This window comes from Adiantum capillus-veneris, chromosome 23, assembly GCF_014529385.1.
Source record: "Adiantum capillus-veneris isolate H3 chromosome 23, ASM1452938v2, whole genome shotgun sequence".
In the NCBI taxonomy this organism is placed as follows: Eukaryota; Viridiplantae; Streptophyta; class Polypodiopsida; order Polypodiales; family Pteridaceae; genus Adiantum; species Adiantum capillus-veneris.
Genome location: NC_140953.1, coordinates 16,964,698 through 17,036,786, shown reverse-complemented (window position 1 = coordinate 17,036,786; position 72,089 = coordinate 16,964,698). Strand labels below are relative to the sequence as shown.

The window sequence follows — 72,089 nt, the reverse complement described above, 5'->3', positions numbered from 1 at the left end:
AAGAGCTCAACTCTGAAGCATTTTTGGGTGCTTTAGCTTGTTGAACACACTGAATTTTGTCATTGGCCATCTCTATTCCGTTTCGGGAAACCACATGTTCCAGTAGTTGTGCCTTCCAGACTAGGAAAACAGATTTGAATGGATTCAAACAAATCCGCTTCTCCTGACATCGTTTGAAAACCATCTCTAGGAATAGTAGGTGATGTTCCTCATCTGAATAGACAATAAATTCATCCATAAAAATGGCGAGGAACCGATGAAGGAATTCATTAAACATCTCCATCATACACTGCTGAAAGGTAGCTGGTGCATTGCACAGGCCAAAAGGCATCACCAGATACATGTAAGCTCCCCACTCAGTGATGAAAGTGGTGTTCGCTCTATCTTCAGGAGTGATTGTAACTGGTTATAGCCACTGTAACCATCCATGAAGCTATACATTTCATATCCTGCGATCTCATCAAGCAACATGTCAGTAAAAGGCAATGGAAATGGATCTTTGATAGTTTGGGCGTTGAGTTTCCTATAGTCGCCACAAACTCTCAATTTCCCATTCTTCTTGGGAACGACGACTATGGGAAATAGCCAATCGCTACTGGCCACCTCTGTGATGAACCCAGCCTTGAGAAGATTATCAATCTCCTCTTTGACCTTCTTTGCATAGTTGGGGTTCATCCGGTATCTTTGCAGTCGTACTAGCCTAGCATCTGGCTTCAGCGGTATTCGGTGCTGACATACTTCAGGATCCACTCCCTTCAGGTCTGTATGTTCCCAGGAAAACACGTCTTTATAGTTCTGGAACATCTTACGTGCCTTCTCCTTCATTGCCGGGTTGAGATGCTTGTTGACCTTGATCATCCTAGGACTATCCTCTGATCCTAGGTTCCATTCCTCCACTTCTTGGTCGTCTGGAAGCAACCAATTAGGCCCACCTCCTTTTCGTTTGGTTGACTCTTCAGCATAATCCCAGGATGGTCCATTCATTTCTGAATCAACATTCTGATTCATTGGGTACTCTTCAGAACGTACTGGTTCCTCTACCATACCAGTATCAACTGATTCCACCACCCTTCCAGTTAGCTGAACTGTTCTTTCCCCTGTGTTGATTTCAGTAAACTGATCGAAAAATTGCCTTTTCTGCTTGTCAGCCTACTCTTTATTCAGCAAGACTGCATTCAAGTCAATCTCTGCCAAAGGGAATATGTTCATGGCCGCTAACATTCGCTCGATCTTCTTGGCTCTGTACTTCTGACATAACTCCTTCGTCTCAGTTCTTTTCTCCAGCTCCTAGTATTGTTTGTCTGGATTTGAATTCTGCCACACTGGCCCCTTCTATGGTTAATGTTTGGTTTGCATAGTCATGAACAACATGTGTTGTTCTCAACCATGGGTATCCTAGCAGCATCCCATATTCCCCTTGCACATCCAGAACTAAGAAACTGATATTAAATTTTTCCCTCCCAACTCTTATCTGCATATTTTCAATCATACCCATCGCTTGTACCACTCTGTGATCTGCCATTCGCACTTTAAATGGTGCTGGCTTCAGATTCGTGATACCCATTCTTTGCTGGAGATGAACTCCCATTATGTTGACTCCTGCTCCTCCATCCAAGATAACACTTGAGAGAGGTTCCCACTGCTTCCTAACCTTGTAGTCCACCTGAATAAGTGGAACTTCATCATCTCGGACGGCCGTCAGGTCCACTGTTCTGGCCTCCGTCTCAGCTTTCATGCGCTGTCTGATAAAGTTGGCCACTTCAGGCAAGGTTCTTCTGATATCCTCCAGCTCTACAGTCAACTTTTGAATTCTATCATAAATTTTCACATGAATTTCTTCTCTTTCTTGGTCAGATTGATTGTCAGAGCTCGAAGAACTGGTATCTTCACACTGCCATTCCTCTTTTGCAGTGCTTCCCATCCTTCCATCAATTCTCAGTTCATCAACCATTCCTTGTACCACAGCATGGTCTCAGGTATGGCCGGTACTGACTGATCCTTATCAGTTGATTGGGCCGGTATCCTCTGAATGACTCTAGCTTCAGAACTTTCTGGATGCTTTGGCAGCTTCTTGGCCAAATCCTCCGTGATTTTAGCCACTAGTTCCCTTTGCTCTTGACATTCATCTACCACCTTCTCTTTCCCTTTGGCCTTCCAAACTTCCCTTTGTTGAGCCCACTTGTTGCTGGTAGGATTGATTGGTGCTTCTGAAGTATCTGGAATTTCTTCAATAACTACACCCTTGCTTCTAGTAACTACCCGTACTGGGACTGGCTCTGGTGCCTTAGCCTCAGTAGTAGTAGTTGCAGGTGCATCTGGGCATTGGGCTGCAAAATGGCCATACTTCCCACAAGTGTAGCAATTCAGGCTCCTATTCTGGAAGTTTCCACGTCCTCTGCCTCGGCCCATACGCGTTTGGAATCGGCCACGTCCCTGACCAGTACCACTGGTACCTGGCCTCTCCTCTTGAGATACTTTGACGGGTTCTACCTTCACTAATTCAGTATAGGCAACCACTGACAGGTCTTTGCCTTTCTTAAAGTGATGAATCCTAATGCCACAATTGTTCCATAGATGACCAAAAGCCTTACAGTAGGTACATTGTGGACATTCATTGGAGATATGGTCCTTGGATTTGCATTTCGAACACCAAGTCTCCATCTTCCGAATTGGCTGTTTTGTGTGACTAATTTCGGCAATCTGTCTAGCCATTTCTTCAATTTTCCTGGTCCAAGATCCCTTCTTTGACGTCTCCTTGGATCGTTCATTAGAGCTGCTTTCGGAGCTACTGGACACCTCACTGGAATCAGAACTTTCAGTAGCAGAACTGCTGCTACTGGACCGTCGCTTCTTGTGACTCTTTTCCTTTCTGGCCTGTTGTTCCAGCTTTAGTGCCCTTTGGACCAGATCATTGAATTTCTTGGTAGGAGCTGGTACCTCTTTCTCCCTAAGCTTTTTGCTTCTGAAACCATTCAGAAACCATGTCCTCAACCTCTTCTCAGATGGTGGTTCCTGCAACTGCCTGGTTAGCTCCTTGATCTTTTCCACATAACTTCGGACTGATAGATTCCGTTGTTTGATCTTATCTAGTTCACAGAGGATATCTTCATCCCCTCTGTTTGTCGGAATATTCCAACCTAAAGGCTTTAAGCAATTTGTTGTATGATCTGAGCTGGCAGGTGGGGTAATGGTAATACCATTTCCTCGCTGCCTCCTTCAAGGTTTGCGGGAAATATTCCCCCCAATCATCTTCATCAATATTTTTCAGTTCAACATACTGCTCAAAAGCCTGTATGTGAACGTCTGGATCATCTTTCTTACCTCCCTTGAATATTGGAAAAGAAATTTTCAGGGAAGCTGTGTAATCATTCCGATTACCACTGATCCTGCCACTTCTCTTCTTGGATTCACAATGGCGCTTGGAAGTCTTCTTGCAATTGTCAGTGTCAGCATCCCAATCAATCTCTGTCTTTGTCTCGGTGTCAATGTCTTCTTTCGTCTGTCTGTTAGAAGTACGGTGACTACCTTTACTTCCCTTGGTACCCTCATCCCCCTGTCGGGATCGAGAACTCTTGGAACTCTTGGCTTTCCGTGCTTCCCGTTCTGCCCGTCAGCGTCGAGAATGACTGGACTGCTGTGAGTCCTGCGCCTCATCATCCTGACTATGCTCCTCCTGAGCCTCAGTGTCATTCATCTTCTCTTACTTGGGGTCAAACTCTCTTCCTGACTCCTCAGGAATAGGGTCAACACGAATGGTGGATTTCCGGCCACGACTGGATTTAGGTGCCATTGCTAAAAACTTCCAACTGGGAGAAGAGTCTTTCAGTCAACGAGGTTTATCTCGAGCCACCGTGATCACCAAAATGGAATTGGAGCTAATCTCTTAAGACAGCTAATTCCAGTGTTAGAAGATTTCAGCTAATAGTGTGAGAAGATTTCAGACAGTAGACTAGACAAAAATCAGAAACTAGACTGGAATTTGGATACTGGAATAAGAATCAGACTTATGTACTAGAAATAATGTTCAGATCCAGATTCAGAATACTTGACAAGAAGTAAGTACAACTGGAATATCTGCCATGATTGGGATTACAAATAAAAGATTACAGTGAATATGATTTACAAAGAGAGTACAGCCGACAACAACTGCCAATGATTCTCAAGTACAAGTGTAGCCAAAGTGCTAACCCAAATGATAACAATTGCCAACCCGATTACAATGTAATGGACCCTATTTATACACTTCAGGTTTACTGTAGTAATTACCATAGTAGCTACTAAGTGATTCGTTGCCCGTCTCATAAGAGAACGTTCCTGCATAGTGAAACTATCCAACTGTCTACAAATGTCATTGGATCGGCTCCACTATTGAATGTTGTGTTTTTGGGTGAAGTTATTGGCACACCGTAAATATGGACATCACATGCAATACTACATCTAAAGGAGAACACATGGATAATATCAAGCGCAATACCAATAGATGATGTATGGCTATTTAATACTTGGGTCAAAATGGGGGAATCATGTCTATTGAAAGCTAAATGCATTAGAGAAGGTGTGATCATTGGTGTTTGCTCCAATGATACTCTCACTGCATCTATCATGATGTTGGTGATTTTTTGTAATGACGAGCACGACTTTATTATTTTATTGAGCATGAGGAAAATATTATTATTCCGTGGGTGATTAGCAAGGAAAGCATTATCAATATCATTTTGAATGAGTTGTTCAAAAGATGCATTATTGTTGGTTGAGGAACCCATGTACGTGCAGTTCCCCCCCCCGGGCTATGGGGTGGAAGGAAGACAAGTAAATGAAACACGCACACACTCTGAGAGAGAGAGAGAGACAGAGAGAGAGATGGGAATTTACAAGATGAGAAATGGATGAAAGCAATATAATACAAAGAGTGTTTTTTTGCGTGAAGGTGATGGAGCTTCAATGTTGTAGAGGAGCGCTACTTTGTCTCTTTGACAAAAGATGTGATGAGGCCTAACTTGTTGACGATGAATTTGCCAATTCGGACAAGGGAGGCTAGTAGCTCACGTGCATCTAGCACATCAGAAGCATATAAGACAACAAAGTTTTTGTCAAGGTGCAATACTTTGTCGACAATGTCACCCGCTAAGGAAACATCAATTGGGGAAGCTTTGTTGGCCAAAATCTTTCCTTCAAGCTTAGGCACCAAAACAATAGTTGTAGATTTTGAGCAAATAGAGCAAAAGTCAGCCTCTTGTTGCTGATGAATCTTAGTAGATTTGCATTGACCGCAAAAACGTTCCACCAAAATTAAGTTCACATTCACAAAGTGCAGTGTGCCAGTCACCTATGTATAGGTACTTGACGAGTTAGAGCTTTCTTGAGTTATTATGGGGAAAAAGGAAAAGCAACATCAATACTTACTTCTTGATTGTGACCAACATCAAGAATATGGGCCTTATATGCTTCCTCCAAACGATACTTAAGACGAGAACTTTTGACGTGTGCTAGGATAGTAATATCCAAGACTGAGAGTATATTGCTCGGACATGTGGAAGGAACCTATGTTTCGTGCAACAAACATAGGATGCACATCGGTCTCAAGAGCACAAAATATAGCATGGTAATCATCTTTGCGTGCATTGATGAAGCTAAGCTGTGATGGCAACAGAGGGAAAATATTAGAAAGCTACAAATCTATAGAAGGGCGAAGGTAAGTAAGCCTTACAGTGGCACGATCCTCAGCTGCTGGGCCATCTGCAACAACAAGATCACCTTGGGAAAGACCAGCTTTTGAAGTGCTAGCATGGCCCTATATAACAACAAAAGCTACAGTTCCAAAGTGTGTACGGGAGCCTTGTGCATGCAAGGACTGTGCCTCATCCAAAAATTCACGCACTTTGCTCTCTAGATAGAAACTAAGGCTGAATTCGAAAGGCTTTGTCTTTTCTACGACCGTGGAAGCATTGAAGAATAGTACATAAGGAGATGTGCGACCATCTGACTTAGTTTTTTTTTTAACAGTTACATTCTCAATGTGGACAAAGTCTCCTACAGCAAGGGTGTCAATGAATTGCTCAATAAATTGATCGCTAACAGCACAAGTGATGGTGTCAGTGTTGAGTGGGTCAACTAGGTCTGCCTTAAGGTAACGCATATACTGAGCGACTTCTGGGCTTTGTTTGTAGGTTCCATATCGGTTAAGTATGCACCCCTCGAAAGCGAAATGAGGGCAAGTTTTAGTGATGTCAACAATGCGCAATAGAGGGATCTTAGTGGGAATATAAGGCACAAGAGAAGATGAACTAGCGGGGATTACATTCTCATGGTGACACTCAATAACAATATATCCATCTAGTTTGGCACCCTCCGCAACGCTCTCTTTTTTTGCAGCTGTAGGCAGTGGTCCCCCTAGAAAAGGTTTGGCTGCCACAACAAAAAACAAAACTTGTAAGGGTTGGGTACAACAATAGAATATCTATGCGGTGCAAGCAAGCCTTACTTAGTTCCGTTGTCACCTCGCACGTCTTGAAAAGTGTACGTGCTATTGGACTAGTTTGATCTACACACTTGAGGGATTTGGACCAACGCCAAGAGAAGGAGAAACATCAACCTTAGCCAGGCTCAAAGCGCTCCTTGTGCGGAGTGGAGGCACATGATCAAGAATGAGGCCACTATCATGTCCCAAGAATGATGCAGTTGTATCATGGTGCACTATCTTGTGTAACTCTGTAAAAACAGAAAGGAAAATCGCATTATTGCCAAGTGTACATCCAGCATTTTCTATAAGTTAGCAAACTATCGAGTCACCATTTTCAAACTCCATCGAGCGAACATCACTAGATTCATCGCACATGGGTTCGACGTTGTCATCGTAGCCATTGTAATGTCCATCGAGTGGATTTTGCGAGGAGCAAGAAGCAGCCATGTGAAGAGAGTATGGTAAATAATGTTTACACAATTATTACTTGATGTGTTCAAAAGAAGCAAAGGGTAAAGAACATTCTTTAGCTACAGGATAAATAAGTTCATAGAAACAATACTTCACAAAGTCACAAGGATCTTAGGATCAATACGGGAGAGGGATGTTTTTGAACTTATTTTTGAAGCAGCAAGACCACTTATATACTGCAACCTCCCTTCTCTTTCTCAAAGCTCACTAAGTCTTAAAGGTAACCTACTATCAGATATATTAAATAGATTTGACACATTTAGACACATGCAAATGCAAGAGAACATCAAATCCAAAGAAATTAATGAACTAGTGGACAAGTGTGTGTTGGTGGTCTAGGGTTCCCACCATGCTCATGCGTTGAACACCCTATGCTCGAGGAAATGGTTTTTCTCGAGCGCTTGGAGGGAAAAGGATTTCCAAAAACTAGTGCTCATGGGAAATTGTGTCTCGTCTTAATAGCGTGCCGGTTTCAATCTTAAAAATGTCGGTCAAAAAGAAGGGACCAAGTTACAATGATGGAAAGACCCATTTACATTATAAAATAAGCTCACTTGACATGTGTCGCCAATCCGTGATTCTTAATCAACGGTCTAGAAAGTGTACCAATTCTCCACCCACTCTCCTATGGCCTTCTGAAGGCCAAAAATTAGGAATGTTAGGCTTGAGTTCAAGAGTCGGATAGATCTATGAGTTCTCTTGGCCTCCACAAAGCATTAAGAAAAATTACAAATGTGACAGGCTTTGAGTTCACGACTTAGATAGATCTATGAGAAATAGGGGACTGTTCAAACCAGTGCTCGAGAAAGTATTTTTTCCTAGACGGCTCGGTTTCCTCCTTGGCAATATGCAAACCGGAAACACTAGTAGAATTTTCTAAATTTGTAGGACTTTTGAACTATTTTCTTGTATATTTTACTAGTTTTTCTTCCCTTTACCTTGGTTTGCAATTGGCTAATCTTGATTTTTGATTGGCTCAAGGCTCAGTTGAGACAAACCTTTCTCAAACCCATCAAACCCCCCCCCCCCCCCCCCCCCCCCCCCCCCCAAAAAAAAAAGAAAAAAAGAAAAAGAAAACAGTGAAAGGGTCACGATGGCTTTCTAAAACAATAAGAAAGTGATAAAATTATTAGGTTGAGTTTAACTAGATTCAGTGTTCAGGAAAGGATTGCCTCAGCTTAGCCTTGAGCCGGTTGAAAATTGAGACTAGCTGGTTGCAAACCATGGTAAAGGGAAGAAAAATCGGTGAAATACGTGAGAAAATAGTTCAAAAATCCTCCAAATTTCAAAAATTTTGCTAGAATTTCCAGTTTTCTTCTTTGTAAGGAGGAATCTTGGCCGCCAGTGTTCAGGACATGTCAGGACACCGGCAAGGCCGGACTAGACAAGGCAGGGCCGGGCTAGGCGATGTGGAACGGGGAGTCCAACTAGGGCAAAGGACCAGGGGCATGCCTATATAAAGGGTGGTTGGGTGGTGGACTCTCAGGGCTGTAGTCCCCCTTGTCTTACATTGGTATCAGAGCATGGTTTATTTTGGGTAAGAGGGCGTGGAGCCACTAAGGGCCTTTTGCATGTTCATCTCCTTGAGGGCGTGAAGAGCCGCCTGCTAAGGGAGGAGCCGAAAACGTAGCGTGTACAGAGCCGCTTGGCCGGGGAGGAGAGACTCTCGACCTCTGCCATAATGTGTGTGGCCCGGCTTGGCGAACTCGCGCTGCGACAAGGAGCCAAACTTGTCACTGTTGCGGCGCCCCGGGAGCATCGCACAAGCATCTCTCTCTCTCCCTCGCTCTCGCGGCACTGTGTGGTCGCCATAGTCGACTGCAGCGACCCTTTTTCACACTCAAAACGCCCTAAGGCCTTTGGCCTTGGGCAATTTCCTCAAAAAAAACTCAAGCAAGGGTGCATGCCCACCCGGGCACACACCCCGTACACGGGATGTGAGACCGGTTGTCAGCCAAGATTTGACATAAGCATCGGCAAGGGACCACGAAGTTCTTTGGTAAGCTGTCACTTCCTGGAAAACTGTCAGAATTTCAGAAATTGCAAAAATTGGTAGCAGTTAAATTTCGACGGAGTTGAAATTTTCGAACAAGTATCTATTGCAACTTCTTCCTTCGGGAAGATTAAGTCGTCTGCGATGTTTCAAAGCGAGCAATTACGTCTCAAGCAATACAAGTTTTTGTCGGCATCTTCAAGCCTAATTGATTCAACTATCAAGAGCTTGTGGAGTTCCATATACGGCGGACTGCTCTCAATTTTGACGGAGTTAGCACGGCTACTATACTTTGCGAGTACTTTCAATATCATGTATTTTTTCTGAGTACTTCTTTCACCGCACTGTGTAGCCATGGATTCGGATATCAATATGACATTCGATTTTGAGCAAAGTACTCCTGATCCTACCAATGATGGCCCATGGCCGGATCCTCTCAAGGAGAGTACCCGTGACGCTATGGCAGGAGAAGATACTTATGAATTGCTCGATATTCAAGAATTTTGTGCACTTCAGACACGCATGACAGTCATGGATGAAAATTTTAAAGCTTTAAATGAAAATGTTACTAAAATCTCCACATTAGTAATTCAATTAATGCATCAGCAGTCTAAGAGTCCTGCTGACACCCACATGCATGAGCATGTTGGCACACAAGGGAAAGGCCCAACTACTGATACATTGCATACTCTCAATGCCAAAGAGGTGGATGACTTGTTAAAGAACTTTAAACCACCAGTCTTTAAGGGAGAAGATAGAGACCGCAATAAGGATGCAGTGAATATCTTTCTCAGCAAGTGGGATGGAATTCACGCCTTACGGCGTCCTCTGGGCGCAGTCAGAGCTCTACAAACGAGCTTAACTCTGGAAGGCAAGGCCTACAAATGGTGGATGTCTCTCAAGGAGAAGAACATCATACCACAGAGTTGGGCAGCTTTTGAAGCAATGTTTAGCAAGGAATTCTTGCTTACAAAAGAGGCCGATCGGAATTGGACGGCTTGGGACACATGTTCCATGCGCCAATACCCATCACTCCTTGAATATATCTCTCACTATCGGGACGTTATCCTCAAGTTGGAAGGCTTGGATACCTTTCAACAAGTAAGAGGGTTCATACGAGGTTTGACACCCGAGCTTAAGAAGTATGTCAAGACCCAAGACCCTGTTGGGGTATAAAGCCCAATGTGGTCGCCCAGGTAAGTGGGCGGGCCGCCAGGTATGTACACATATTCTTTTGTAAAAACCTAATAAGAACTCACTATGCTCTACACATTACAGTAGAGCGAGTTCACCATATCGTCGTGCTCTTCTTCTCGCACTCTCTCTCTCGCGTCGCACTTCCGCTCGTACTCCTTCAGACCCTAAGACACTTGAGGAGGCCATAGTGAAAGCACATATTCATGATGATCCTGATGAGAAGAAAACACATAATAGTCACATGCCTGCTAGCATACATGGTAATACACGCACTCATTATGGGCACAATAAAAGAAAATTTCTAGTTGTTAATTCAGATGCATCTAAAAAACCCAAGGGGTTTAGGGGTCCTCTCTCTTCTGAGGATTTTGATAAAGCCAAGAAAGAAAAGTTATGTTTTCAATGTTTAGGAAGAGGTCATGGCAAAAAGGATTGTCCCAAGGGAAATATGCTGCTAAGAGAAAGGAGAAAGCAGTGTACACAATGCAACTGCTGCCTCTTGAGTCTTCCTCAAAATTCTCCACAGTGGAAGTAACACACACTGAGGTGGTGCATGAATGCTGTCTCACAGCTTCCATGTGGCAACAAACCTTTGGACCACATTAGTATGTATGCACGGATATCTGCAAGGGCATAAGGTGCGCATCTTGGTAGATGATGGTGCTACTCACAATTTCATCAATTATGGATTGGTGAAAAAGCTCAAACTGCCTCAAACTCCGAGTACCCACCGCTACAAGGTAGCAATGATGAATGGACATGATACTGAAATATGGGATACTCAATGCCGAGCTATTCCATTGGAAGTACAAGGGTTCTCTACTTGTTTGGATTTTCAGGTTATGAACATGGAAAGGGCTGATGTGGTTCTTGGTAGGGAGTGGTTGCATAGCCTAGGACCATCACTGAAGTGTAGCTATGAGCACAACAACTTGATGTTTGAATCCCATGGCACACATGTGTTGTTGTTAGGAGAAAAAGATATACCTTCATCACCACTGATTTGTACCGCTGAGCTTATGCAGCTCATTTATGATAATGAAATAGATCAGGTTTTCTTGTGTTACTCATTGTCTCATTTTCTTTCTAACATTGAGTCTGTTGAACATTCCTCAGTGTCGCATGCTTCTCTCTCCTTTATTCCACCAATTGCTAATTCTAAACAAGCAAACGTTGCTAGTCAATTACAAAAATTATTAAAGGAATTTCAGGATGTATTTCCTAATGATTTGCCATTAGGATTACCGCGGACACGATCAGTACAACATAGCATTAACGTGGCTGCAGGCTGTAAACTTGTTAGTAAACCACCTTACCGTATAAGTTATTCAGAGGCTGCTGAGGTGGAACGTCAGCTTGCTGACTACCTTAGCAGAGGGTTTATACAACCCAGTTCTTCACCATGGGTTTTGCCTATCCTTTTAGTGAAGAAAAAGGATGGCAGTATGTGCATGTGCGTAGACTATCGGGGCTTAAATGCGGTTACAATTAAGAACAAATACCCATTGCCAAGAGTAGATGAGTTATTTGATAAGCTAACTCATGCTTGCACTTTTACGAAAATCGACGTGTGGTCAGGATATCACCAAGTCCATTTGCCGATATAATTCCAAACACGGTTTGGACACTACGAGTTTTTGGTGATGCCCTTTGGGTTAACCAATGCGCCCGCAACATTCATGACACTTATGGGATAGTGTCTTGAAGCCATATTTTGGCAAATTTGTCATTGTTTTTCTCGATGACATCCTACTCTATAGTGCTTCTGAAGAAGAACACTTACAACATCTCAGGCAGGTGTTTGAGATGTTATGTACAAAAAAGTTATATGCCAAGGAATCTAAATGTGATTTTTCAAAAGATGAAATTCATTATTTAGGGCATGTTATTTCAGCCCACGGCCTACACATGGATCAATCCAAAGTGGATACCATCAGGAAATGGCCTCCTCCTAAAAATCTGGAAGAATTACAAATATTTTTAGGATTTGCAGGTTTTTATCGAAGGTTCGTTAAAAACTATGCTCAAATTGCTATTCTTATGACAGATCAACTAAAAGGCAAAGGAAAAGCTTTTCAGTGGGGATCCGCTCAACAGCACAGTTTCGATACGCTCAAGGATGCATTAGCTACAACTCCTATACTGGCTATTGTAGATCCTTTGAAACCATCGTTTTGGAAACGGATACCAGTGATCGTGCTATTGGAGCAGTCTTGTTACAAGACGGACGGCCGATTGCATTTGAAAGTAAGAAGCTTGATGCAGCTCAGCAGAACTATTCTGCTTACGAACGCAAACTCTATGCAATAGTGTCTGCCTTAAAAACATGGCGGCATTATCTGTATGGTGCTCAATTCAAGATTGTGTTTGACCATGAAAGCATCAAATGGTTTACACAACAAACAGATTAAAGGGTCGAAAAGCCAAGTGGACCGAGATCCTTTAGGAATATGACACCAAGCTAAGGTATCACAAAGGCCGATACAATGTAGTGGCAGATGCTCTAAGTTGAATACCAGAGATCAATTCGCTCTTGTTCACGAAACTTCGTAGTGGATTTTTAGATTCTCTCAAGGGCAAATATGAGCATGATGAAGCATATTCCAAAGTGTGGAGCCATGTTCAAAAGAGGGATCCTTCTCACTCCAATGACGGTAGTGTACAGTTAACCTCCACACCTAGTTCTCCTTTATCAAGTGATGAACTACAACGATGGAAGCATTTTTCCATCGACAATGGGTACCTACTTCACAAAGGGAGAGTTTCTAAACTGACGGACATAGACATTCGGCGCCAAATTCTTTATGAATGTCATGATAGTCCAAGTACAGGGCACCCGGGGATTAGAAAAACTTATGCTCTCGTATGATGACAATTTTACTGCCCAGGTCTACATGGCTTTGTTCAAGCTTATGTCTTGCACTACCAAAAATGTCAAGTTAACAAGGCAGAGCGCTTGAAAGCGGGAGGACTCTTACATCCTTTGGAGATTCCCAATGGAAAATGGGAAAGTATCTCTATGGATTTTATTGTAGGTTTACCAATCACTATACGAGGTCATGACTCAGTATGGGTGGTCGTAGACAGGTTGACTAAACTATGTAAGTTTATTCCGACCAAATCAACGTTTAAGACACTAGAACTAACCAAGTTATTTGTGAACAATCTATACAAATTGTATGGTTTGCCAAGTAACATTGTTAGCGACCGTGATCCCAAGTTTAACAACCACTTTTGGAGAGTTGTATTTAAACGATTGGGTACACAACTAAACCTCAGTACAACTGATCATCCAGAAACGGATGGTCAAATGGAACGGGTTAACCAGGTGCTAGAGGATATGCTAAGAGCATACGTCAGCAAAAAAACAGTCAGACTAGGAAGAATACTTACCTATTCTTGAGTTTGCCTACCAGCAGTGCTAAGAATGTCACAACAGGTTTTAGTCCTTTCATGCTCATGTACGGGTTTCAACCTAGGTCACCAGTTACGGTGGGGTTGGCAACCGAAAAACTCCAACAGGTTAAGGATGTTCTCCAAGACCACATGGATATGCTGAAATTTGCTCGTCAGAATGTCCGGCAAGCACAGGATGGGTATAAGAAATACGTTGATGAGAAACGTTGGCAAGTTACCTTCAAAGAAGGGGAGGAAGTATTTTTACGTATGTCAGAACATTTAGAAAGTCTGAAAACTGGACCGATGCCTAAATTATCTCCCCGATATTATAGGCCTTTCAAAATAGTCAAGCGAGTAGGTGATCGTGCCTACAAACTATTACTACCTTCACATTCTCGCATTCATCCAGTGTTTCATGTAAGCCGTCTACATAAGCGGTTACATGGGGACGACAATGTCATTGACCAACAAGTTTTGGTTGATTACATTGAATCTCCTACCTTACCGCATGAACCTGAACGTGCTCTTGATTATCATGAGTTGCGTACACGTCATCACGTACGTCAACAAGCCTTAATCAAGTGGAAAGACCGACCTGAAGAGGTGCCACTTGAGAAAACATTAGTGTTTTCAAGAAGAAGTTTCCCACTGTTGTTTTCAAGGACGAAAACTCTTCTTAAGGGGGGAGTAATGTCAGTACATTGGCAAGGCTGGACTAAACAAGGCAGGGCCGGGCTAGGCGGTGTGGAACGGGGAGTCCAACTAGGGCAAAGGGCCAGGGGCATGCCTATATAAAGGGTGGTTGGGTGGTGGACTCTCAGGGCTGTAGTCACCGCTGTCTTACAGGACAGGTGTGCCTCAACTTAGCCTTGAGCCGATTGAAAATCGAGATTAGCTAATTACAAGCAATGGTAAGGAAAAAAAATGGGTAAAACAAACAAGACAATAGTTCAAAATCCTGCAAGTGTGAAAATTTCTACTAGTAGTTCCGATTTGCATCTTTACATGTAGGAGACTCGATCACTTAGGAAAAAAGACTTTCTCAAATATTGTCGATCGTAATATATATATATATATATATACACACACACACACACACACACAGAGGTATATACATACATACATACATATATATATATATATGTATGTATGTGTGTATGTATAGATTATACTAGAATTATGCAAAGTGAAGCTTCACTTTGGCATTCTAAAACAAAGAAAAATCAAGACATATCATATGTATGCATGTATGTATAGATTATATTAGAATTATGCAAGGTGAAGCTTCACTTTGGCATTCTAAAACAAGAAAAGTCAAAGACATATCAAAGATGTGAAAGAATGTGAAATGAGAGGTGAAATAAAAACATATATTCAATATTTTAAAACCAAAATAACACTTAAGGTAAGTCTCAATCATCACTCTAAACATTAAAAGTACTAGTATGGCCGGCCGCCTTCGGCGGCTTCTCTCCCTCCCCTCTCTCCCTCTTTATGGCGTGCAAAGGGGTTTGTTTTTGTTTTGGACTTTAGCCTTCAGGTCGTATATTGCGACACGTGTAAAGGGCTCCCCCTTTCGCCATATTATGTTAGTAGATATATGCATGCATGTATGTATAGATTATATTAGAATTATGCAAGGTGAAGCTTCACTTTGGCATTCTAAAACAAGAAAAGTCAAAGACATATCAAAGATGTGAAAGAATGTGAAATGAGAGGTAAAATAAAAACATATATTCAATATTTTAAAACCAAAATAACACTTAAGGTAAGTCTCAATCATCACTCTAAACATTAAAAGTACTAATACGATCGGCCGTCGAAGCTCTCCCCCCTCTTTATCGTGTGCAAAGGGGCTTGTTTTTGTTTTGGACTTTAGCATTCAGATCGCAAATTGAGACACGTGTAAAGAGCTCCCTCTTTCACCATATTATGTTAGTAGATGACTGAAAATATTATTGAAAGGATGCGTAACTCGACTCATCTCATCTCGCTTCTTTTAGAAAGCCAAAAATTCATAATGCAAGTTCTACATAAAGTTATTTGCGGACACTGGACCTCTGGAGTTCAAACTAAATTCTTCTCTCTCTCTCGTTGTAGAATGGCAGGGCCATGGAGCGTAATGGATCCCCTGGCTGCCTCTTCCTCCTCCTCCTCAGAAAATTCCGATGCGAAGTCTGATGTCGATGAGGACTCTGCTGCAGCTCCAAAGCAATTAGGTGGCTTGCATGCAGCTATACCTTCTTTTGAAACGTTTTCTGAAGGTAACCTTCTTGTGTTCTTTGCAGAGGAGAAGAAGAAAGGTGCCCTAGATTTTGAGGCCATACGCAAGCATGGATATTCAGGAGGCCCTTCTGTTCTTTATGTGCCTCCACCGAAGCCAGACACACTGCAAGAGGGCCAGGATTGGTCTTGGTCTTGCGGGAATGGGAAGGGTGACAATGCCGAAGAAAAAGAAGCCATAACTGAGCGCGATGGGACACGGCACAATGCAAATGACGGGGCTGTTCAGGTCAGTTAGATGTACAAATGTCTCTCTTTAAAGTACTTTCAGCAAGGTCTTTCTTTCTTGGACAGTATTCTTGTATTAGAAATGGAAATAGCATTGATTGTGTCTTCTTAAACTTCATGTTGCAAGGGAGTCAAGTTTAGGGTTTGAAAAGCTTGTAGGTTAGTTTGAGGAGTAAGGCAGGTGGAGTAGGAGGAACATGAAGAGTAGGTGTAGGAAGAAGAGGGATCATTGCAAAAGTAAACTTTCTTGCCATCATCTTCTACCCAACCCATAAGCTCTAGCACGGTAGAAACTTTTCTCGGAGGTCAAATATGACCTATGGGACCAAAGTTACATGTGATGTAGTATGTGTATGGCTGATGGGTGACCCTTGATGCTCCAAAATTGTGGTGATGAGAGTCGCGATGGAGAGCCCACACTGTGGTTGGGAGAGGAAAGTGTGTAGGTCCAAGTCATGGTTGAAAATGTGAGAGAAGCAAGTTCGGATGTGACCAAAAGCTGAGCACTCTAGTAGTGTGTGGTACTCAGACTTTCGAACTTGCAGTGAGCATAATGTGCACAGTCAATTTGACTCTTCTCCATTGTCCCAATGCCCTGTCTCTCGCATCGAAGGAAATGGGAGCTAAGCCGAATGGCTGCGATAGTGCGTATGGCCGACAAGGGGATATGTTCAAGCATGTAAGTGTGAGTACGGTTTCCTCTTTCAGCGAAGAGCATGGTTTTGTAGTTGGGGGTAATATGGGTGGTGTAATGTATGAAGCGTGATCCACCAGATTTCTCCCGGGCCGTAATACATTGGCGTTGTAGAAAAGCTTCATTCACTTGGGAGTCAATTGAAGCATCATGTAGCAAGTGTAATGCATCCCATCTCCCAAACAACTTCTTTATGTCTTGCATCCATCCCGTGCTCAAGATCTTGCTTTTATGCGTCTTTTGAACTTTTTTGCTTGCTTCCCATGCAATTGTAGGAAGTCTGATCTGAGGGGTTTTGACGCATCTTTATCATATACTCCACAACCCTTTCCATGCCCATAACCTCAATTGGAAGAGATCCTGACTCAAGAAGTAGGAGCATATTGTATTAACTTGGAGAAAGTTTGTAAGAAAACACTTTTGGACATTCTCAAACTCTTTCTAAGTAAACTTTGAGATGCTCCCGCCCCACACTTCAACTCCATAAAGAAGAACCGGTGTCACCAATGCATCAAAAAGATACTTCTTGAAAACCCAACACTTGATGTTTCCCGCATTACACATGTTCTCAAATGCATAATATGTTCTCTTTCCCGCTTCCAAACGATGCGTAGCACATTCATGCCACTTGTGATTGGACGAAGCCTCAAGGTCAAGGTACTTAAAGCTCTCAACAACTTCAAGTGTCTCATTGTTGTACACAATGCATGGCTTCTTCTTATGGTTGGTTTTCACAAGCATAACCTTTGTTTTGGATTTATTCACAATCAGCCCACTATGGAAGCAAAAGTTGTCAAGGACAACCATAAGCTTTTGTGCATCTTCTAAAGTGTGTGCTAGAAGCACTACATCATCCGCATACAACAAAAGCATGGTTACCGCATTGAAAATAGTGACCTAGACACCAAATTGTGTCCCAAACCCCCCTCCAAGGGCCTGTCTCTATCGCTAGAGAGGTATTTGCTTTAGATTGCAGGAATGCTGATACAAAGGTCCTAATGTTGAGATATTGATGGGATCTTGTTATAGATGCTTAGATTTGTGAGGTTGAAGAATGAAATTGAAAATGCTAGGGTAATCGATAGGATCTGCAATTGTGACGAGGCTATGGGCTGATTTGCTGTGCTCGAGATCAAGGATGGGCTGAAAATAGAGGGATGGGCTGAAAATAGAAAAAGCTGGCTGCTCTGAGGGCTGAATCTGCAAACGTTGGGACTATGTTTGAAATCTCTTAACTTCTAAAAGTGTTAGGGCTGAAAAATAATGGCAATGCAAATCTGCTCTTGTAGACTAAAACTGATGGTGGGCTGAGTATGTTGATGGAAAAAATGCCATGGATGTTGATGGTGGTACTGCTAGCTAAAAACGCTAGAGCATGGTGTTCCCGGTGCTTGTTGTCAGTGGTCACACTTGTTGTCACATAGTGCAAACGTGTTTAGCCATTGAAGACCCAGAGGATTAGGAACTCCCTAGCGCTAACCCTAGCCAACCTGCAGATCGCGGGCGAGGGGCCTAAACCCTAGGAGAAGCACAACAAGATGAAGTCCTCACCAACTTACATATCCTCTGTAAAAGCATCTGGTCCCAAAAGCTAGCGCTAGGAGCTACCAACGCAAAATCAGGGAAATCCGTACAATTGACATGTCAACATGTCAACACAAAACGCAGGCATCCGTACAACTGCCACATCATCAATCCTCTACGCAATTTATTGTGTGTGCGTATGTCTGCTTTATTTTTGCCATTGTCCTCTAGCCAACTCGAGCATTTGCTGTTAACTTCACAATCTCGAGGCAAACAATTTATCGGGTCCTTGAAAACTGTGCTAGTGCATAGGCGTTAACTTGATGGTGGATCCACTATCCATATCCACTTGTCGGTTTTGGTCGATGTCGTCGCGGGCGCTCTAGCAAGGGGGGGCCATGTTGAAGTTGCAAGATTTTGAAATCCTCTCGCACTCCAAGGGTGGTTGCAGTCGCACGAACCAAGTTGCAAGATCTCCAAGCCGCTTTTCTACTCCACGGCTTATGCCAAACTGCTCTGCACCCTCTACTATCCCTCTCTTCAACTCCAAAGTCCGCCGTCTTTGTCTTCCATGCCTCACAAAGTGTGGCTGCTCTGATGTTCCTCTCTTGGGCTCCGGGTCACCAAAGCAAGGGACTGACTCACAACCCACAGTGCTTCAAAACGCTGGGCTTACTTGTTGGAAGAGGGGGCACCACTGTTGCCAAGGCAAAAAAAAAGGCTCTGTTTTATATTAATGCTTGGTCAAAGTTACAACTCCCGCAGGTCCTCAGCTCTCTGACTCTGCGTCCAGATGTCCTGCAAAGTGCAGTTCCCGATACAACATTAAGTGAGGCATTGTAAAGTAAGCTCTATAGAGATGTGCAAAGGTCTCAAAACGCAATTTGAGAGAGCGCTGTCGTCGTTGCCTAGCAGTGTTTCAAGATGCAAGTGGCACAAGGAGGCGGGAGACGCTATTGCAAGGGGCGTTTCAGAACGCCGCTTAGCATGCGTTACCGGGGAGCCGCCTAGCATGCGTTACCGGGAAGCCATTCAAAACGCAAGGGCTTTGCGTTTTAAAACACTACGTGCAAAGGTGGGGAAGTTGCACGCCGGTGACAAGGGTTTGTTCTCCTCTTCACGGGACAGCTTCTCAATGCCAAGTGTCTTCAAGCATAGAGCTTCACCAAGAGGTCTGATACCATCGTCGAGAGAGAGAGAGAGAGAGAGAGAGAGAGAGAGAGAGAGAGAGAGAGAGAGAGAGAGAGGTGCAGCGGAATGAATGTTGTATTTTCTCAAGATTAGTGATCTTTATTGCTCAAGGTTCCTTTTAGTTCTTAGGGAAAGAGAGCTTTCCGTCTTGTAGAGTGCTGTGATCACGAACAAAGTGAGTGGATATTGTGCGTGCAAGTGAATGAGACTGAGAGAAGGAGAGAGAAGAGATATGACACCCGAGAGTTTGTAAAACCCTCCTCTGAAGGCCCCACTCTCTTTGGCGAGAGTGGTCTACTTTGATTGCACAAAGGTGTACAATGCGTATGCAATGGGACTATGCCGATGGTGACGACGACTTAGGCGGAAATCTGTGATCTTCTATAGGCTGAAATTCTTGGACTGTTTCGGGGCTGAATTGGACTGTTTTCTTGCTGTACTTATGGCTGAAAATGTTGTCGGGGGTCTTGCTGATGGTAAAAATGCTGAAGACTTGTACCTAGCAGGCTGCGTTTTTAGGGGCTGTTGTACCTGCTGAAAACGCTGCAACAGCAGGCCTATTCAAGGCTGAAAAACGCTGCAAGGGCAGCAGTCCTAGCGTTAGTGGTTGCTGACAAAAAACGCTGAAGGACAGGGACAAAAACGCCAGCATAAAGGGGATGATGGCGATGTCTGCAAGAGGATGAAACGCCAGGGGATAAGACCTGATGGCGATGCTGGATCTAGGAAAAACGCCAAGGATGGGGTGATAGGTATGGCGAGGCTACGTGCTGAGGGTACTGCTAGAAGTTGCCTGTTGAGCGGGAAGCTCCTGCTGCCTCTTCTGCCAGAAAGTGCTAACTTGGGTTTGCTTATATATTAACTTAGCAAAATTTGCCCTACCTACTTTTGTTGGAAAGTCACTTGAAAATAACCAAAAATAAGAAAATAGGCTAAATGCATTGGAAAATTCCTCTAACTGATGCTAATGGATTCTGATGGGAATTCCGATGATCATGCTGTGTGCAACCAGAGGATATGCATCTATGCTAAGTGACTTGGCATGCACGGTGTTCGAATAGACTCACAAAAGTGGCAGATCACTGCTAATCTAAACTGAGTGAACTGATTGAACCTTGTTGTGGTGTAGCTTGTCCACGGACACATAGGGTTGGGATGTGGAGAGAGAGAGAGAGAGAGAGAGAGAGAGAGAGAGAGAGAGAGAGAGAGAGAGAGAGTCTCCTGAACCAATCAACCTTGGCAATGAATAACTGAATGTGTAATACAATGGAGGCAAGGGGTTTGCTTATATAGCAACCTCAATAAATTGCCGTACCCAGACTTTGACAAATAAGTAAAATAAATATCTAAAAGCCAAACTAATAATGGGATTACATTGGGCAGTTCACTTGAGATGCCAAAACTCTAACAGGAATCACATTAAAATTTCACTTTTTCAAGAGTGAAAGATCGGAAGAAAGCCTTCTAGTTTCTACAACCATTTGACAATATCTATGCATTGGGGAACTACACAGAGGAATCAAAAATCTCTCGAGCTACGGGGTTTCTCGAAGATAATGCTACGCAATGGTGGAGTTCAGTCGTTACCCAACCACATGCTCCAAGGACTTGGCAGGCTTTCAAGACTATCTTTGCACGAAGCTACGTGACCTCCCTATTTGCAGTCGAGATTTTGTCTGAATGGGGAAACTTGAAAATGCTTGCCACGGTAACGATGGAAGACTACAACCAAAGGTTTCTCGATGTTTACCTTTTGGTGTCTTTCTTCAAGCTAAATTCCTTGGAGGACCAATGCGAGCAATATACAATTGGACTGCCATCACCATTGCAAGTATCAACAATCCAAGAATTGATGGACCACACTTCGGTCGAATACAAGCTTATGAAAGGCAAGCTAGAGTTCACTAGAGAAGATTCCCCGACAAAACAATCAGAATCCTCGGTTTCAACGAGCAAATTTGTGGGATTCTTGTGAAAGTCAACCACAAAGGCCTTGTTTGACGCTACAACAATGAGAAACTCTATTACAAGAAGGCCGATGTTTTGGACGTTTTTAATCAGGACTTATGTTTTGTTTTTGTCTCCAAAGAACAAATAGACCCGCGGAGCCTACCCCTGCTCAGACAAGCGACAGATCCTCAGGACCACCTCCGACTAAGGCTAGTCAATGAAGCATGTCCATGTGGCACATAGAGCCATCTGCACATGACACAACTTGTCCACATGCACATAGGCTTGGATGCACTTGTACCACAAGTCTAAGTCCAAGTCTTTTCTTGGATACTTGGACAAAAAACCCACTTTTGCAGACCTGGTAGACAAGGGGTCCAAAGTTAATTCGGAACAAGACCCGGGGGGGGGGGGGGGGGGGATGGGAACGGGGCCGGAACTGTCGAGTAAAGAAACACTTGAACTACCTCCATTAAACTTAGCCCCAAATATGCTCCCATACAACCCCAAAACTTGCCCCCAAACGTGCCCTCAAACAACTCCAGACCTGCTTCCAAACAGCCCCAAGTATGTCCCAAATATGCCCCCAAATGGCTACTTGTGCCAGCTCCGCCGTTCCGCTGCATTTTGGATGGGCATTATGTTGCCCATTCCATTTTAGGAGCCGGACCCGTCTGGAACGTCGTTTCGGAACGTCAGGTTGCATTCCACCCGTTCCCTTTTACATTGAAGGGGTCAAGAAGGAAACACGAATGGCCCTAGTTTCTTCTTAGCATCTGTTTTGAGGGGAGTTGTTAGAGCTTTACGTTCACCTTCCAGACGCTTTCACTCCTACTTATGGATTCTCTCACGTGCAATCGTGCCCTTGGTTGTGGGTTGGCCACCCTTTCACCCTTTTGGTACGGATTCTAGGCACATAGAGGGTTTGCACGAGACTTTTTGCGCGTTTTATATTTTATCCCCAGCTTTGTGTAGTTTCTAGTATTTTTAGAGGTTTTGCCCCGCCCAGAGTTGGCTCACTATATCAGTCATCTTGTATCATTCTGCCATTGAAGTTATTGAGCTATTGGCTTCACCCCCCCCCCCCCCCCTTCTCTCTCTCTCTCTCTCTCTCTCTCTCTCTCTCTCTCTCTCGTGTTCTCGTGTGTGTGTTTCTCTTCCGTTGCACACTCGTGACACAAAATCATGATTGAGAAGTGTCACGTGCGCACTTCCTCTAGCAAGACGTCCAGGGGTGGGTGGGTATGGGTAAAGGCTGTAACAATCCTTGTGCCTTATGCTTGTCAAACTTGACCTTCTGGCATACCAAGCAACTGCGCACAAACTCTTCCACATCCTTTTTGAGTCTCGGCCCAAAGAAGTATCTCTCTACCCCCTTCATGGTGGTAGCAATGCCGCGGTGACCCGTAAAAGGTGGACAGTGGCATTGAGTCATAACCTTATCCCTCAACGGCTGTGTAATGCACAACATAGTCTTTTTCATCAAGTAGCCTTCCCGAAGGGAGTATCCAGCTACTGTCTCCCCATCCCGTATCCGTGTGAAAATATCTGCAAAATCTGTATTTGTGGCATACTGATCGACCATATCCTCGAAGCTCCTATGATGTATCGCGGAAATAGCCAGAACCAACGGTTTCCGAGACAAAGCATCTGCCACCACATTCTTCTGTCCCTGCACATGGACAATCTGGAAGTGGAACTGTGACAAGATGTTCGTCCACTAAATCTGCTTTTCCGAAAGCTGCTTCTGTGACAAGAAGTAGCGCAAACTCTGATGGTCTGTAAAGACAGTAAAATCCGCTCCGAGTAGGTAATGCCGCCACTGAGTAAGAGCGTGGATAACCGCCAAAAGCTCTTTCTCATAGATCTGTGCTGTCATCTCCGGCCTAGAGAACAAACGGCTCTCGTAAGCTATGACATGGCCTTCTTGCATCAAGACCGCACCCAGACTACGACCACAAGCATCACAATATACTTCAAATGACTTCTGCAAGTCCGGCAAAGTCAAAATAGGTCCTGTAGTCAATTTCTCTTTCAATGTCCGAAAGGCAGTCACCTCTGTGGGTCCCCACGAAAAAGGTACTCCTTTCTGTGTCAAGGTATGCAAAGGGGAAGCAACCTCTGCAAACTTTCGTATGAACCGCTTGTAGTACGAACACAGTCCCAAGAAGCTTCTAACTTCATGGACATTCCTCAAATCGGGCCAATCACAGATAGTCTCTATCTTGGCCGGGTCCATTTGCACTCCTGCTCTGCTGCTGTCACAATGTGTCCCAAAAAGTGTATCTCTGGTAGGAAAAATTCACTTTTCTTTGCATTAATCACTAACGTGTGATCTCGTAATGCCTGAAAGACTTGAAGCAGATGATCTCTGTGTTCTGTCTCATTCTTGGAGAAAACAATGATGTCGTCAAAGAAAGTGCCAGCAAATAGCCTGTACTCTCGAAAAATCCTGTCCATCAGCCGGTTAAATGTCGCAGGAGCATTGGTTAAGCCAAAAGGCATCACCAAAAACTCAAATAACCCAAAAATCGTCCGAAAAGCAGTCTTGTAGACATCTCCTGGCGCTATCTTGATCTGATGATATCCACTCTTCAAGTCAATCCTGCTAAAGCACGAGGATCCCTGTAACTTGTCGAGTATATCATCGATCCCAGGAATCGGAAATCTGTTCTTGATGGTGATTTCGTTGAGAGTGCTATAATCGATGCACATTCTCCAAGATCCGTCTTTCTTCAAAACCAACAACACTGGAGAGCAATACGGTGAAGTACTAGGTTGGACAAGACCCTTTTCCAAGAGGTCTTTCACTGGGTTCATAATCTTTTCATTCTGTACTCGGCTCACACGGTAAGGTGGCCGATATGGTGGCGTGCTTCCAGGCATCAGATCAATGGTTTGATCTTCAGGCCCTCTGAAAAGCAATCGGCATGAGTGTGGAGAAAAATCTTGGCGTTCTTTTGATCAGGTCAAAACATATTCAACCTTTATCCAGCGTTCAGTTCTCTCCCAAAAGAATGAGTAAGAAACTGAAGTTCATCAGGTACAATCTCTAAGCCCTTCATTTATCAAAGTCGCTTTCTTGGCCCGGTAGTCAACCACGGCGTAGTTCCAAATGAAAAGAAGTTGGCCTTCTACCATGAGTAAAACGTGCTCTACATACAATATGTCATGCCTAGGAAAAGGGATCACATAAAGATGTTGACTAAAATACAGGAAACGATCACGAATGAAACACTCGACCAATGCGTGCGTATCAATCATGCGAACACATAATACTTCCTGTAAGGGCTCTTTGGACCTAGGCTCGAGAGCCAAGATCGGTTCTTCGGGAATCTTCTTGTGGGGGATATGTGGACCTCACTCAATAGCCAAGATCGATTCTTCGTGAATTGATTGAATCTGTAACGATGTTAGCTTCGCTAGAAAAAGCATCAACTAACAGATCCTTCTTGTGAACAATCACATCTTGATCATGCAAATCATCATGCTTCTCATAATTATGCAAATCCTGTGTGTCATGCTTGGGAGAAGAAGAGATTGAGAGAGTCTCTTTTCCCCAAATCTCTTGCATCTGGGCCTGAACTTGAGAAAAGTGTCGCCAGAACTCTTTCCTGTGTCGGTCGCTTTGTTCTTGTCTTGCTTTGGCTAAAGCGACCTTGTCTTGCTTTGGCTGGCTTTCTTTCGGCGTCTCTTTCTACTTTTCTTTCTGCGTGTCTGCGTTTCATTTCTGCCATTCTTTCTGCATTTCTTGCTTCGCGTTCTAACTTCCTTTCCATAAACATCTGGTCTAAAGCCTCCATAGGAGTTAGTGCAATCCTTGACGTAGATGGGGAAGGGGGTGTAAGGTGCAGCGGAATGAATGTTGTATTTTCTCAAGATTAGTGATCTTTATTTGCTCAAGGTTCCTTTTAGTTCTTAGGGAAGGAGAGAGCCTTCCGTCTTTATGGAGAGTGCTATGATCACGAACAAAGTGAGTGGATATTGTGCGTGCAAGTGTATGAGACTAAGAGAAGGAGAGAAAAGAAATACGACACCCGAGAGGTTGTAAAACCCTCCTCGAAGGCCCCACTCTCGTCGGCGAGAGTGGTCTACTTTTGATTGCACAAAGGTGTACAATGATGATGCATGGACTGATGCAAACGGGGACTATGTCGATGACGACGATGATGACTTTAGGGCTGAATTTGGTTCTCTCCTATCTGCTGTCCACAAGGGCCTAATGGCTAAGAATCTGGGACCAACTTAGGATGTTGAAAACGCTGTTTCGGTGGCTGAAATTCCCTGTTTTGTTGCGGTTGTTAGGGCTCATAAAAACGCTGCGAAGAGGACGACTCTGGCTGCGTTTTACTGCTGCAATCCAGGGCTGAAAAACGCTGCCAAACGCTGGGTTAGGGCTGCAAATCAATGGCTGAAAACGCTGCCAAAAACAGTGTGTCAAGGCTGCGTTTTGTTGTTGCTGAAAAACGCTACTTCATGCATGGGTTGCTAGCGTTAGCAAAACGCTGAGGGTGGCTGCCTGTAGGGGAGACAAACGCCAGGAAAGGGGAGCTTTGATGGCGATGGGCTGATGCTGGAGAAACGCCAAGGGAGGGAGAATGGATGGCGATGATAAAACGCTGGGGCTGATGATGGAGTGGCCTCACCAAGATGGCTTGGGGAGGATCTTGCTGAGAGAGGGTGGGAACACCTGTTGCTTGGAAAGCCTGCTGTGCTCCTTGCTCATCTGCCCTATTGTGCTAATTTGGGTTTGCTTATATATTAACTTACCCAATTTGCCCTACTGAGTTCCCAACAGAAGTCACTTAATAAATAATTGAAAAATGTTAAAAATAGGATAAAGTCACTTGAAAAATCCCCAAACTGACTCTGATGGAATCTGAGGGAAATGCTTATGCTTATGCTTATGCTGTGTGCAACGAGAGGATATGCATCTACACTAAGTGACTGGGCATGCACGGTCTACGAATAGACTCACAAGAGTGCCAGATCACTTCTAATCTAGACTGACTGGACTGATGGGAGCCCTGTTATGGTGTAGCTTGTCCACGGACACATAGGGTTGGATGTGTCATGTGACATCCCCTCCTTTTTAAAGTGAGGTATTGGTACCGAGCTGCATGGCTTCCTTGTAGTCTGCCAACAACTTTGGATAATCCTTGAAGAACTCTTCGTCTACCCACACCGCTTCATGGGTTCCTCGATCTTTGAACTTCAAAAAATATTGTCGTACTTGTTTCTTCGAACCATGGCGAAACCGATGCAACAAGACTCGCTCCGGCTCCATGACTTCAGCTTCATCGATGATCTCCGGTTCTTCTTCTTCCGAAACGTCCTTTGGAGGTGTTCCCTGAAACACTTTCAACCAAGAAACATGGAAAACGTTGTGCATAGACCATGAGTTAGGCAATTGCAATTTCATTGAAACCTCATTAATCTTTTTGATGACGGGAAATGGACCATACATACGAAAAGACAACTTAGGACATTTCTTTCCAACTTGCTTAAGATGCTGTTTCATGATTCGTAGATACACCTAGTCTCCTTCCTTGATCGAGACCTCCTGACGATGCTTGTTAGCCTGTCGAGAATAAGATTCCTGAGCCTTGCTTAGCCGAAGCTTCACACTCTCAAAAATCTCATCCAATGATTGACTCTCAGCATTGGCATCAGGCATTTGACTGGAACGGACGGCCAAAAGCTGCCTCATAGCAGAAGAAAAGGAATCATTTAGAATAGAGCTCCCATTGAGACTGCTGATCATGAACATAAGATTTCAACACATCAAAAGCCAACTGATTATAAATTTCCGTTTGACCATCTGACTGTGGATGAAAAGTGGATGAAAAATTCAACTTTGTGCCAAATTTTCAAAGAGTGCATGCCAAAAGTTGGACGTGAACTTAATATCCCTATCTGAAACAATGGACTTTGGCAAACCACAGAGGGGGTACCAATGCTTAATGAACAATCGTGCAATATCCTGTGCAGTAACTGTGGCTTTACAAGGAATCAACATGCAAAATTTGCTGAAACGTTCAACAATTGTTAAACATTGAGTGTTTCTTGAATGCAGACTTGGTGGTAAGTTAGTCACAAAATCCATAGAGATATCCTGAAAAGGTCTCTCGGGAATAAGCAGCGGAAGCAAGAGGCCTTGCTGCTTACCCCGATGAGCTTTTACTTTTTGACATATAGTGCACTGTGTGACATAACGAAACACATCTTTCCGCATTTTAGGCCAATAAAAAAAACGCTCAATCTTTTCCAATGTGGTGTTCATTCCCCTGTGCCCACTCGTGAGAGAATCATGTGCATCATGCAATATGGTTGGCTTGAGAGAGGGCAACACACAGACGCTGACGAAAAAATAACAATCCATCACGAATGAGATAGTTGTTGGGCCCTTGGGAAGCAAGAGCTTGCAATCAATACTTACCAAACTCCGAATCTGCATACTGATTCTTCATGCTGTCAAAAGACTCACCCTGTACAGAAAATGTGGTTCTTGACTCAAGAGCCAAAATCTGTCCTTTGCGACTCAACGCATCTGCAACAGGGTTAGCTTTTCCAGGTACATACTCAATCAAACCGCCAAATTGCTCAAAAAGTTGTGACCACCGCGCTTGGCGATCACTCCAATGTGCACTAGGCATAGACTGGAGCCACTTGAGGGCTTGATGATCTGTGCGCATTGTAAACTCTCTACCATACAAAAAATGCTTTCAATGCTTAAGAGAGTGAATGACAGAGAAAAGTTCTTTATTATAAACTGAATAATTGTTTTCCGCACTATTGAGCTTTTGGCCAAGGAAAGCTACAGGACGACCATGCTACTGGAGCACAGCGCCTATGGCGACATTGCTCGCATCCGTCCATACCTCAAAGGGATCATCCCAAGAAGCAAGGATAAGACATTGAGCTTCTGTCACCGCAACCTTGAGAGCTACGAAAGCCTCAATGGCTGCCTCGGGTAAGTCTACGCGCTGACGGCGAGTCTTTACCCCTTTTAAAACATCAGTCATAGGTGTAGCAATGCATGCAAAATTCTGTATGTGCGAACTATATGCTTGACATAAACCAAGAAAAGAACGCACATTATATGCAGTTTTGGGTAAATCCCAATTACGAACTTGTTCCACCTTCGCGGGATCTAGCTTGACGCCTTCTGCAGAAATGATATAACCCAGATAAGCGACTTCAGTAAGAAAAAATTCAGGCTTCTTAGCTGCAATGTACAACTGACACTCATCCAAACGAGTTAGTACCCTTTCAATATCTCTTTCATGTTGCTCCCACGATGTAGAAAAAACGAGAATATCATTTAAAAAGATGAACACATATACACCTACCATATCGCCGAAACGACCTACCATGAGACGATTGAACGTACCCATGGCTCCTGTCAATCCAAAAGGCATAACAATATACTCCCATTGCCCTCGCTCGGTACGAAAGGCGGTCTTGAAAATGTCGCCTTTGAATACCTGTACGTGATGGTATCCACTTTTGAGATCGACCTTGCTGAAAACCTTTGCCCCATTGAGCCTATCAAGGATATACTCAATGTGAGGCATCGGAAACTTGTTCTTGCAGAAATGATATAACCCAGATAAGCGACTTCAGTAAGAAAAAATTCAGGCTTCTTAGCTGCAATGTACAACTGACACTCATCCAAACGAGTTAGTACCCTTTCAATATCTCTTTCATGTTGCTCCCACGATGTAGAAAAAACGAGAATATCATTTAAAAAGATGAACACATATACACCTACCATATCGCCGAAACGACCTACCATGAGACGATTGAACGTACCCATGGCTCCTGTCAATCCAAAAGGCATAACAATATACTCCCATTGCCCTCGCTCGGTACGAAAGGCGGTCTTGAAAATGTCGCCTTTGAATACCTGTACGTGATGGTATCCACTTTTGAGATCGACCTTGCTGAAAACCTTTGCCCCATTGAGCCTATCAAGGATATACTCAATGTGAGGCATCGGAAACTTGTTCTTGACGGTCATCTTGTTTAATGCCCTGTAACCAACACACAAACGAGACGAACCATCCTTCTTGCGAACAAACAAAATAGGGGCAGCGAAAGGACTTACACTAGGACGTATGAATCCTCTAGCCACCAACTCCGTCAGTTGTCGCTCTTACTCTTCCTCCTGTGACTTGTTCAAACGGTAGGGAGCCTTACTAACAGGCTGTGCTCCCTCCATAAGCTCGATGCGATGGTCCTCCGGCCGCTCGGGTGGGAGACGAGGTGAAAGATCATCCTGCAAAAAGAGATGTTTAAACTTCGTAAACAACTCCGAATACTTACCTACTTACCTGGAGCCTGAATGCTCTTGGAAACTGGAGCAGCATAGATGAATGCCGCTTGTGCTCCTCGTCGTAATTCACGCTTTACTTGCACATGCGAGATGAGAGGCAAAGAATGCAAGCCCTCCTCAGTACGAATGATAAGGGGGGAATCAGATTTGGCATGTAAAATGAGAGTGTTAGCCTCAAAATCAATGAGAGCATTGAGTTCACGAAACCATTTAATACCCAAAATCATATCACATCTTGAGAGAGGAGACACAAGAAATTTCCTACGAAAAGAAGCTTGTTGAATGGTAAACATCACATCAAGGCACTCCTTTGTGATGAGAGAGTCCATACCAGGAGCGAAGCCAGAAACCTCGAGAGGAGATTTCTGACTAACCTCTAGGTGGGCTCTCTCAACAAGAGGGGGACTAATCACATCATGCATACTGCCTGGATCAAACAATATGATAAAACGCTGCCCCTTTACATGACCATAACATTTCAAGAGAGACTCATCAATGTGAGTGTCAAGAGTCAGGAGAAGATGCAGGTTGTGTTGACAGAGTTTGTGGTAGCTGTGGGTGCCTTTGGTTCTTTAGGTGGGACTGTCTTAGGACAGGCCTTCTTAATGTTACCCTTGACGTGACATTGAAAACATCTACCTTCCTTAGCATAAATCACTTGTTCTTCAGCCGTGATGTATCCTCCTATAATTCCTTGTGAAGCTTTTTCATCAAGGGTTAGCTTAGGTTTTGCAGGTGCTCATTGTTAGAGTTCTTTTCCGAGGAATTAGAGGAAGAAGGGCTATAAGAATTACCATTCTTACCATTCTTACCATTCTGTGTGTTCTGAGAATTCTGTGATGTCCCTTGAGAAGACTTGTTCTCCTTAGGCTTTCCCTTGTTGTGCTTCATCTCTTGGGAGAGAGCGATTGCTACTGCCTTGTTGAGATCCGCGGGGTCAAAGACTTCGACATCAAACTTGATGAATTTGTCTAACCCAAAGAGAAAAGCCTCTTTGCGCTCATCATTCGATTTGCGTAATTGAGTGCCTAGTTGCAAAACACGGTTAGAAAAAGACATGACTGGCATACCATGTTGCTTGAGATTGTGCCAATCCTCTTTCAATCGTGCGAGGTACTGAGGTGTCATAAACCGTGCCTTGAACTTGTCTTGGAAATCAGCCCAACTAAAAGAGAGGGGCGTGAAATCATCGGCTGCCTCTAGGTGCGCGGCTAGCTGTGCCTCTTGCCATGCGTGGTACCAATTGATGGCATCACCGGCAAGGTACATAGCTGTCGTCAACTTTGCTATTTCCTGTTTTCTTAGTTGTCGCAAAATAAGCATTAAATTGATGCAACCAAGAATGAATCACCGTAGCATCCATCTTACCATCATACTTACTAAAAGTCAAACTTTTCGGTGACTGGGTTGTTGGAATCCGCATCGTGGCTTGCACCACTTGAGGAACTCTCACGATCTTTGGGTGGTTCGGTCTTTGAGGCTAGCACTTGGGAAATAAATTCTTGAGTACGTATCTCCCTTTGAGCTTCACGCTTGGCCTCCCTTTCTGCTTTTCGTTCATTTCGTTCATCGCGCTCGCGTTCGAAAGCAAGGCGATTGGTTTCTTGTTGTGCCAACGCAACGCGATTCGCTTCTTGTTGTGCCAGCATCATGTCTATCATTGACTTGACCATCATCTCCATAGGAGTTAGAACAACTCGTGGCGTAGATGGCGAAGGGGGAGGGTTGGAAAAATCTCGAGGTGGGGAGAATCCTTCGTCGCCTCTCTCATGCTCATCACCTGTATGCGAAGTATCCATTCCGCTTCGGGTGACGACCATGCCCTAGGATCTTTGGTTCTTAAGTTCACGAGGAACTTGGTTCTTGAGGGTCTTGAGGTTCGTGAGGTTTCCTTTTGCTTGCAAATCGAGTTGAAGGATCTTCTCTTCACCCGAGTTCTACTCTTTTCTGCGGGCGCACCCCTTGGCGGCCTTGCGCTCACACCAAGGTTGCTTTTTCCCACCTCACATCGATTGGCCGGCCGCTAAGTGCACGGTCCGCTCTCTATGAGTGAAAAGAGACACAAGGGGAGGTTGGACAAGTCTTTCTTTCTTGGGATTCTTGTCACTCTTCAACAAAACACGATTAGGAATCGACACGCCCAAGTAAACTTGGGTTTGTGCGACCGCAACAAGCAAAAAAAATTCTTGTGTTTCTTGTGGTTCTTTCCTTGAGTAATGCAGAACACTTCCAAAGCTTTGATACCAATGTAAGGTACAGCGGAATGAATGTTGTATTTTCTCAAGATTAGTGATCTTTATTTGCTCAAGGTTCCTTTTAGTTCTTAGGGAAGGAGAGAGCCTTCCGTCTTAGTGGAGAGTGCTATGATCAGGAACAAAGTGAGTGGATATTGTGCGTGCAAGTGTATGAGACTGAGAGAAGGAGAGAAAAGAAATACGACACCCGAGAGGTTGTATGTCACAAACGGGAGCGCATAACAATATAAAATACATTCGGATAAATAGGATTTATCACTTATTACTGAAGCCAGAGGATATAGAGAGAAATAAATAGAGAGAGAGATAGAGAGTGAGAAGATCGACACAGTACTGGGGACCAGAAGATGGGCTGGTCCCCCCTCGTAATAGTATCTTTATTACTGAGGAGAAGTCTATACAAGCACTTGAACCGAACGTATTACCACGTTCGTTCTAGAATAAGACTTGATGGTTCCCGGAAGCCTCAGCTTCCGATTCCTAGGGCAAAACCCTATTCCAAGGAACTTCCCTTCCTTATTCCAATTCCTCGAGAATCAAGGTTCTCGCCTCTAGATCTCACCTTCCAGACTCAGGGCATGGCATCCCTGCAACTCTTTTCCAACTCTCTTTCCAGAGTCCTCTTCCCGCAGAACAACTCTGCTTTCCCGGACACGAAGTCCTTACTTGGGAATCCCAACTTCCGGATCACAACTTGAGAGACTACCTCTCTCCGATCCGTGGATCTACTTCCCAAACTCGGGTACGAAACCCTTGGGCTGATCTGGCTCTAGTTCCTCAGAGCGCTTTTCTCCTGCAGAGGCTCATGCCTTCCTCTGCTCCTACTCCCTCACGAAGAGGAAGTACACCTGCAATCAAATACTCAAAGATCAGAACATGAAAATCGTTACCTTCAAAGTCTCGACGCTCGAAACGCAACTCGATTCTCGAAAAGCAATTCCTCGGAAGAGATCTCTCCATAGAAAATCCTCTCTTCCAATCCTACACACAAAGAGGTGTGTTCTCGGGTTCCTTCTCGTAAATCAGTCCCGTCTACGACGTTTATGGGCTGAAAACAGAGAAAAACAGCAACTTGTCGCGATGGAAACACGCTTGGTAGGCACTTCTTCGTGAGGGAACTCGCGCACTGGGTCTTGGCGACATCTGGTACACTTAAGGCAGCCATGGGCATCACCGGCAACGTCTTCTTTACGGTTGAAATCTGCAGCAGCATCTCCTTCTTGCAAAGATTGGTCCTCCCCTCTGAGTGAGGGCATGTGATGCTTTTATAGCTCCTAGCCACGGGCACGAATAGCTGCTCGCGTAGAGATTGTGGCCGTTTTTTTTTTTTTTCTGTTCTGCCAGAAAAAGAGAGAGAGAAAACGCTGGCCGATCTGTTGCCTTATTTATCAGATGGCTGCCCGCTTATTAAGTGGGCGACCGACGTATTTTAAAAATAGTATGAACCTGCCCAAAAACTCAATAAAACCTTATAAGTTAAAAACAATGCTTTCACAGCACTTCCCAGGCGTCCCTGGATGCAATCACACGCACAGTTGCAATGCAGACATAGACTTCCTTGTGGGAAAGCATCTGCTTTCCTGAAAAGCAATCCCGCTTTCTCAGAAAGCATCTGTTTTTCCTCAAAGTTTCCTCTGAACCCATCTTCATTCAAGTGCTTGCTTTTTCCTTGTGCACAATTCTAACACAGTTCGAAATTTCCTCCCGACTATGGATATTCCCTTTCCGATGCACCCGTCACCCACCTTGTGATGCATCAGGAATACCCATCACCTAGTCCTTTCCTACCGAACTTACGGTACAATCTCCTTCATGATGCTCTATGTCACCCATCCTATGACGCATCAGAGATGTCCGTTCCCGGATGGTCGGATACTTCTTCCCGATGCTCCCTGTCACCCATCCGATGTGACGCATCAGAAGTACCCGTTCCTGGTGGCCTTACAGATATTCCCTTTCACAGTGCTCCCGTCATTACTTTGAATGACGCACTAGGAATATTCTGTACTCGGATGTCCCTCTCTCTTAAAATTCCAATAATTCATTTAGAATTATTTTTCCTTGGTGTTCCAAGCGAGAAAACCCTCACTTATAAATCCAATAATTCATTTAGAATTATTTTTTTGTCAAATAAAGCCAATTTGGCAACATTGTAAAACCCTCCTCTGAAGGCCCCACTCTCGTCGGCGAGAGTGGTCTACTTTTGATTGCACAAAGGTGTACAATGATGATGCATGGACTGATGCAAACAGGGACTATGTCGATGACGACGATGATGACTTTAGGGATGAATTTGGTTCTCTCCTATCTGCTGTCCACAAGGGCTTAATGGCTAAGAATTTGGGGCCAACTTAGGATGTTGAAAACGCTGTTTCGGTGGCTGAAATTCCCTGTTTTGTTGCGGTTGTTAGGGCTCATAAAAACGCTGCGAAGAGGACGACTCTGGCTGCGTTTTACTGCTGCAATCCAGGGCTGAAAAACGCTGCCAAACGCTGGGTTAGGGCTGCAAATCAATGGCTGAAAACGCTGCCAAAAACAGTGTGTCAAGGCTGCGTTTTGTTGTTGCTGAAAAACGCTACTTCATGCATGGGTTGCTAGCGTTAGCAAAACGTTGAGGGTGGCTGCCTGTAGGGGAGACAAACGCTAGGAAAGGGGAGCTTTGATGGCGATGGGCTGATGCTGGAGAAACGCCAAGGGAGGGAGAATGGATGGCGATGATAAAACGCTGGGGCTGATGATAGAGTGGCCTCACCAAGATGGCTTGGGGAGGATCTTGCTAAGAGAGGGAGGGAACACCTGTTGCTTGGAAAGCCTGCTGTGCTCCTTGCTCATCTGCCCTATTGTGCTAATTTGGGTTTGCTTATATATTAACTTACCCAATTTGCTCTACTGAGTTCCCAATAGAAGTCACTTAATAAATAAGTGAAAAATGTTAAAAATAGGGAAAAATAGGATAAAGTCACTTGAAAAATCCCCAAACTGACTCTGATGGAATCTGAGGGAAATGCTTATGCTTATGCTTATGCTGTGTGCAACGAGAGGATATGCATCTACACTAAGTGACTGGGCATGCACGGTCTACGAATAGACTCACAAAAGTGCTAGATCATTTCTAATCTAGATTGATTGGACTGACGGGAACCCTGTTATGGTGTAGCTTGTCCACGGACACATAGGGTTGGATGTGTCACGTGAGAGGGGGAGGGTCGGAAAAACCTCCTGGTGGGAAAAATTTTTCTTCACCTCTCTCATGCTCATTACTTTAAGCGAAGTATCCATTCCGCTTCGAGTGATGACCATTCTGAAGTCGTGGGTTCTTGTGGTCTTGGGTTCTTAAGTTCACGAGGAACTTGGGTTCTTGGGTTCTTGAGGGTCTTGAGGTTTTTTTTCGCTTGCAATCTGTGTTTGAGAAGGATCTTCTCTTCACCCGAGTTTTGCTCTTTTATGCGGGCGCACCCCTTGGCGGCCTTGCGCTCACACCAAGGTTGCTTTTTCCCACCTCACGTCGATTGGCTGGCCGCTAAGTGCACGGTCCGCTCTCAATGAGTGAAAAGAGGTACAAGGGGAGGCTGGACAAGCCCTTCTTTCTTGGGATTGCTGTCACTCTTCAAAAACACGATTAGGAATCGACACGCCCAAGCGAACTTGGGTTCGTGCGACCTCAACAAGCAAAAAATTTTTTTGTGGTTCTTTCCTTGAGTGATACAGAACACTGGCAAAGCTCTGATACCAAATGTAAGGTGCAGCGGAATGAATGTTTGAACTTTGCTCAAGATGAGTGCTCCGAACTGTGCATAAGGTTCCTTTTGTTCTTATGGAAGGGAGAGCCTTCCGTTCTTAATGAGAGAGTGCAATAATCACAAAGAAATGAATGGACAGTGTGCTTTGCAAGTGTATGAGATTGATAGATAGAGAGAGAAGAGAGATACGACACCAGGGACGTTGTAAAACCCTCCTCCGAAGGCCTCACTCGTTGGCGAGAGTGGTCTACTATTGATTGCACAAACTGGTACAATGATGATGCATGTGACTAATGCATGTCTAGGCTAAGTCGACGATGATGACGGAGATGGCGAGGCCGATACTAGGGCTGAAAACTGAATGTCTTTATCTGCTGTCCCTCAAGGCTGAAATGTGCTGCAAAACCAAAAACGCTGGTTTTGGGGCTGATTTCTGCTGGTCTTTGTCGCTGAAATTATGCAGGTCTTAGGGCTGAAAACTGATGTTCTTTAGGGCTGAGACTGTAGGTGGCTGAATCCGATGTTGCTTTACTGCTGAAAAATGATATGGGTTGAAAAACGCTAGGGCTGCAATCTGGCTGTGGGAACTCCTGGCAATGATGCTTGATAGAAAATGCCTAGGGATGGAAAAACGCTAGGAGGCCTGCTTGGGGTGGAATCGCCTAGGGTTGGGAGTCTTGCTTGAGAAGTTGCCTGTTGAGCGGTGGAGCTCCTGCTGCCTCTTCTGCCAATTAGTGCTAGTCTAGGTTTGCTTATATACAAACTGACTCAATTTGCCCTACCTACTTTCCAACAAAAGTCACTTAAAAATAATAAGTGAAAAATGTCAAAAATAGGTAAAATAGGCTAAATGCATTGGAAAATTCCCTTGAAGGATTCTGATGGGAATGCTTATGATCATGCTGTGTGCAACCAGAAGATATGCATCTACACTAAGTGTCTGGACATGCACGGTCTACGAATAGACTCACAAAAGTGCCAAATCACTTCTAAATCTTGACTGAGTGGACTGACTGAACCCTTGTCGTGCTGTAGCTTGTCCACGGACACATAGGGTTGGATGTGTCACGTGACACTCTACCCCTTTCATGGTGGTAGCAATGCCGCGGTGACCCGTAAAAGGTGGACAGTGGCATTCAGTCATAACCTTTTCCGTCAACGGCTGTGTAACGCACAACATGGTTTTTCTCATCAAGTATCCATTTCGAATGGAATATCCTGCTACTGTCTCCCCATCCCGTATTCGTGTGAAATCGTCTGCAAAATCTGTATTTGTGGCATACTGGTCGACCATATCCTCGAAGCTCCTATGATGTATCGTGGAAATAGCCAGAACCAACGGCTTCCGAGACAAAGCATCTGCCACCACATTCTTCTGTCCTTGCACATGGACAATCTTGAAGTGAAACTGTGATAAGATGTTCGCCCACCGCATCTGCTTTTCCGAAAGCTGCTTCTGTGACAAGAAGTAGCGCAAACTCTGATGGTTTGTAAAGACAGTAAAATCCGCTCCGAGTAGGTAATGCTGCCACTGAGTAAGAGCATGGATAATCGCCAAAAGCTCTTTCTCATAAATCTGTGCTGTCACTTCCGGCCTTGAGAACAATCGGCTCTCGTAAGCAATGACATGGCCTTCTTGCATTAAGACCGCACCCAGACTACGACCACAAGCATCACAATATACTTCAAATGACTTCTGCAAGTCCGGCAAAGTCAAAACTGGTCCTGTAGTCAATTTCTCTTTCAATGTTTGAAAGGCAGTCACCTCTGTGGGTCCCCACGAGAAAGGGACTCCTTTCTATGTCAAGATATGCAAAGGGGAAGCAACCTTTGCAAACTTTCGAATGAACTGCATGTAGTACGAACACAGTCCCAAGAAGCTTTTAACTTCATGGTGGATATTCTTCAAATCGGGCCAATCACGGATAGTCTCTATCTTGGCCGGATTCATTTGCACTCCTGCTGACTGCTGAGACAATGTGTCCCAAAAAGTGTATCTCTGGTAGGAAAAATTCACTTTTCTTTGCATTAATCACTAACTTGTGATCTCGTAATGCCTGAAAGACCTGAAGCAGACGATCTCTGTGTTTTGCCTCATTCTTGGAGAAAACAATGATGTCGTCAAAGAAAGTGCCAACAAATAGCCTGTACTCTCGAAAAATCCTGTCCATCATCCGGTGAAATGTCGCAAGAGCATTGGTTAAGCCAAAAGTTACACCAAAAACTCAAATAATCCAAAAGTCGTCCGAAAAGCTGTCTTGTAGAGGTCTCCCGGCGCGATTCTGATATGATGATATCCACTCTTCAAATCAATTTTGCTAAAGCACGAGGATCCCTGTAATCTATCGAGTATATCATCGATCCTAGGAATTGGAAATCTGTTCTTGATGGTGATTTTGTTGAGAGCTCTATAATCGATGCATATTCGACCTTTATCCATCGTTCAGTTCTCTCCCAAAAGAATGAGTAAAGAAACTGAAGTCCATCAAGTACAATCTTTGAGCCCTTCATTTGTCAAAGTCGCTTTCTCGGCCCGGTAGTCAACCACGGCGTAGTTCTTGTGGAACCAAGGGATTTCGAGTAGAACGTCACTCGCGTGTCCTGAACACCCCCGTCATTGCAAACGACGTTTGCCAATGCTCGGTGTAATGGCAACATCCTGTCCGGGTGCCGCTCGAACTACTCCGCTTGTGGCCTCAGCCTGTCGAGCAAATCGAGCCGCCAATTCCAAGTGAAAAGAAGTTGGCCTTGGCTCCTTCAATAGAGCTTCTTGATCCTTCACTTTGCCCCAAAAATGGCAAAGTTTGTACTTTCATTCATTTGATTCGGTTCAGGTCCCATGCCATGTGGTACCAGTTCTGTTTTTTATCTGCCTTTTCTGCCAGGTCTCCCAGCTGCTTTAGAACTTTCTGGCCTTTCTTCATCTTGTTCATTCGGTGCCTTGTCAGGGCACTTCGCGGAGATATGTCCATGTTCCCTGCATCCAAAACACTTCCCCTCCCTGATGAAGCGAGCTCTCTCCTCAGGACTAAGCTTGGGTCGTGCATCCTTCTTTTCTGGGTTGCTCTTTCTCTTTCTACTTTCATTTGCTGAAGTCTGTTCGGCTCGTTGTGTCATGACCTCATCGGTGGGGTAGGTGAGACTGCCAGAGTGAATGGTAAAGCCCCGTTTCGCATGACTCATCAACTCCTAAATAGAAGCTGACTTCTGTTCCAAGCAATGATCTCGGATCTCTGTAGGTAGACCCAAGGTAAACCGCTCGATCTGTTCTCTGAACGAGATCTTCTTGAATGAAGAGACGGGTAGTGTCACAAGACGGGCACCACGTGCCAATAGAAAAGAACAGACTGAATAGACTTTTAGCACTTCAATAACAACTGAACTGAGAGAGAGAGAGAGAGAGAGAGAGAGAGAGAGAGAGAGAGAGAGAGAGAGAGAGAGAGAGAGAGAGAGAGAGAGAGAGAGAGAGAGAGACGACACGCGACACAGTGGCGGAATTCCACCCCAGAGAGTATTGGCCCCAAACCTTGGCGCCCCTTTCGGTATTTCTTTATATTACTGCTGATTCGCAAAGTACAATAGCCGGGGAGCACCTGCTCTGCAATCTGCGTGCTGAAGAGTGCCAGAGAGGGCCCTCAAGGCTCATATTTAAAGGCCCAAAGCCTAAAAGCATCAAATATGAAAAGCTGACCCCAAAAAATCACTTTCCTAAAATTTCGGGATTTCCCTAAAAGTCCGCCGCGAATTTCGGAATGTCCGTACAGGTGCCACATCATCATATTTTGATGTGCAAAGTCTTTTGAGCGTGTTCTGCTTTATTTTTAATGCCTTTATGTCACTTGGGGCCCCATCGGATGGGGTCCCTATAAGTTGGTAGGACTTCTTCTTCTGTTACTTGTTCTTCTTAGGGTTTCTAGGATTAGGGTTTGCAGGTTTTAGGGTTAGGGTTTTCAGAATCAGGTTTTCAGCAGTTAGGGTTTCTGGCAGAAAATTAGGGTTTAGGCTCCTCGGCCACATCTGTAAGTTGACTTCATTCTTTAGGCTTTGACACGTCAGCAGTTTGTTACATCTCCCCTTCTTGAAAGAGAGTAATCGCTTACTCTCCGCGATTACAGCATATCTGCAAAACAACTCAAGTTAGCTCAAAAATTTCTGAGGGACATTCCGAGGAACAATTAGTTTGCTCTTTTTATTAAGGAGTTAGCTTCTCCTTTCTGCTCTTTTGATCAAGGAGTTAGCTTCTCCTTTCGTCCAAATTGGAACTCTTGATATTCCGGCGTAGTAAAATTAGCCATCACACCCAGACCGTATTGATCTTCCACGGGTGTCTTGATGCACTAAAATTACATACCGGCAATCTCATCCAATTAGGAATATTCAATAGCTGGCACATCACAAAAATGCAACACAAATACATAAAGCAGCCGATGAACACTCCCCTCGCAAATAACCATCTAGGTCCGGGCCATGAGCTGTTCAACGACTCCCTCATCACTCCTCCCGCGAATAACCTAAAAAGGTCCGGGCCATGAGATATAGAGGCCTTTTATAACCAAACGCCCCCCAGACTGCAGCCTGCGTCGTTTGGAGGTGCTGAGAGTAACCACTGTTGAGACTTCTTAACACTCCTCCTGCATAACCATCCAGGTACGGGTCATGAGTAACAACAACAACGTAAATAACCACAAGGGTCCGGGCCATGAGTAACAACAACAATACTCCCCTCGTAAATAACCACAAGCGTCCGGGCCATGAGTAAAAAAAACAACACTTTTCAATCATTCAATACTCCCCCCGCAAATAACCACAAGGGTCCGGGCCATGAGTAAAAACAACACTTTTCAATCATTCAATACTCCCCCCGCAAATAACCAGAAGGGTCCGGGCCATGAGTATGAACAAGCATTCTCAAACATCATTCCTCACTTTTCTCCACCCGGGAGTAAAATCACCAATCATTGAAACCAGTATCAAACCAGAGTCAAAACAATTCAAATCGGCACCAAAACAGGTTCAAAACAGATACCATCCATTTCAAACAAATTCCAAGCAGGATCACCAAACAAGATCAAACAGAACTCAAACTTAAAAAGCAATCTCGACATCAATCGAGCTCGAAAAGTCGACTGACTTTCCATCTTGAAACTTGCACCAAAAATTAGGGTTAGGTTCCTTCCATGAGGTCGTAGCCGAGCACAGCATGGTCTGTCAGCTCTTGGACAAACAGTGTTGCTTTGGCGGCGATGGTAGTCCCAAGATAGCAATCGCACTAAATCTCCAAGGTCATCTGCTCGTGAAGAGACATCTACTGAGAGATGTCGAGAAATTTCAAGATATAATCTGCTAGGGTTTCCATGGCAAGCATTTCAGGATACCCCACTCTGCCAGAAGTTGCACTCCGAAGGAAGATGTCAGAAACCATATAACTTCGGGGATTTTTTTTTTCTTGAAAGCTTGCCAAGTACTTGGAGTATGCTGCTTGGTAGCTGTAGACATCAACATCTGCATGGCACTGCTTCTGGGAAAAACAGTGACTTGAAACAAATCTGGATCCTTCTCTTGCAAGTGATCTTAATTGGCTTATGCCTTGTAAGACATAAGCGATGAAGACGGGAGCGCGCCCAATGCGTGATGAAGTAAGGGTGGGAGTAGCTCACAAGTACGGGGTCCGAGCACGAAGCTAAAATTTCCAATGAACTTTTGAAAGTGCAATCTTGCTCTGTTTGCTCCTTGGTAGGACCGGCATGCTTTTAGAAAAGTATACGCCTGATGCTCTGATACCACTGTCACAAGACGGGCACCACGTGCCAATAGAAAAGAACAGACTGAACAGACTTTTAGCACTTCAATAACAACTGAATTGAGAGAGAGAGAGAGAGAGAGAGAGAGAGAGAGAGAGAGAGAGAGAGAGAGAGAGAGAGAGAGAGAGAGAGAGAGAGAGAGAGAGAGAGACGACACGCGACACGGAGTGGCGGAATTCCACCCCAGAGAGTATTGGCCCCAAACCTTGGCGCCCCTTTTGGTATTTCTTTATATTACTGTTGATTCGCAAAGTACAACAGTCGGGGAGCACCTGCTTTGCAATCTGCGCGCTGAAGAGAGGGTATTGGCCCCAAACCTTGGCGCCCCTTTTGGTATTTCTTTATATTACTGTTGATTCGCAAAGTACAACAGTCGGGGAGCACCTGCTCTGCAATCTGCGCGCTGAAGAGTGCCAGAGAGGGCCCTCAAGGCTCATATTTAAAGGCCCAAAGCCTAAAAGCATCAAATATGAAAAGTTGACCCCAAAAAATCACTTTCCTAAAATTTCGAGATTTCCCTAAAAGTCCGCCGCGAATTTCGGAACGTCCGTACAGGTGCCACATCATCATATTTTGATGTGCAAAGTCTTTTGAGCGTGTTCTGCTTTATTTTTAATGCCTTTATGTCACTTGGGACCCCATCGGACGGGGTCCCGATAAGTTGGTAGGACTTCTTCTGTTACTTATTCTTCTTAGGGTTTCTAGGATTAGGGTTTGTAGGTTTTAGGGTTAGGGTTTCCAGAATGAGGGTTTGCAGGTTTTAGGGTTAGGGTTTCCAAAATTAGGGTTTCAGTAGTTAGGGTTTCTGGCAAAAAATTAGGGTTTAGGCCCCTCGGTCACATCTGTAAGTTGACTCCATTCTTTAGGCTTTGACACGTCGGCAGTTTGTTACAGGTAGAAAAGAGCTCCAGAATCTCTCACAATAAGCATCCACTGTATCTCTCTTGGTCATCCGAAGATGGTTACAAGCAGCTCGTATATCGTGTTCATACTCTTGCGTCAGCGAAGAAGAAATAAAAAGATTCTTAAATTTCAGCCATTTAACTGGCGCAGTCTTGTTTAAAAGAAGCGTGGACCACCAAGTTCGAGCATTCCGCTTAAAATAAGAGGCAGCTCTCCGAATCTTGGAGTGCTCTGAGTAGCGTCCTCTCGCGAAAGCGATGTCAAACTGCTGTATAAAAGACAAAGCCTTCGAAGCATCTTTGTATCCTGAAAAAGTGTCAAATTTGATCGACTGTCCACCTTCCTTAAACTCTCGGACTTTCTTGCTTTTATCTTCCAGAAAGTCATACTGGTTGGCTTTATAGAAATTCTTCTTGTTCGCACAAAATTTGCCGTCATCAGAGTCTGAATTATTTGTAGACGAGTCCTCTGTAGAACTGTCACTCACTGGGCGAGATTTAGACTTCTTTGCCTTTTTCTTGCCCTTTTTGAAGCGTTGTTTCTTGCTTCGTTTTTTGCCTTTTCTGTCTTCTTCGCTCGATTTGAAGAGCTAGAAGAACTGTCCGAAGAAGAAGAAGAAGAAGAAGAAGAACTGGGTACTCCTTCAAATTGAACACGCTTCTTCTGTTTCTTTGCTTTGTCAAATGTCGACTGACGACCCAAATATCCCGGGAAGTCAGTGCCTTTCTTCTGCTTTTTGCCATGCTTTTTGGCTTTGTTCTGCGCGTCAAAAAGCTGAGCAATCCATGCATCAACCACCTCTTCTAATTCCTTCTCTGAATATTACTTGTGAGCAGAAGGTTTCTTGAGAGCGGAGTTCGGGGGTGGTGTTGTGGTTTTCTGTTACTGCTCGTGCACTTCCTGAAAAGAAGTCTCGCTCATATATTTTACCAATTTTGGGTCCTTCGCAAAACTGAGCATCATCTTTGTCGCATCGCTGATCAATTGACGACGCTTCATCTCTCGTTGCTCCGCTTGAGTAGGCCGAGGCGGGCCATACTCTCTGTCGGAAACTTCGTTGTGATCCCTGCCCGCATCTCCGGATGCAGAGGGAGTCGACTGATCCTTGCGTGAAGCCATAGGTGCCGCGGAAAAAAATTGGGAATCGGATTTCCCCTAGAAGAGAAATTGACCGTGCTCTGATACCACTGTAACAAACTTGGACACTCCAAGTCAAGAATCAATTACAACGCCACCAAATAACCACTTCAAAACAGTCCACAGTTCACAATAGATTTGCACTGGCCCGACGGAGTTCTGTGCCTAGAGATATTGGCCCCAAAGACTGGCGCCCCTTTCGGTATTTCTTTATGTATTAATCAGTTCAAAGTACAAGAGTGGGTCGGGGTCTCACTCTTAGACTTAGCGTCCAGATGCTCTGCATAGTGTGAGCCCTCACCACCTATTTAAATTACAAGGGTTGCCAAAAGTAGAGCCCCAAAAGCTTCAGATCAAAAGCCTTGACAACCATAAAGCAAAGGCTCTTCTCTCTCTCTCAAACTCTCCTGAGTTTTTAAAATAAAGCAAAAACTATTCTCTGTTACCATATACATGTGGTAGTGATGTGTGTGAACACACTAGGACCGCCGGGGCATTTTTTCCCTCTTTAGGAGGTTTTTTCCCCCGTGCATTGTATATACGCCCATCACTCTAGGGCTATCTATCTTTCCATTGCACACTAAGTAACACACTCTCTATTGTGTGCCTTGAGCTTCCTTCGTCTTCTCCAAGCTGTGTGTGTTTCTCTGCAACCCTAATTCCAACAATTGGTATCAGAGCAGGTCACGTCCTCCCGGGCTTAGTCGCCAGCTGCTCCAGCACACGCCTGCTCACTTTCTCCGATTTCAGTGAGCTTTGGCGAGCGTTCGCAGGTCGACAAATATTTTGGTCTGCTCAGAATTTTGATTTGGGCTCATTTCGGCCTCCGTTTCCACTACGGGCAGTACTGCACAGGCTATTTCGTCATTTTGTGCAGATTTTTTGTCAGTGCCGTTTTCTGCATAACAGGTACCTTATAGTCTTCTACGGTTTGTGCTATATAGCACAAGTTGTTCCCGCTCCATTTCTCCTATTTTCGGGCAGTTTTCACATCAGGTGCAGCATTTACCATGGCTGACAACAACAACACAGATGTGTTCAAGATGTTTGCTGCTGAGGACAGGTTGGATGGGGACAACTACCCTATGTGGGCTTATATGATGCAACATGTTCTTGTGTCAAAAGGTGTCTGGAACATTGTGCAGGGCATTGATGTACGTCCTGGTTCTGAAGATGTAGGCGATGTTGAGGATGTTGCAGGTCTTGCTGCAAGGATTGCAGCTGTTAGAGTTGTTTTGCCTACAGCAGAACAAGCTCGTTGGGATGTTAAGGATGCGCAGGCTCATGCATTGATTGCGTTGTCTGTGAAGCGCACCATTATTCCTCACATCCGTTCAGCTAAATCTGCAAAACAGGCTTGGGATATTCTAGCAGGTCTTTATGCAAGCCGCAATGAGGCTAAAATTGCTTTGCTGCGTAAAGAGCTAGAGTCGAAGATTATGCATGAGGAAGATGATATGGACACTTTCCTTGCTAGTGTCAAGGATATCAATGAGCAACTCATTTCTGCAGGTGAAGTCATTTCTGACAGTTCCCTTGTGCAGACTGTTCTTGATGCCTTACCAGATTCCTACCAGACTTTTGCTAGTACTTGGAGACTGATGACCCAAGGAAATCCTGAAGTTGTCAAGTTTGATGCATTATGCACATTGCTGTTGCAAGAGTCACTTTCTAGAAAAAACAGGACTAGGCAGCGTGCAGTTGAACAGGCTTTTATTGCTTCTCAAAGAAAGGGTGGTAACAGTAATGCAGCCACTTCTTATGGTTCTGCTGCGAGTGGCAAAAATTCTGTTCCTATTGCTTCTACTGGCAGCACTTCGTCTGGCAATTCTGGTGATAAGGGCAAAAAGAAGATGCGTTGCCATTATTGTAAAGCCAATGATCACTTGATCAAGTCGTGTCCTAAGTTGAAGGCCAAAGAGGCTAAGAAGAAAGAGGGTGGTTCCACTGCAAATGCTGGTTCCACTACAAATGCAGCCATTGTTGAGTCTTCTGTGAAAGGAGATTGTGATGCTGATGTTGATGCAGAATGGGCTTTTAGCGTAGAGTGCACTTACAATCCTGCTGTCCATGATGCATGCTTGTCAGTTGCTGCAGATTCACATGTGTGGTATTTCGACAGTGGTGCTACAAAGCACATTACCTCACATCGTGAATTGTTTACCTCTCTCGAGTCTGTCCCTCATGGGAATTCAGTCATTTGTGCCAACAACGCCTCTTATCCAGTTCAGGGAGTTGGAAAGATTGTGCTCACTGCTGCTAATGGCAGTTCCTTCACACTTGTTGATGCACTTTATGTACCTGGGATCAAGAAAAATCTATTGTCTGTATCCGCACTTGCTAGACTTGGACTTGTAGTCAAATTTGTGGATGACAGATGTACAGTTCATGATCTCAGTTTTGGTGATGAAATTGTTGCATCTGGGCTTTTGTGCCGTGGGCTGTATAAGCTCACTTTGTATGACAAGTGTGGACAAAATTTTGCAAATGCTGTTGCAGATTCAAGGGCTATTTCAGATGCAAAACTTTGGCATGCACGTTTTGGTCATCTGAATTTTGCCAGTTTGCTGCGTTTGCAGAAATCTGATATGGTTGCTTCTTTGCCGCCTCTTGAAGCACCTATCAAACATGTTTGTGAAGGCTGTATTCTGGGTAAAATGCAGCGTTCTAAGTTTCCAAAGGATGGTTCAGTTAGGGCCACATGCAGGTTGCAGCTTGTGCATAGTGATGTTTGTGGGCCCATGCAAACTCCGTCCTTGGGCAATTACCTGTACTTCGTGACTTTCATTGATGATTACTCCAGGCATGCGTGGGTATTTCCGCTTAAAGCGAAGTCCGAAGTTTTTATGTGCTTCAAACAATTTTTGGCTATGGCTGAAAATGTCTCAAAATGTACTATGGGCACCCTCCGTTCCGATCGAGGGGGGGAATATATGCCTCATGAATTTAATGCATTTCTGGCTAGTCGTGGGATAAAACACCAATGTACAGTGCCTTATACACCTCAGCAAAATGGTGTTGCTGAGAGGAAAAACAGGTCACTAACGGAAATGGCACGATGTATGGTCAAAAGTCAAGCTTTGCCGCATTCTTTTTGGCTTGAGGCCATCATGTGTGCCACTTATGTACTTAACAGGTGTCCTACGAAAGCTTTGCAGTCTATTACTCCATATGAAGCATGGCATGATAGAAAACCTTCTATTGAGCACATGCGTATTTTTGGTTGTTTGGCATATGCTTTGGTGCCACAAGTGCAGCGCAGAAAATTGGATGATAAGGCTGTCAAATGTATTTTTGTTGGTTATAGTGCTGAAAGCAAAGGTTACAGGTTGTATCATCCGCAAACAAAACGTATTTTGGTTTCACGGGATGTAGTGTTTGTGGAAGATTCTGTTCAACCCTTGCTGTCATGTACTAGAGACAGTAATGTAAGCTCACAGGACATTTATGACACTTTGTTGCCTCTTTTCAGTGGTGGAAATACGAATGTAAGTTCCAATGAGGCAAATGTACAGCCTATGGGGGTTTCTGAAAATGTTTTAGAACAGCCTATTACTGATGCAGATGTACATGATGTACTTGATGAGGAAAGGGCTGAAAATGAGCAGGCTAGAAGTATGCCAAAATGGCTGGTGCACACTTTGCGTGACAGTAAATTGGATGCACCTTTATCTAGTCGTACTCGTTCAGGCTCTCGCCATGCATCTTATGCATCAGATTGTTATGCTTTGGCTGTGTCTAGTTTACATGATGTTGAGGAGCCTCTGTCTTTTGATGAAGCACAGAATTCAGAAAATTGGATTGCTGCCATGAAATCAGAATATGATGCACTTATAGAGAATGACACATGGACTTTATGTGATTTGCCTCCTGGCAAAAAGGCCATTGGTACGAAGTGGGTTTACAAGTTGAAACGCAAGCCGGATGGTGAGATCGATCGCCATAAGGCTCGACTTGTTGCAAAGGGTTATGCACAACAAAAAGGCATAGATTATGAAGAGACTTTTGCTCCCACTTGTCGTATGACTACTGTGCGTTTTCTATGTGCATTGGCAGCTCATTTTGGTTGGGATGTACATCAATCAGACATTGTTACTGCTTTCTTGAATGGTGACATATTTGAGGAAGTTTATGTAACGCAGCCTCGCGGTTTTGTCATAAAAGGACAAGAGGACAAAGTGTGCAAATGTAAGAAGGCTTTGTATGGGTTGAAGCAATCTCCTCGTGCTTGGTATGAGAAAGCTGACACTCATTTGGTTAAACGAGGCTTTCGTAACAGTCCAACAGAAAGCACATTGTATGTAAAGCGTGAGGATGATGTATTTCTCATTGTGGTTCTTTATGTTGATGATTTGCTGATCACTGGACCAAATGAGAGACATATTGCTGAATTTAAGGCTGATTTGAATGCTACTTTCAAGATGAAAGATTTGGGGCTGTTGCATCATTACTTGGGTATACAGTTTAAGCAGTGTGATGGTGGTATTGCCTTGTGTCAGAAAAGTTACATAGAGACATTGCTATGTAAGTTTGGACTTGAGGATTGCAAACCTATTGCCACTCCCATGGAAACAGGTTTGAAGTTGAGTCTACATGATGCTGGCGATCCTGCTGATGTCACTCTTTACCAAACTGCTGTTGGCTGCCTCATTTATGTATGCAACACGAGGCCAGATATTCAGTTTGCAGTCTCGCAGGTCAGCAGATTTATGCATAGCCCAGGGTCTAAGCATTGGCAGGCTGTCAAGAGGATTTTCCGCTACCTTAGTGGCACTTTACATCTTGGCTTGTTTTATCCCAAGGGGGGATCATTGCCGCCAGACTTACATGCTTTTTCGGACTCAGATTGGGCTGGTTGTTTTGACACGCGAGTGTCCACAAGTGGTTTTTGTTTCATGCTTGGCAGTTCATGTATATCATGGTTGAGCAAGAAGCAACCTACTGTGGCCACTTCGAGTTGTGAGGCTGAGTACAGGGCAGTCTTCATAGCTACGGTTGAGTGTGTATGGCTCAGACGCCTTATGGCTGACTTGGGTGTTGGACAGGACACTGCCAACACTATCTACACTGACAGTCAGAGCGCATTGGCAGTTGCGAGGAACCCAGTTTTTCATGCTCGCACAAAGCACATTGAGGTGCATTACCACTATGTCAGGGAGAGGCTCTCAGCAGGAGAGATCAGCTTGGCTTATGTGCCAACACAGGACAACCTTGCAGATCTTTTCACAAAGGCATTGTCTCGTGAGAAGCTTGAAGCTTTCCGCAAAGCTTTGGGCTTACTCCCCTTTGTGGACTGATCCTGTCCTCAGGGCATGGCACTTCCCTTTACTCATGTGCCAGCTCTCGTTCACCGCATCACTCCAGGGGGGATTTGTTACCATATACATGTGGTAGTGATGTGTGTGAACACACTAGGACCGCCGGGGCATTTTTTCCCTCTTTAGGAGGTTTTTTCCCCCGTGCATTGTATATACGCCCATCACTCTAGGGCTATCTATCTTTCCATTGCACACTAAGTAACACACTCTCTATTGTGTGCCTTGAGCTTCCTTCGTCTTCTCCAAGCTGTGTGTGTTTCTCTGCAACCCTAATTCCAACATTCTCTTTCTCTCTTTTGCGTTGAGAAAAGCAAAGCTGCCGCAAATCCTGGAATTCTGCCATGTCATCAGGTTGGCGCTTTTTCACTGCTGCGCTTTTAGGGTTAGGGTTAGGGTTTCTGCAATTTTAGGGGTTCTGGCAGATTTTAGGGTTTGCAGGTTTTAGGGTTAGGGTTTTCAGATTTAGGGTTTTCAGCAGCAGTCATGGTTTCGGCTCTCGGGCAGACACGCCATCACTTTGTGACAGGATCACATAAAGACGCTGACTAAAATACACGAAACGATCACGAATGAAACACTCGAACAATGCGTGCTGACTAATCATTCGAAGACATACTACTTCCTCTGGGGGTTCTTTGGACCTCGACTCGAGAGCCAAGATCGGTTCTTAGTGATTGATCGAATCTTCCTGTGGGGTGCTGTGGACCTTGACTTGAAAGCCAAGATCGGTTCTTCGTGATTGATCGAATCTGCATCGAGGTTAGCTTCGCTAGAAAAAGCAGCAACTAAACCATCATCCTTGTGAACAATGACATCTTTTTCCTGCAAATCATCATGCTTGTGAGTAATCACATCTTGATCGTGCAAATCATCATGCTTATCATTATCATTCAATTCTTCATGCTTATCCTGATCATGCTTTGGAAAAGAAGAGACTGAGAGTCTCCTTCTCCTGATGCTTTGCAATCTGTGCCTGCACATTAGAAAAGAGTCGCAACAACTCTTCGCGGCCATGTGCTATGACTGCCATTCTTTCGTCTTATGTACGCTCTATGGCTGCCATTCTTGCTGCTTCTCTTGCTTCGCGTTCTAACTTCCTGTCCATCATCATCTTGTCGAAAGCCTCCATAGGAGTTAGTGCAATCCTTGGCGTAGATGGGGAAGGTGGAGGGTTGGAAAAACCTCCTGGTGGGGAAAACTCTTCTTCACCACTCCCATGCTCACCACCTTCATGCGAAGTATCCATTCCGCTTCGAGTGATGACCATCCACTGAAGTCGTTGGTTCTTAAGTTCACGAGGAACTTGGGTTCTGTTCTTGGGTTCTTGGGGTCTTGAATCTTGGGGTTCTTAAGGTCTTGAGGTTCTTGAGGTGCTTCTTTCGCTTGCAATCTGTGTTAGAGAAGGATCTTCTCTTCACCCGAGTTCTACTCTTTTCCACGGGCGCACCCCTTACCGGCCTTGCACTCACACCAAGGTTGCTTTTTCCCACCTCACGTCGATTGGCCAGCCGCTAAGTGCACTGTCCGCTCTTAATGAGTGAAAAGAGGCACAAGGGGAGGGTGGACAATTCCTTCTTTCTTGGGTTTCCTGTCACTCTTCAAAAACACGATTAGGAATCGACACGCCCAAGAAATCTTGGGTTACGTGTGACCGCAACAAGCAAAATTTTTTTTGTGGTTCTTTCCTTGAGTGATACAGAACACTGCCAAAGCTGTGATACCAATGTAATGGTGCAGCAGAATGAATGTTGAACTTTGCTTAAGATGAGTGCTCCGAAATGTGCTCGAGGTTCCTTTTTACTTAGGGAAGGGAGAGCCTTCCGTTCCTTTAGTGAGAGAGTGCAATGGACACAAACAAAGTGGTGAACACTATGAATGAAGGTGCTGAGACTGAGAGATAGAGAGAGAAGGATACGACACTAGAATGTTGTCAAAACCCTCCTCCGAAGGCCCCACTCTCTATGGCGAGAGCGGTCTACTATTGATTGCACAAATCCTACAATGCTTGGACTTGTCGACGATGACGAGACGGGCTGAAATCTGAAAACGCTAATGGCTGAAATCTGCAAATCTTTATCTGCTGAATTCTGACTCTATGTCGATGACGACGATGCAACGACGACGCGCTGAAAACGCAGATGCTGAAGTCTGTGTTTTCCGGGCTGAAACTGCAAACTACGTTGGATCTGACCGTGGGGCGGCGATCTGCTGCGTGAAGGTGAGATCTGTGAGGTTTGGGAGTTCTATTGCGGGTACTGATTGCTGAAAACTGAAAACGTTGAGTCTAGGACTGATTCCGTCGCGAAGGTGCGCAAAAACGCTGAGGTGTCTTGCAGATGCAAAAACGCTAGGGCTGAAAATCTTCTGCTACGGTGGAAATCTGCTAATTGCTATAGAATCTGCTAATGCTAGTGGATCTGTTGTCTGTTGTGGTCGTCAGGGCTGATCAGCTGTGCAAAAACGCCAGTGTTGATGCTGTGATGCAAAAACGCTAGGCCTTGCTGAGGGGGTCTTGCTGAGAAGTTGCCTGTTGAGCAAGGTGCTCCTACGGCCTCTTCTACCAGAACTGCTAGCGCTAGGTTTTCTTATATAGTTCACTTGCTAATTTGCCCTACCTAGTTCCCAACAAAAGTCACTTAACTTCACTTGAAAGAACTGAACTGAACTGAAAGAAAGAGAGACGACGAGAGAGAGAAAAGAGACGACACGGGGATGTCGGGTCCCAACCCTCAAGGGCCCCCTTGCTCTGTTGCCAGAGCAAGTACTTTCTTTATTCTTGCACAATGTTGCTACAACGACTAAATGCTGAGATGTTGATGCTAATGGGTTGTAAGGTGCAGCGGAATGAATTTTTGAACTTTGCTCAAGATGAGTGCTCCGAACTGTGCTGAAGGTTCCTTTTTGTTCTTATGGAAGGGAGAGCCTTCCGTTCTTAATGAGAGAGTGCAATGGACACAAACAAAGTGAATGGACACTGTGCGTGAAAGTGTATGAATCTGAGAGATAGAGAGAGAAGAGAATGCAACATGAGGGATGTTGTAAAACCCTCCTCCGAAGGCCCCACTCTCTATGGCGAGAGCGGTCTACTTATGATTGCACAAATCTCTACAATGTTTGGACTTGCCGACGATGTTGACGACGATGAGGACGACGACGATATGGGCTGAAATCTGAAAATGCTAAGGGTTGAAATCTGCAAATCTTTATCTGCTGAATTCTGACTCTATGTTGGTGACGATGTCGATGGCGACGATGCGACGACGACGCGCTGAAAACGCAGATGCTGAAATCTGCGTTTTCCGGGCTGAATCGGTAAACCTTGCGGAATCTGACCGTGCGGTGAGGAACTGCTGCGGGAAGGTGAGATCTGCGAGGTACGGGACTTGTTGTGTGATGTCTGACTGCTGAAAAGTGAAAACGCTGGTCCTAGGGCTGATCCTGTCGCGATGATCTGCAAAAACACTGAGGTTGTGGGCTGCAAACCATAAACGCTAGGGCTGAAATTGGTCCTTCTGTCGCCGGTGGTGCCGCAAATGCAAAATGCTAGGCTGATCTGCTGTGTCGAGATGACGTCGGGGTTGATCTACTGTGCACAAAACGCCAAGGCTGATCTGATGCAAAAACGCTAGGTCTTCTGTGAAGAGAAAACGCTAGGGCTACTGCGGGTGTTGGTCTTGCTGAGAAGTTGCCTGTTGAGCAAGGTGCTCCTGTTGCCTCTTCTGCCAGAAAGTGCTAACTGTGGTTTGCTTATATATTAACTTAGCAAAATTGCCCACCTACTTTCCAACAAAAGTCACTTAAAAATAATAAGTGAAAAATGTCAAAAATAGGGAAACTAGGTCTATGCACTATAAAAATGCTATTGATGGGATCTGATGGGAATCTGATGGTCATGCTGTGTGCAACCAGAGGATATGCATCTAATCTAAGTGTCTGGACATGGAGGGTCTGCGAACAGACTCACAAAAGTGCCATATCACTTCCTAGTCTAGACTGATTTGACTGAACTGAACCCCGATCATGCTGTAGCTTGTCCACGGACACATAGGGTTGGATATGTCACATGACATCCCCTCCTTTTCAAAGTGAGGTACTGGTACCGAACTGTATGGCGTCGAGGGAGATCGCCAATAGCATCCGGAATCCTGGAAGTGCCTCTTCGTCGGCACACTCTGATGTGTTGGTCGTGCGGTACTTGAACTTCATAAAGGTCTGCAACGCTTGCTTCTTTGGGCCGTGCCGAAAGCGACACAAAGTCTTCTGTGGCTCCTTCAATGCTTCTACTTCGTCGAGAGTCATGCTTCTGTCTTCTTCAAGAATCTCCATGGCTGAAAATTCTTGAAACCATTTCCAACACAAAACCATGAATATACCTATTCCATGTAAAGTGAGTGGAAAAAACCTTGTCTCCCTAAAAGACTGTGCATGCAATGTAGATGAACAAATAGACGGAGTGCCAAACCCATCATCACATACACGCAAACAATGAGATCGAATCTTGTCTTGCTGATCTAAATCAATCAACTGTGGCAATTCACAATGGAAAAGCCTATGCTTGATGCTCAATCTTTCTTGTGCTCTTTCTACAAATGTGTCATGCCAAGGAAGAGACATGGAGTGTGACGTCCTTGAATGCATACTTTTCAGCTTTTCATGAACAATCCGCATACATTCGTGCTCATTCATGAGTGAAACGTGCGCAACGTATAATATGTCATGCCTAGGAAAAGGGATCACATAAAGACGCTGATGAAAATACAGGAAATGATCACGAATGAAACACTCGTACAATGCGTGCGTACTAATCATGCGAACACATAATACGTCCTGGAAGGGTTCTTTGGACCTAGGCTCGAGAGCCAAGATCGGTTCGTCGTGTTTGATCGAATCTTCTTGTGGGGGATCTGTGGACCTGGACTCAAAAGCCAAAATCGATTCTTCGTGATTGATCGAATTTGCAATGAGGTTAGGTTCACTAGAGAAAGTATCAACTAACTCATCATCCTTGTGAACAATCACATCATCTTCATGCAAATCATCATGCTTGTGAGAAATCACATCTTGATCATGCAAATCATCATGCTCATCATTATCATCCAAATCATCATGCTTATCATTGTCATTCAAATCATCATCATCATGCAAATCATGTGTGTCTTGCTTTGGAGAAGAAGAGACTGAGAGAGTCTCCTTTTCCCGAATCTGTGCAAACTGCGCCTGCACAATAGAAAAGAGTCGCAAGAACTCTTTCATGTGTTGGTCGCCGTGTTCTTGTCTTGCTTTGGTCTCGCGATCAAATGTTGCTTGTCTTTCGTTGTTCTCGCGATCCAATTTGGCTTGACTTTCTTTTTCTTCCAAGTTGTACTTACTCTGAGGCTGCCATTTCTCAACAAAGAACAAAGTGCCCTCCTCCTTGAGCATATGGACAAGCCCAGAAACAGTGTCTCAAAGACTCAGACTTTAGGCCTTTCTGTCTGCTTCTCTTTCTGCTTTTCGTGCTTCGCGGTCTAACTTCATGTCCATCACCATCTTGTCGAAAGCCTCCATAGGAGTTAGTGCAATCCTTGACGTAGATGGGGAAGGGGGAGGGTCTGAAAAACCTCCTGGTGGGAAAAATTCTTCTTCGCCTCTCTCATGCTCATCACCTTCAAGCGAAGTATCCATTCCGATTCGAGTGATGACCATCCACTGAAGTCGTGGGTTCTTGTGGTCTTGGGTTCTTAAGTTCACGAGGAACTTGGGTTCTTAAGTTCACGAGGAACTTGGGTTCTTGCGGGTCTTGGTTCTTGGGGTTCTTGAGGGTCTTGAGGTTCTTGAGTTCTTGCGGTTCTTCTTTCGCTTGCAATTTGTGCTGGAGAAGGATCTTCTCTTCACCCGAGTTTTGCTCTTTTCCGCGGGCGCACCCCTTGGCAGCCTTGCGCTCACACCAAGGTTGCTTTTTCCCACCTCACGTCGATTGACCGGCCGCTAAGTGCACGGTCCGCTCTCAAGAGTGAAAAGAGGGACAAGGGGAGGCTGGACAAGCCCTTCTTTCTTGGGATTCCTGTCACTCTTCAAAAACACGATTAGGAATCGCCACGCCCAAGAGATCTTTGGGTTACGTGCGACCGCAACAAGCAAAAAAAAATTCTTGTGGTTCTTTCCTCGAGTGATACAGAACAATACCAAAGCTCTGATACCAATGTAAGGTGCAGCGGAATGAATGTTTGAACTTTCCTCAAGATGAGTGCTCCGAACTGTGCTGAAGGTTCCTTTTTGTTCTTATGGAAGGGAGAGCCTTCCGTTCTTAATGAGAGAGTGCAATGGACAGTGTGCGTGAAAGTGTATGAGACTAAGAGATAGAGAGAGAAGAGAATACGACACCAGAGACGTTGTAAAACCCTCCTCCGAAGGCCCCACTCTCTATGGCGAGAGCGGTCTACTTATGATTGCACAAATCTCTACAATGCTTGGACTTGCCGACGATGTCGACGACGATGAGGACGATGACCAGACGGGCTGAAATCTGAAAATGCGAAGGGCTGAAATCTTCAAATCTTATGTGCTGAATTCTGACTCTATGTCGGTGACGATGTCGGTGGTGACGATGCGACGACCACGCGCTGAAAACGCAGATGCTGAAATCTGCGTTTTCCGGGCTGAATCTGTAAACCTTGCGGAATTTGACCGTGCGGCGAGGAACTGCTGCGGGAAGGTGAGATCTGCGAGGTTCGGGACTTGTTCTGCGATGTCGGACTGTTGAAAAGTGAAAACGCTGGTCCTAGGGCTGATCCTGTCGCGATGATCTGCAAAAACGCTGAGGTGTGCGCTGCTAACCAAAAACGCTAGGGCTGCAATTGGTTCTTCTGTCGTTGGTGGTTCTGCAAATGCAAAACGCTAGGCTGATCTGCTGTCGTGATGACGTCGGGGCTGATCGGCTGTGCACAAAACGCCAAGGCTGATTTGATTCAAAAACGCTAGGTCTTGTGTGGAGAGAAAACGCTAGGGCTACTGCGGGTGTTGGTCTGAAGTTGCTTGTTGAGCAAGGTGCTCCTGCTGCCTCTTCTGCCAGAAAGTGCTAACTGTGGTTTGCTTATATATTAACTTAGCAAAATTGCCCTACCTACTTTCCAAGAAAAGCCACTTAAAAATAATAAGTGAAAAATGTCAAAAATAGGGAAACTAGGTCTATGCACTGTAAAAATGCTATTGATGGGATCTGATGGGAATCTGATGGTCATGCTGTGTGCAACCAGAGGATATGCATCTAATCTAAGTGTCTCGACATGCATGGTCTGCGAATAGAGTCACAAAAGTGCCAGATCGCTTCCTATTCTAGACCGATTTGACTGAACTGAACCCTGATGATGCTGTAGCTTGTCCATGGACACATAGGGTTGGATGTGTCACGTGACATGGGTACTGACACTACTGATGTTTGGTACTGGGTACTAAGGTACTGAAGGGGTACTGAGGTTCTATGTCAAAGACGATGATGTCGAGACGGGTACTGCGGGTTCTATGTCGACGACGGGGAGGTCGACGACGAGGTCTATGTCGAAGATGATGAAGTGGACGACGAGGTACTAAGGGTCTTTGTCGATGACGATGAAGTTGAAAGACGGTACTGTGTCGAAGACGGTGAAGTCGACGATGGTTCTGTGTCGAAGACGGTGATGTGGACGACGGGGTCTATGTGGAAGACGACGACGACGGTGACTGTGACGATGACAACGATGGTGGTGTTGTCAAGTCCGGGACTGCGATGACGATGACGAAGGTGTCGTCGTTAAGATAGGGATCTGCGATGACGATGACGAAGGTGTCGTTGTCAAGATAGGGACTGCAATGACAATGAAAATGTTGATGACGACGATGGTGTTGACGATGACGGCGTCAAGGTTGAAAACTGAAAACGTTGGGCTATCTGCTGAAAACTGAAAACGCTAGGGATCCTGCTGAGGTGTTGCCTGACTGCCGGGTGCCTGCCTCCTTGTGCCCCTGCTTCTTCTTCTTCTACTGAGTGCCCAATGGGTTTCTTTTATAGATCTTTAGCAATTTGCCCTACCTACTTTGCTAACAAACTTACAAAAAGAATTCCAAAAGTCACATTTAATAAAATGACTTATAAGAGGTGGTTCGCGCAGTAAAATGCTTGCATGATGAAATGACTGTTCTTGTGCAAGAGAGGGTATGCAAGTGTGACTGGCCTGGACATGCACGTCCTACTAGAGGCTCACAAAGGTGCCAGGCTCAATCCTAAGCTAAGACTCATGCTAGACTATGGCAGAAGCGTGTCCACGTGGCGCAAGTGAAGTGCGCACGTGACATCCCCCCTGTTAAAAGTGAGGCACAACTGCCGAACTTCTTTCTGTACTTTTGATGCTGGCTGATGAATGCTTCTGATGCCGTGGATGCACAAACCAATGCAGATTCCTCCGAAACCAGGGTCTGATGGTACTGTGGGTGCTCTGGGTGCTGTGGGTACTGTTGGCGATGCAAACACCGTGCAAGGGTCACTGTCCAGCCTTACTACGATTGCCGAATATCAGCTGGGCTCTATACCAGATAGTGTTGACTTTGCCTGCTGTAGCAAGAGCTGTTCCCCGAACCCTGATTGTGGTGAAAACATTACCAGTGTTGATGGACTGAAGTGTGGTTCCGAAGTCCTTTCCAAAGGTTCAATGACGAGGGAAATAGCTATACATGCGAATGCGAATGCAGAAGAGGTTAGGGATCTTGTCCCCAACTCCTTCCATATTCTCATACAAAGCTAGGAGATCTTGAGGTACTCAAGATCTCGGTTCTCGTGTAACCGATGTCGATCTTCTTTCAAAGACATGGCAATGAAGATGGAATTTGGTAAATCCATGGTCGGGACTCAAAGATTCTTCAACTCCTTCCATATCCTCATACAAAGCTAGGAGATCTTGGTACTCAAGATCTAGGTTCTCGTGTATCCGATGTTGATCTTCTTTCAAAGACATGGCAATGAAGATGGAATTTGGTAAATCCATGGTCGGGACTCAAAGATTCTTCAGGGGAAAAAAATTGGGAGAGGTTCCTTGGGTTCTTGGGCTCGATGGTTCTTCTTGGGTTCCTTGGGGTTCTTGGTTCTTGAGGTCCTTCTTGGGTTCCTTGGGGTTCTTGGTTCTTGAGGTCCTCCTTAGGTTCTTGATGTTTCTTCCTTTGAGTTCGTGAAGCCGAAGCACGCACAAAGCTTTGATACCAATATCAGGTGCAGCGGAGGAGAATAAGGATTTTGCTTGGATCTAGTACTCCGCACACAAACACAAGGGACACTTTACTTCACTTGAAAGAACTGAACTGAATTGAAAGAAAGAGAGACGACGGGAGAGAGAAAAGAGACGACACGGGGATGTCGGGTTCCAACCCTCAAGGGCCCCTTTGCTCTGTTGCCAGAGCAAGTACTTTCTTTATTCTTGCACAATGCTGCTACAATGACTAAATGCTGAGATGCTGATTCTAATGGGTACTGACACTATTGATGCTGGGTACTGGGTACTAAGGTACTGAAGGGGTATTGAGGTTCTATGTCAAAGACGATGATGTCGAGACGGGTACTGCGGATTCTATGTCGAAGACAAGGAGGTCGACGACGAGGTCTATGTCGAAGATGATGAAGTCAACGACGATGAAGTCGAAGAGGGTACTGTGTCGAAGACGGTGAAGTCGACGACGGTTCTGTGTGGAAGACGGTGATGTGGACGACGGGGTCTATGTCGAAGAAGATATGTCGACGACGACGACGACGATGGTGACTGTGACGATGACGACGATGGTGTCGTCGTCAAGTCCGGGACTCCGATGACGATGACAAAGGTGTTGTCGTCAAGATAGGGATGTGCGATGACGATGACGAAGGTGTCCTCTTCAAGATAGGGACTGCGACGATAATGACGATGTCGAAGACGACGATGGTGTCGATGATGACGGCGTCAAGGCTGAAAACTGAAAACGCTGGGCTGTCTGTTGAACCTTGATCATGCTGTAGCTTGTCCACGTACACATAGGGTTGGACGTGTCACGTGACATCCCCTCCTTTTCAAAGTGAGGTACTGGTACAGAATTGTATGGCGTCGAGGGAGATCGCCAATAGCATCCGAAATCCTGGAAAGGACTCTTCGCCGGCCCACTCTGATGCGTGGCTCATGCGATACTTGAACTTCATAAAGGTCTGCAATGCTTGCTTCTTCTGGCCGCGCCGAGAGCGACACAAAGTCTTCCGTGGCTCCTTCAATGCTTTAACTTTGTCCATAGTCATGCGTCTACCTTCTTCAAGGATCTCCGAGGCTGAAAATTCCTGAAACCACTTCTAACACAAAAACATGAACATATCCATTCCATCTAAAGTGACTGGAAAAATTCTATTCTTTCGAAGAAACTGTGCATGCGATGGAGATGAACAAAGTGACGGAGTGCCAAACCGTTCATCAAACACACGCAAACAATGAGGTCGAATCTTGTGTTTGTGATCTAAATCAATCAAATGTGGCAAACCACAATGGAAATGCCGATGCTTGATGCTCAATCCTTCTTGTGCTCTTGCTACGATTGTGTCATGCCAAGGAAGAGACATGGAATGTGATTTCCTTGAATGCAAACATTTCATCTTTTCATGAGAAATCCGCATACATACGTGCTCATCCATGAGTGAAACGTGCTCAATGTACAATATGTCATGCCTAGGAAAAGGGATCACATAAAGACGTTGACTACAATACAGGAAACGATCACGAATGAAACACTCGAACAATGCGCGCTGACTAATCATTCGAACACATAGTACTTCCTGTGGGGGTTCTTTGGACCTTGACTCGAGAGCCAAGATCGGTTCTTCGTGATTCATCAAATCTTCCTGTGGGGGTGCTGTGGACCTCGACTCGAAAGCCAAGATCGGTTCTTCGTGATTGATCGAACTTACAACAAGGTTAGCTTAGCTAGAAAAAGCATCAACTAAACCATCATCCTTGTGAACAATGACATCTTTTTCTTGCAAATCATCATGCTTGTGAGTAATCACATCTTGATCATGCAAATTATCTTGCTTATTATTATCATTCAATTCTTCATGCTATTTGGAAAAGAAGAGACTGAGAGAGTCTGCTTCTCCTGATCCTTTGCAATCTGTGCCTGCAACATTAGAAAAGAGTCGCAACAATTCTTCGCGGTCACGTGCTATGGTTGCCATTCTTTCGTTTTATGTACGCTCTATGGCTACCATTCTTTCTACTTCTCTTGCTTCGCGTTCTAACTTCCTGTCCATCATCATCTTGTCGAAAGCCTCCATAGGAGTTAGTGCAATCCTTAGTGTAGATGGGGAAGGGGGAGGGTTGGAAAAACCTCCTGGTGGGGAAAACTCTTCTTCACCACTCCCATGCTCACCACCTTCATGCGAAGTATCCATTCCGCTTCGGGTGATGACCATCCACTGAAGTCGTTGGTTCTTAAGTTCACGAGAAACTTGGGTCCTTGCGGGTCTTGGGTTCTTGGGTTCTTGGGGTTCTTGAATCTTGGGGTTCTTAAGGTCTTGAGGCTCTTGAGGTGCTTCTTTCGCTTGCAATCTGTGTTAGAGAAGGATCTTCTCTTCACCCGAGTTCTGCTCTTTTCCGCGGGCGCACCCCTTGGCGGCCTTGCGCTCACACCAAGGTTGCTTTTTCTCCCCACGTCGATTGGCCGGCCGCTAAGTGCACGGTCCACTCTCAATGAGTGAAAAGAGGCACAAGGGGAGGCTGGACAAGCCCTTCTTTCTTGGGTTTCCTGTCACTCTTCAAAAACACGATTAGGAATCGACACGCCCAAGAAATTTTGGGTTACGTGCGACCGCAACAAGCAAAAAAAATTCTGTGATTCTTGTGGTTCTTTCCTAGAGTGATACAGAACACTGCCAAAGCTGTGATACCAATGTAATGGTGTAGCAGAATGAATGTTGAACTTTGCTCAAGATGAGTGCTCGGAACTGTGCTCAAGGTTCCTTTTTACGTAGGGAAGGGAGAGCCTTCCGTTCCTTCAGTGAGAGAGTGCAATGGACACAAACACAGTGGTGAACAATGTGAATGAAGGTGCTGAGACTGAGAGAGAGAGAGAGAAGAATACGACACCAGAATGTTGTCAAAACCCTCCTTCGAAGGCCCCACTCTCTATGGCGAGAGCGGTCTACTATTGATTGCACAAATCTGTACAATGCTTGGACTTGCCGACGATGTTGATGACGATGAGGACGACGACGAGATGGGCTGAAATTTAAAAACGCTAATGGCTGAAATCTACAAATCTTTATTTGCTGAATTCTGACTCTATGTCGATGACGACGATGCAACGACAACGCGCTGAAAATGCAAATGCTGAAATCTGCGTTTTCCGGGCTGAAACTGCAAACTACGCTGGATCTGACCTTGCGGCGAGGATCTGCTGCGGGAAGGTGAGATCTGCGAGGTTTGGGGGTTCTATTGCGGGTACTGACTGCTGAAAACTGAAAACGTTGAGTCTAGGGTTGATTCCGTCGCGAAGGTATGCAAAAACACTGAGGTGTCTTGCAGATGCAAAAACGCTAGGGCTGAAAATCTATTGCTACGGTAGAAATCTGCTAATTGCTGTGGAATGTGCTAACGCTAGTGGATCTATTGTCTACTGTGGTCGCCGGGGCTGATCTGCTGTGCAAAAACGCTAGGCCTTCTTGAGGGGGTCTTGTTGAGAAGTTGCCTGTTGAGCAAGGTGCTCCTGCTGCCTCTCCTGTAGCGCTAGGTTTTCTTATATAGTTCACTTACTAATTTGCCCTACCTAGTTCCCAACAAAAGTCCACTTAAAAAATAATAAGTGAAAAATGTCAAAAATAGGGAAAATAGGTCTATGCACTGTAAAAATTTACTGATGGATTCTGATGGAAATTTGATGATCATGCTGTGTGCAACCAGAGGATATGCATCTACTGTTAAGTGTCTGGACATGCACGGTCTGCGAACAGACTCACAAAAGTGCTAGATCACTTCATATTCTAGATTGACTTGACTGAACTGAACCCTGATCATGCTGTAGCTTGTCCACGTACACATACGGTTGGATGTGTCACGTGACATCCCCTCCTTTTCAAAGTGAGGTACTGGTACCGAACTGTATGGCGTCGAGGGAGATTGCCAATAGCATCCGGAATCTTGGAAAGGACTCTTCGCCGGCCCACTCTGATGCGTGGGTCAAGGGATACTTGAACTTCATAAAGGTCTGCAACGCTTGCTTCCTTGGGCCGCGCCGAAAGTGACAAAGTCTTATGTGGCTCCTTCAATGCTTTAACTTTGTCCATAGTCATGCGTCTACCTTCTTAAAGAATCTCCGAGGCTGAAAATTCCTGAAACCACTTTCAACACAAAAACATGAACATACCCATTCCATGTAAAGTGACTGGAAAAATTCTATTCTTTCGAAGAAACTGTGCATGCAATGGAGATGAACGAAGTGACGGAGTGCCAAACCGTTCATCAAACACACACAAATAATGAGGTCAAATCTTGTGTTTGTGATCTAAATCAATCAACTGTGGCAAATCACAATGGAAATGCCGATGCTTGATGCTCAATCCTTCTTGTGCTCTTGCTACGATTGTGTCATGCCAAGGACTTCCTTGAATGCAAACATTTTATCTTTTCATGAGAAATCCGCATACATCCGTGCTCATCCATGAGTGAAACGTGCTCAACGTACAATATGTCATGCCTAGGAAATGGGATCACATAAAGACGCTGACTAAAATACAGGAAACGATCATGAATGAACCACTCGAACAATGCGTGCTGACTAATCATTTAAACACATAGTACTTCCTGTGGGGGTTCTTTGGACCTCGACTCGAGAGCCAAGATCGGTTCTTTGTGATTGATCGAATCTTCCTGTGGGGGTCGTGTGGACCTCAACTCGAAAGCCAAGATCGGTTCTTCGTGATTGATCGAATCTGCAACGAGGTTAGCTTCGCTAGAAAAAGCATCAAATGCTGAACAAACCGCATGAAGGCGAAGATGTGAGGCAAATGATGAAGACGTCTTCTACAATGTCCACTGAAGGACAATACTCAAGCGAACTCTGCGAGTCTAGCAGCAGTCTCGGGTGTCACAACCGCCTAGAAACCTCCATGGTGAAGTACTGTCACGAGGGGTGTAGCATGCAATGTGAAGGTACTGCGTAATAGGATTTGTGGTTTCTGGAGCCAAAACGTCTGGAGAAAATGGAGAAGCCCAGGAACTATTATGAGAATGAACGGAAGCCTGTCAATGCATGAAGGTGTAACTCAGTGTGGCCAAGTGGCTAAGCTATGTGAAACTCCAGGAAGGCCAGATGTAGCAATCTGCACCTTAAGCATCCTCCGAATGAAGGAAAGCCAGACTAAATAGTCTGCACTGTAGAAGCTACCGTAAGATGCAACAAACACCGACAGAGTGCATGGACCACTACCGGATGGTGTCCTGTCAGTAGGTAGGGTAATCCAAGATGAGGGGAAAGCCACACTCAACAGTCTGCGTTGTGAAGGGCCTCTAAGAAGAGGTGTGGTCAAACCAAGCTGTCTGCACCGTAATCATCCTGTAGACGTAGGGAAGCCAAACTAAGTAGTCCGCGTTGTAAATAACCTCTGAGAAGAGGAAAGGCCAGACCAATCTGTCTGCGCCGTCTTGCCTGTATCTCTTGCCTCCAATCCTCCGGCGTCAACCAAGACAAATCTGCGCCAACACCAAACTGCATCTCATTGCGGCTCTCAATGTGAATGAGCTGGGAGTGGCCTACTACTAGGTCGGGGGATAAGTTTGCTGTAAGGTTACCGAGGGTGAGTGTAAGCAACCCTGAAGGTAGCAATCCAAATGATCAGGAGTGTAGAAGAGGAGTTGTACTACCATCCAAGCCAAGCTCCTGGTGAGTCCGAATGTAGTCGCGGGATGATGCTTGATCTCCCGCTTCTCGCGGGTAAACTCTCCAAGGGAGTCCAAAGCATTGAAGTCCCACTCTAGTCTGTAGATCCAAGCAATGAACCTGTCCAAGAAGAGATCCAAGAGCCTCTCCCTAAGTCCATGTAGATGCTCCTGTGTAAGCAAGTGATCTGACGTGTTGAGGTCAAGTGGTAAGTGTCTGTCCACCCAAGATGGTGGCGTCTTCTTTGGGAATTGTCGGAATCCCATATGCCATGAGCATGGCCATATCTTGTGTGAACTCCTCTGATGAGTGCATAGGTGTGTCCATAGCAAACCAGAAGTCACCACCCCCTCTGGAGTGCGCAACCGCCAAATGATGGCTGGAATGAATGGATCTCCCAAGGATCGTACGCCCATAGATGCTCAAGCTGACGTCGAAGATACCATGTACTGTAGCAGTCATTGAGAGACCGCACGGACCACAACCGGATGGTGTCCTGGTAGGAGGTAACTTCATCCTCTGTGAAAAACACAAGCCAAGAGGAATGCTCCCCTTCCTATGCCGTTAGTTGAATCCGATCCCTTCCGAGGGAAACGACGTAATTCTCCCCAAGCGAAGCCAGATGAGCTACGAGAGCACCCAAGTGCCATTCCCCCCCCGGGGGGGTCAACTTCACCTAAAGGAGGTTGGGAAATGCATAATGGGAGACATTACCAGCCTCAGCGGATGCCACCTGTGAGCCGACGCCCTTCCAAGCGGGTATGGCATTTCCTAGGGAAAACCGTCGGGTTTCAAAGGCAGTTTAGTGAGGTGAGCGATAAGTTACCTAGAGGAGGCAACTCCAAAGGGAAGACCGAAGCAAGTCCCGCAGTACCTGGGCCTCTGAACAGAGGTACTTGGTCGCTGTCACGCCCACCGAAATGGGTCTCTCAAGGGAAAAGTCATCGCCCTAAGAGTGTAGATAATTTTGGCCTCTCGAGTCCAGAGGAAACTAGTGACAAAAGCGTCTGCCTTCGGTTTCTCGGGGCATAGTCCTGGTCGTTCTTCTTGTTCACTTTTATGGTGAATAAGGGGAGCGGCCGGGCTTGCCCCGCCCGACTCCGAAAACAAAAACAAGCCAAGAGGCTGCTGTCCACCCAAAAATGCAACTGCGAGGTGATGAAAACGCTGCTGTCCAGCGATTTTCAGTGTGCTCGTACGCTCCCAGCATGGTCCAGAGTGGTGCAAAGGGTGTAGTGAGGGTTTATCTCTGTGTGCACAGCCGTCAGAGGGCTGAAAACAGAGAAAACAGCAGGTGTTTATGGTTGAAAATTGTAGCAGATGAAGAGGAATCACGCTGGCAAAGAGATGCCAAGCCGGGTAGGAATAGCAAGATCCAATGGGCAAGGCCCAATGCTGCCCCCTCTCCTGCAAAAAACGCTCATGTAGGGAGGGGGTTTTCCGCAACGAAAAAGGCCAAAAAGGCCAGCGTTGGCAGCCAGAATGTGATATAGCCAGGTGTAGGAGCAAAAACGCAAGCAGCTGATGTTTTCGAGAACGCTGGATGATCTGATCTTGGGAGGGAGAACCTGATGTTGATGTAGCGCCTAGACCATGGAGAGCACGAAGCTCTGATACCATGTGAGAGTGCGCGTGTGCGGAAAAGAGAGAGAGAGAGAGAGAGAGAGAGAGAGAGAGAGAGAGAGAGAGAGAGAGAGAGAGAGAGAGAGAGAGAGAGAGAGAGAGAGAGAGAGAGAGAGAGAGAGAGAGAGAGAACAAACGCTAGATGTAGGAAGAGGGGGCGATCAGTCCCTCCATGACTACCATGAGCAGAAGACCCAATACACAATGACCAGATGATGGAAGTGGGTACTCCCCTGGCCCCATAAATAGGTGCCCAAGGGGAGGTAGGCAAAGCCTGGAAAAAATCCTTTAAGACCCAACAAGAAATAAATGAAATATGAGGGCGCTTGGACAAGGTGGGCGGTCGGACAGTGCAATCTAAATGCATATGCAAAGGGTGGCCAACCCGGAGGCACACTAGTCATACATGTATGCCCTAGACTTGTGAAGCTAAGTCTTAACAAATCTGGCAAGATCGAGACCCTCACCTCGCTTTGATACCATTGAGAGCGCGCCTGTGCGGAAAAGAGAGAGAGAGAGAGAGAGAGAGAGAGAGAGAGAGAGAGAGAGAGAGAGAGAGAGAGAGAGAGAGAGAGAGAGAGAGAGAGAGAGAGAGAGAGAGAGAGAGAGAGAGAGAGAGAGAGAGAGAGAGAGAGAGTTGCGGTGTATGCATCTCAGTGGGACCACGTTACTTGGCCTCAGTTCAGCAGCATGGCACCCTTGTCGTGCTGGCAAACCAGCTTATGTTTCTATTCGGATTCGGGAATCTATCATTGGTTTTATGTCAGTCTATGCACCCACTACTCCTCGGGAGAGGGCTACATTTTGGTCCTCTTTGGCTGCTGTTCTACCTGCTGTAGACTCTTGGGTTGTTGGAGGTGACTTCAACAATGTTGAGAGCGACTCTGATTGGCGAGCCATCACACCTCCAGTTCTATCATCCATCTCTCCCGATGAGTAGCCAGCTTGGGATAGATTTCTTCTAGCTATTCAGGGTGTTGACGCCTGGCACATACCCTCTTTTGGTCACCACCCTGCTACACTTCATTACTCTTGTGGGTTTCAGAGACAGCAGGGGAGATTATTAGAGCGACTTGATCGTTTTTACATTGGCCCTTGGGCAGCAGCTCTAGGCGGATTCACTACTATATGGAGAGGGACCAGTCTCTCAGATCATTTACCCATCTCATTGTTTATCTCCTTCACTAGATCCTCTGCACAGAGGTGAGGCTGCCGCATCCGTGACAGTGTTCTCACCACTCCAGTATTGCAGCAGTAGATTCGTGACTTATGGTCCACGGATGCTTCTTATTGTGGACCCCCTGGAGAGTTTCTTGCTCATTGCATTACTCATTCTAGTATTTATTGCCGTGATCAGACCGCTATTATTCATCGTCAGTTGAGGGTACGTGAGTCTGATCTTCACATCCCTCTTGGTTCCACTCAACGCTTGCTTGAGGAGTGGCCTCAGGATGCTTATCTCTCTGCTAGACAGACAGAGCTCACAGAGGAGATTCGTCGCGTACAGGAGGCTAGGTCTGAGTTCACTCATCATGCTTCAATATCTCATTGGATAGCTAAAGCTGATCGAATGAATAAAGACTTCTTCGCTGCGCATAAAGAGCGCCCTCCTGGCACCACCCTTCGGACGTTGTGTGATGCTCAGGGGACGCTACATATGCATCCTGATGTTATACTTGATATGTCTGCATATTATTTTGAGACATTGTTCACTGCTGATGTATGCACTACCGAGGTTTTACTTGCACGTGAGCAGATCTGGCATCACACGCGACACCGTTGTACAGATACTATGGCAGAGATCTTGTTGGCACCGTTCACACTTGCAGAGCTCCATGCTGCTATAGAGAGTCTTGATCCATCCTCCTGTCCAGGAGTGGATGGCCTCACTAGAGCTTTCTTTTTGACATATTGGGATGTATTGCATATACCACTGCTTCGCGGTTGTCAGGACATCTTTGCATCAGGATATATGCATCCGGATCTTTGTTCAGGTCTCATATCTCTTATTCCGAAGGGGGGTGACACCACTCAGCTCCGACAGTGGAGACCTATTACCCTACTCCCTTCGGTCTATAAGATATTAGCGTTAATGATCAGCCATCGCTTGCGGCCGTTCTTACCAGATATTATTCATACTTCTCAGACAGGCTTTGTCATGGATCGATGCATCCTGGATAATATTTTCACTTTTTATGAGGCAGTGGGGTGGGCCAGATCATCTTCTGAGCCTCTCGCTTTTTTCATCCTTGACTTCGAGAAAGCATACGATCGTGTTGAGTGGGACTTTCTCGAAGGAACTTTAGCCAGGATGGGTTTCCCTTTGAGATGGATCTCAGGCATTTCCGCTCTCTTCAAAACTGCCAGCAGTGCTATTACTATTGGTGGTCATGTCAGTCGCAGTTTTGAGCTTTCTCGATCTGTCCGTCAGGGATGTCCTCTAGCAGCATATCTGTATCTGTTTGTAGGAGAGACTATGTCCGACTTTCTTCGTGCTCAGAGTCATGCATTTTGTGGCTTGACCATGCCAGTACCTACAGCTCCAGACCTTATCGATCAAGAGTTTGCTGATGATACTATGCTCATGTTACGCTATTTGCTAGCTGCTCTTGATGCCATGCGGGAGGCCCTAGAGGTTTTTTGCATTGCCAGTGGTGCACGCATTAATTGGCATAAATCCTATGGGTTATTGGTTGGCAGTGATGACATACCTACTTGGGGGGTAGCTGATGGTTTCACATGGCTGCGACCGGGTCAGACATGCAGATATCTGGGCTTTCAGGTTGGATTAGATGTTACCTCACAGCAGCAATTTGCACCCGTACTAGAGTCTATTCGCAGGAAGCTATGCCATTGGTCTTCACGTCATCTGTCGTTGGCTGGCCGTGCATTGGTCGCCAACCAGGTCATCCTGGCTACAGTATGGTATATGGCTTCTTGTTGGATGTTACATTCTGGTGTGATAGCTCCGCTCCGCCGCCTAGTGCGGAACTTTTTATGGAGTGGCACAGATGGGACTACTGATAACCGTGCTCGAGTTCGCTGGTCCACGATTATTCGTCCTAGGTCAGAGGGAGGTCTTGGCATTATTGATCCAGAGTTACAGAGCCGCGCCCTTCTTACCAAGCTTATTGTTCGGGGTCTTTTTCCCGGACAAGAACCTTGGAAGATGCTTCTTCAGGCCGCTCTTTGCACAGTGACTCCACGACTCGGCACTAGAGATGGTCATACTTGGCAGACACGGTATCGTTTTCTCTTTACTGATGCCCCCTTGTCCACCACCTCCCTCTCCCCCTTCATCCGATCACTCCTTCAGATTTGGGTTTCCATGCGACGGGCTATCATACGCTCACCTCCCTCATGTCGTGAGGAGATTGAGCGCCAGCCTCTCATTTGGAATGCTGCAGTTCTTGATTCTTCGGTTGATCTACCCCGTCAGTTTGGAGAGAGGACTCACATTGATTGGGCTACCTGGAACGCTGGCCCTGCTGCCTCTATGTGGTTGTTTCATGAGACACGGATGCTGGATGCTGATTTTGTGGCAGAACATTATGTCATTGGTCGCGGTGTGACTGGGGCAGAGTGCTTGAGATTGATTCCGCCGTTCCTTCACAGTGGGATGCAGTCATGAGAGGCACGGTTCAGATGCCTCCCCATTGTGGCTGGGAAGGCCTCTTTGCTCAGAGCACTCTCTTATTAGTTCGTTTAGACACCATGCTGTTCACAGTTGATACTGACCAGTCTGAGGGGATTCATGCTACATTGACATATGATGCCACCTCTCCGCACCCTGTCCTTCCCGGAGCTCAATGGGAGGCCATCAGAGTAGTTGGATCTCGCGGGAAGCGTCGTTGTGTTGACCCCCGTTTCGCTTTTGCTGATGCTGCACTTTGGAGGCAGTGTTCCAAAGTTTTGCAAGTTGTAGTTGTCTATGTGTTTCCGTCCAATCCCTCGCCGGAAATGATTTAGGTAGTCTTCAATACCTTGGAAAGTATTAAACTAGACCATTGCTATCGTTAAAGGGTTTTGGTCCCACAGTCTGGTGGTACAGGGGAGCTTCGAAGATCTGGAAGCAGCGGGCCCGCCAGTTGAACCAGAGTGTCAGGCCGGTGATGAGCTCTCAACACGCCTCTCACACCGCACCACTCCTGTGGAGTAAGCTCTGTAGCAGGCTGGAGTGTAGGTGGACCCCCCTGCATCACTATCATCCTGCTGGTGCAGGATAGCTCAAACTGAAGTGTCGGGCCCGTGAAAGTAGACCAAGCAGCTACCTCCCAAGTGTACCGGCGAGCTGTGGAAAGAGCTGGCATCCGTCGAAGAACACGAAGCCACACTGCTGTGCCAAAGGACAGTCCCAAAGACAGTGACGCTGACTCTCCACAAGATGGTCACAAGCTGCATATGTGGCCGAGAGACCACTATGTACAAGCCAGCTCCCGCTCCCAACTGCTGTAGCTCAGTGTGCAACCAGCCACTGGAACAAAGTGACTCGCCTTGGCTGTCTGGAGTCCCACAACCTCTCCCAAAAAGCTGCCAAGAACTCAGCTGTGAGACCCTCCTCCTGCCAATGAGGTGCTGCAGCAAGATGAGCCTCTCTCTGCGCTGCCAGTATGTGACGTCCGAGTCAAACAGTGTACTGAAAGAAAGGGACACCTGGATGGTCTCCTGAGGAGAAAGGGTCCCTCCAAAGCCACTCACCAGGATCCTACTGTACTCGTGCCAGTGGACAACTCTCCCAAGCCCACAGTCTCCAGTGGTCAGTCTCGAGAGCTGCTGGGTCGGGATCTATGACAAGTCCTCCCACTGATGCCCACCACTCGGGTCCTCTGAAAACAGCACTCTGCCACCAGTGGGGCCTCTACTGCAACTCGGTGTAAGCGTCCCTCACCTTGTAGCTCGAAAAAACAGGGAGGGTACAGTCTCTGAGCAAGCCCGAACTGAGATGAGAACCTCCAGTCGCGCGAAGAGTCCCATCCATCTGGGCGCTGCTGACTCGAGAGGTGTGAGCCACTCAGCTGGTACTGCCTCTGAGATGTCCTGACACATGCTCTGCACCCCTTTCATGCCATGTAGCTGAATGCCCTGAAGCTCCTTTGACAAGCCTGAAAACTGTAGCCAGTCATCTAAAGAGCATAGTCATCTAAAGAGCATGTTGGACCCTCTGCCATGGGACCCCAAGAAACATGAGGCTGACTACCAACCAAGTGGCCTCTTTGAGTGCTAACCATATGCTAACCGAGTGTTGTAGTAGGAGGGCAATTAAGAAAGAAAGATGAGGACACACACACAAACACACATGCAGCAGGTGAGAAGCTAGCAACCATACAAAAGAAAAAAATTTCACGCAACAAATACTTAATTCACACAAGAAAAAACGAAAAACACAAGCAAATCCTTGCACTGAAAAGCTTGAGCAAAAAGAGAAAGGAAGAAAGTGGGTTCAGGTGACGGATACCCGCGGCCTCTGCATCTTGCAGAAAGGGCATCCATCGATGGCAGGCAAAATGATAGTAGGCGAGGCAGTAGAGATGACCGGAGGCCAACACCAACTCGTGCGAGAAACAGGGCAGAGATAAGTTGTGAGATACTCTTTAATCCTGCAGAAAATATGTTGTTCAGCTTGCTTGCTTGGTGGTCATTATTTGTTATAGAGTCCATTCCATTGTGTACGTAGGCAATTGCTTTTAGTTTTGGTTTTATTCTTACCCTTTTCATGTTTTGTATGTACACCATCATCCTACACCGACCGATTGTACAATCTTACAGGCTGCTGCCCAGGCCGTAGCAGAGTTCAACTATGCAAAAAAACAAAAACGTGAGAAAGCTGCGGAAGCCAGGGCTCTCTCATTTTCACAGAAAGAGAAACGAAAACGCGACTTTGGTCAGGCCAGTAGAGGAAAAAACTACGTTGAAGAGGAGAAGAGAATTTTAAGGGATCAGGGTGTGTATTCAGGGTTTGACGTGTGAAATTCAGCAACTATTTCTTGATAAAATGGAGAAAGGTAACCTTCAGGGGAGTGGCCGGAGGTGCGTTTGAATCACATGACAAGGGTTGGGTCCTCACAAGTTTAATACTTACAGGAAATCTAGGTTGCGACGGCTTTATTGCAGCCGCGAGTGCCTTACCTGTATCATATATCTTATCTTAAGTAGCATTACATTTTATCAGCTTCAGCTATTCTGTTAGCCTTGATCCCATTTTCATGGGCTGGTGTGTCATGTCTAGTTTTTAGAATTGTGTTGACCAAATATTGGCTTTTGGTCTATTTTTTTCTTGTTAGTAGCATCTTGTTTTGAAGTTATGCTTCTTATTGATTCTTCTGAGCTTACTAAGAGCTCTCTCTCTCTCTCTCTCTCTCTCTCTCTCACACACACACACACACACACACACACACACACACACACACACACACACACACACACACACACACACACACAGAATTGACTAGGTTATGCAAATGAAATAGGACTGAGAGATTGACTAATGTCACGATGTTATATGAATGATATTAGGACTGTCATGTCACTTTTCTTCCTCCCAAAAGTTTTGTTTTTCAAATCTCTCTTTTGGTGCATGATGTAAAGTGCAAAATGCAACACCTAAACATAAAATACTAATGCGCGCTATACAAGGTGATCATTTTGCCCATGATTGGCAATTAAGGAAAAATATTAGGCTTACATTAACACACTCA

The 72,089-nt window shown here is 45.3% G+C and overlaps 1 protein-coding gene across 1 annotated transcript; it reads left to right on the top strand.

The window, feature by feature from the left end:
- The first annotated feature begins 15,555 nt into the window (after positions 1-15,555).
- On the top strand, positions 15,556-71,572 carry LOC147427464 (uncharacterized). Its single transcript, XM_086497008.1, has 3 exons — positions 15,556-15,739; positions 15,809-16,032; positions 71,161-71,572. The coding sequence occupies exons 1-3, from the start codon at positions 15,622-15,624 to the stop codon at positions 71,359-71,361; spliced, it is 543 nt and encodes a 180-aa protein (XP_086353134.1). The 5' UTR covers positions 15,556-15,621; the 3' UTR covers positions 71,362-71,572.
- The last annotated feature ends 517 nt before the right edge of the window (positions 71,573-72,089 follow it).

What these genes read in the sequence shown, in the direction of transcription:
- LOC147427464 (XM_086497008.1), top strand. Translation starts at nt 15,622, where the DNA reads ATGGCAGGGCCATGGAGCGTAATGGATCCCCTGGCTGCCTCTTCCTCC. An exon ending in TGCAGCTCCAAAGCAATTAG is followed by an intron (nt 15,740 to 15,808) that starts GTGGCTTGCATG and finishes TGTTCTTTGCAG; the next exon opens with AGGAGAAGAAGAAAGGTGCC. An exon ending in CAAATGACGGGGCTGTTCAG is followed by an intron (nt 16,033 to 71,160) that starts GTCAGTTAGATG and finishes ACAATCTTACAG; the next exon opens with GCTGCTGCCCAGGCCGTAGC.